Source organism: Puma concolor, chromosome C1 (assembly GCF_028749965.1).
Source record: "Puma concolor isolate L17-30 chromosome C1, mPumCon1.1.hap2, whole genome shotgun sequence".
NCBI lineage: Eukaryota > Metazoa > Chordata > Mammalia > Carnivora > Felidae > Puma > Puma concolor.
In genome coordinates, this window is record NC_141674.1 from 181,071,558 (window position 1) to 181,143,646 (window position 72,089).

Here is a 72,089-nt window from a genome sequence, read left to right on the forward strand (position 1 = left end):
CTGTAATTTTTATAATCATTTAGAAATAACTCTCTTGTTCAATTGCATCCAAATATCATATCTAAAAGACAACAACAAAAAAAACACTTTCTGTATCCTCCAGATGTAAACTATATGGTATAATACTTTCATATTAAAATCACAGATTAAATATAAAAATTTATTATAAAATTACATTTGCCTTAATTTAAACTTCCATATAAAACATGTATTTCTTTTGCTCTGTATGTGTGTGTATGTGTATTCAAAGAAGCCCCTTTATAAAAAACACTATGGGGGTGCGTGGGTGGCTCAGTCGGTTAAGCACCTGACTTTGGCTCAGGTCATTATCTCACAATTTGTGGGTTTGAGCCCTGTGTCAGGCTCTGTGCTGACAGCTCAGAGCCTGGAGCATGCTTCAGATTCTGTGTCTCCCCTCTCTTAGCCCTTTCCCTGCTCACACTTCTCTCTCTCTCAAAAATAAATAAACATTAAAAAAATTAAAAAAAACAATAAATAAAAATAAAAATAACACTATGAAATTGGGAAGAAAAATATTAAAGAGCATACACCCTAAAATCCAGCTATAAACATACACTTACAAAGTCATGCATTAATTTTCTAACTTAGTGAGAAATCATCTTTTCCTCTTACATTAAAATACTTTTTCTACTTCAAATGAATCCTGAATATCAGAAAAATATGTCAGTATCTAGGACCCAGATGCAAATCCAAGTGTTGTGCTTATTAGAGAATGTCAGTTAAATAAGGCATCATGTATCTAGAAAAAAAATTTTTTTCTAATATTTTTTAATAGTGTAATTATAGCTGTACTTATTGTGTTTGAATGAAAAGATATACACTAAATGATTCTGTATTCTTTGAATGTTTTCTCTTAATGAAAATAAACATAAAGACAAAATGACATTTTAATGTAGGTCACAGACAAGCAAGTAAGAACAGTCTGCTTCTAGAGAAAAAATTCATACCCAAATTCCGAAAATACACTTTTTCTTCCCTGGTTAAAGTGAACATAGGCATTCCAGTAACCAATGAAATATCAATTTACATCTGTCCCAATATAATTATTAAATTTGTCCTTTGTTATTCTTGAAGATGTTTTGATTTGGACTATAAATTTGTGTCATTACTTAACTGTAGATTTCCTGAAAATCATGACATTTTCATATTTATGTATTCTTTCGGTTAAGTATTAAAAAATTCTTCAAAATCTTCCCCTGGGAGAATAAAGATATTAATCCACTCTATTAACTAATACCAATTACTATTCATTATTTTCTATTGTCTTTTGTAGTTTAGTTTAAAAAAATAGTACGATATTCTAGCTTTAACTGTGTAATTGTGGGGGTACCTGGGTGTCTCAAGTCAGTTGAGCATCCAACTTTGGCTCATGTCATGTTCTTGTGGTTTGTGAGTTCAAGCCCCACATCGGGCTCTCTGCTGTCAGTACAGAGCCCGCCTTGGATCCTCTGTCCCCCGTCTCTCTCTGCCCCTCCCCCACTTGCACGTGCTCTCTTTCCCCTTCTTTCTCTCTGAAAAATAAATAAAAACATTAAAAAACACTGTATATTTGTGCCATAATTTTTAAATAGCCCTAGTAAGGTATTAAACTATAAGGCATATTGTAGTATATAATAGTATATAGTATCATATATAATATGTAATCATATAGTATATGTATAATATAGTATATAATAATAAATAGTATAGTATAGTATATATAAAGGCATATTAAAGTATAATGAATGAATTTCTTTGGGAGAACAATCTGATGATTATTGGTGATTACATACAGTGATATAACGTCTCCACCACTACCAAGGTACAGAACAATTTCATCTGCAACAGTGCCCATGAGCCACTTGAGTCAATCCAGCCTCTGATTTCTAGCTCCAGGCAAATGCTCCTCTGTTTCCTATACCTTTAGTTCTGCTTGTTTACCATTTCATATAAATGTTTGATTTCTTTCATTCAGCATGCTTTTGAGACTCATCCATGATGTTGTGTGCATGACTGCTGTGTTCATTTTTATTGTTGAATAATAGTTTGTGATTTGTGTCTCTCTCCATTGGTTGGCGGACATTTAGATCATTTGCTATTTTTGAGTAAAATTGTTCTGGAATATTCAGGTGTAAATCTTCGCAAACGTTTTCATTCATTTAGGATCAAGACATAGTGGGAGATTGCCAGGTCACATGGTAAATGCATGTCACCTTTTGAGACACTAGTACTCTATGTGCAAAGTGACTGGACTACTGTCGCTACAGTGGTTGGGAGATATGTCTGCTACACAACCTCAGCAGCACTTGGTATTGCCAGGCATTTAGATTTTAGTCATGTTGGTGGGCGTGGGGTGTTGTTAACTTGTACTTCACTGATGACAAGAACCGTTGAAACTCTTTTCACCTGACTAATGTATTTTAATTATTTTTTGTGATAAGAATGTGTTGCTTTATTTATTTTAATTTTTTTTCAATAAATGAAGTTTATTGTCAAATTGGTTTCCATACAACACCCAGTGCTCATCTGAAAAGGTGCCCGCCTCAATACCCATCACCCACCCTCCCCTCCCTCCCATCCCCCATCAACCCTCAGTTTGTTCTCAGTTTTTAAGAGTCTCTTAAGCTTTGGCTCTCTTCCACTCTAACCTCTTTTTTTTGTTTTCTTCCCCTCCCCCATGGGTTTCTGTTAAGTTTCTCAGGATCCACATAAGAGTGAAAACATATGGTATCTGTCTTTCTCTGTATGGCTTATTTCACTTAGCATCACACTCTCCAATTCCATCCACGTTGCTACAAAGGGTCATATTTCATTCTTTCTCATTGCCACGAAGTACTCCATTGTGTATACAAACCACAATTTCTTTATCCATTTATCACTTGATGGACATTTAGGTTCTTTCCATAATTTGGCTATTGTTGAGAGTGCTGCTATAAACATTGGGGTACAAGTGCCCTGATGCATCAGCACTCCTGTATCCCTTGGGTAAATTCCTAGCAGTGCTATTGCTGGGTCATAGGGTAGGTCTATTTTTAATGTTTTGAGGAACCTCCACACTGCTTTCCAGAGTGGCTGCACCAATTTGCATTCCCACCAACAGTGCAAGAGGGTTCCCGTTTCTCCACATCCTCTCCAGCATCTATAGTCTCCTGATTTGTTCATCTTGGCCACTCTGACTGGCGTGAGGTGATATCTGAGTGTGGTTTTGATTTGTATTCCCCTGATGAGGAGCACGTTGAGCATCTTTTCATGTGCCTGTTGGCCATCCGGATGTCTTCTTTAGAGAAGTGTCTATTCATGTTTTCTGCCCATTTCTTCACTGGGTTATTTGTTTTTCGGGTGTGGAGTTTGGTGAGCTCTTTATAGATTTTGGATACTAGCCCTTTGTCCGATATGTCATTTGCAAATACCTTTTCCCATTCCGTTGGTTGCCTTTTAGTTGTGTTGGTTGTTTCCTTTGCTGTGCAGAAGCTTTTTATCTTCATAAGGTCCCAGTAGTTCATTTTTGCTTTTAATTCCCTTGCCTTTGGGGATGTGTCGAGTAAGAGATTGCTACGGCTGAGGTCAGAGAGGTCTTTTCCTGCTTTCTCCTCTAGGGTTTTGATAGTTTCTTGTCTCACATTCAGGTCCTTTATCCATTTTGAGTTTATTTTTGTGAATGGTGTGAGAAAGTGGTCTAGTTTCATTCTTCTGCATGTTGCTGTCCAGTTCTCCCAGCACCATTTGTTAAAGAGACTGTCTTTTTTCCATTGGATATTCTTTCCTGCTTTGTCAAAGATGAGTTGGCCATACATTTGTGGGTCTAGTTCTGGGGTTTCTATTCTATTCCATTGGTCTATGTGTCTGTTTTTGTGCCAATACCATGCTGTCTTGATGATGACAGCTTTGTAGTAGAGGCTAAAGTCTGGGATTGTGATCCCTGCTGCTTTGGTCTTCTTCTTCAAAATTACTTTGGCTATTCGGGGCCTTTTGTGGTTCCATAGGAATTTTAGGATTGCTTGTTCTAGTTTTGAGAAGAATGCTGGTGCAATTTTGATTGGGATTGCATTGAATGTGGAGATAGCTTTGGGTAGTATTGACATTTTGACAATATTTATTCTGCCATTCCATGAGCATGGAATGTTTTTCCATTTCTTTATATCTTCTTCAATTACCTTCATAAGCTTTCTACAGTTTTCAGCATACAGATCTTTTCCATCTTTGGTTAGATTTATTCCTAGGTATTTTATGCTTCTTGGTGCAATTGTGAATGGGATCAGTTTCTTTACTTGTCTTTCTGTTGCTTCATTGTTAGTGTATAGGAATGCAACTGATGTCTGTACATTGATTTTGTATCCTGCAACTTTGCTGAATTCATGTATCAGTTCTAGCAGCTTTTGGTGGAGTCTATCGGATTTTCCATGTATAATATCATGTCATCTGCAAAAAGCGAAAGCTTGACTTCATCTTTGCCAATTTTGATGCATTTGATTTCCTTTTGTTGTCTGATTGCTGATGCTAGCACTTCCAACACTATGTTAAACAATAGCGGTGAGAGTAGGCATCCCTGTCGTGTTCCTGATCTCAGGGAAAAAGCTCTCAGTTTTTCCCCATTGAGGATGATGTTAGTTGTGGGCTTTTCATAAATGAATTTTATGATCTTTAAGTATGTTCCTTCTATCCCGACTTTCTCGAGGGTTTTTATTAAGAAACGTTGCTGAATTTTGTCAAAGGCCTTTTCTGCATCGATTGACAGGATCATATGGTTCTTATCTTTTCTTTTATTAACGTGATGTGTCACATTGATTGACTTGCGAATGTTGAACCAGCCCTGCATCCCAGGAATGAATCCCACTTGATCATGGTGAATAATTCTTTTTATATGCTGTTGAATTCGATTTGCTAGTATCTTATTGAGAATTTTTGCATCCATATTCATCAGGGATATTGGCCTGTAGTTCTCTTTTTTTTACTGGGTGTCTGTCTGGTTTAGGAATCAAAGTAATACTGGCTTCATAGAATGAGTCTGGAAGTTTTCCTTCCCTTTCTATTTCTTGGAATAGCTTGAGAAGGATGGGTATTATCTCTTCTTTAAACATCTGGTAGAACTCTCCTGGGAAGCCATGTGGTCCTGGACTCTTACTTGGTGGGAGATTTTTGATGACTAATTCAATTTATTTGCTGTTTATGGCTCTGTTCAAGCTTTCCATTTCCTCCTGATTGAGTTTTGGAAGAGTGTGGGTGTTTAGGAATTTGTCCATTTCTTCCAGGTTGTCCAATTTGTTGGCATATAATTTTTCATAGTATTCCCTGATAATTGTTTTATCTCTGAGGGATTGGTTGTAATCATTCCATTTTCATTCATGATTTTATCTATTTGGGTCATCTCCCGTTTCTTTTTGAGAAGCCTGGCTAGAGGTTTATCAATTTTGTTTATTTTTTCAAAAAACCAACTCTTGGTTTCGTTGATCTGCTCTACAGTTTTTTTAGATTCTGTAATGTTTATTTCTGCTCTGATCTTTATTATTTCTCTTCTTCTGCTGGATTTAGGCTGTCTTTACTGTTCTGCTTCTATTTCCTTTAGGTGTGCTGTTAGATTTTGTATTTGGGATTTTTCTTGTTTCTTGAGATAGGCCTGCATTGCAATGTATTTTCCTCTCAGGACTGCCTTCACTGCATCCCATAGTGTTTGGATTGTTGCAGTTTCATTTTCGTTTGTTTCCATATAATTTTGAATTTCTTCTCTAATTGCCTGTTTGACCCATTCATTCTTTAGTAGGGTATTCTTTAACCTCCATGCTTTTGGAGGTTTTCCAGACGTTTTCCTGTGGTTGATTTCAAGCTTCATAGCATTGTGGTCTGAAAGTATGCATGGTATGATTTCAATTCTTGTATACTTATGAAAGGCTGTTTTGTGACCCAGTATGTGATCTATCTTGGAATGTTCTATGTGCACTCGAGAAGACAGTATATTCTGTTGCTTTGGGATGCAGAGTTCTAAATATATCTGTCAAGTCCATCTGATCCAATGTATCATTCAGGGCCCTTGTTTCTTTATTGACCATGTGTCTAGATGATCTATCCGTTTCTGTAAGTGGAGTGTTAAAGTCCCCTGCAATTACCACATTCTTATCAATAAGGTTGCTTATGTTTGTGATCATTGTTTTATATATTAGGGGGCTCCTGTATTTGGCGCATAGACATTTATAATTGTTAGCTCTTCCTGATGGATAGACCCTGTGATTATTATATAATGCCCTTCTTCATCTCTTGTTACAGCCTTTAAAGTCTAGTTTATCTGATATAAGTATGGCTACTCCAGCTTTCTTTTGACTTCCAGTGGCATGATAAATAGTTCTCCATCCCCTCACTCTCAATCTGAAGGTGTCCTCAGGTCTAAAATGAGTCTCGTGTAGACAGCAAATAGATGGGTCTTGTTTTTTTATCCATTCTGATACCCTATGTCTTTTGGTTGGCACATTTAGTCCATTTACATTCAGTGTTATTATAGAAAGATATGGGTTTAGAGTCATTGTGATGTCTGTAGGTTTCAGGCTTGTAGCGATGTCTCCAGTACTTTGTCTCACAGGATCCCCCTTAGGATCTGTTGTAGGGCTGGTTTAGTGGTGACGAATTCCTTCAGTTTTTGTTTGGGAAGAACTTTATCTCTCCTTCTATTCTAAATGACAGACTTGCTGGATAAAGGATTTCCGGTTGCATATTTTTTTTCTGTTCATCACATTGAAGATCTCCTACCATTCCTTTCTGGCCTGCCAAGTTTCAGTAGAGAGATCAGTCACGAGTCTTATCGGTTTCCCTTTATATGTTAGAGCATGTTTATCTCTAGCTGCTTTCAGAATTTTCTCTTTATCCTTGTATTTTGCCAGTTTCACTATGATATGTCATGCAGAAGATCGATTCAAGTTACGTCTGAAGGGAGGTCTCTGTGCCTCTTGGATTTCAATGCCTTTTTCCTTCCCCAGACCCGGGAAGTTCTCAGCTATTATTTCTTCAAGTACACCTTCAGCACCTTTCCCTCTCTTTTCTTCCTCTGGAATACCAATTTTGCGTATATTATTTCTCTTTAGTGCATCACTTAGTTCTCTAATTTTCCCCTCATACTCCTGGATTTTTTTTTATCTCTCTTTTTCTCAGCTTCCTCTTTTTCCATAACTTTATCTTCTAGTTCACCTATTCTCTCCTCTGCCTCTTCAATCCGAGCCATAGTTGTCTCCATATTAATTTTGCAGTTCATTGCAAAATTAACCTTTTTTAGCTCCTGCTGGCTGTTCCTTAGTCCCTTGATCTCTGTAGCAAGAGATTCTCTGGTGTTCTTTATACTGTTTTCAAGCCCAGCGATTAATTTTATGACTATTATTCTAAATTCACTTTCTGTTATATTGTTTAAATCATTTTTGATCAGTTTGTTAGCTGTTGTTATTTCCTGGACATTTTCCTGAGGGGAATTCTTCTGTTTCGTCATTTTGGATAGTCCCTGGAGTGGTGCAGGACTGCAGGGCACTTCCCCTGTGCTGTCTTGAATAACTTGCATTGGTGGGTGGGGCCACAGTCAGACCAGATGTCTGTCCCCAGCCCACCGCTGGGGCCACAGTCAGACTGGTGTGTGCCTTCTCTTCCCCTCTCCTAGGGGCGGGATTCACTGTGGGGTGGCGTGGCCGTCTGGGCTACTTGCACACTGCCAGGCTGTGGTGCTGGGGATCTGGCATATTAGCTGGGGTGGGTAGGCAAGGTGCACGGGGGCGGGACATGCAGTCTCATCTAGCTTTCCTTTGGAGATCTGCTTCGGGAGGGGCCCTGCCTCACCTGACGGGAGTCAGACCCACTGGAGGGACGGATCTGCAGAAGCACAGCATTGGGTGTTTCCGTGGTGCAAACAAGTTCCCTGGCAGGAACTGGTGCCCTTTGGGATTTTGGCTGGTGGATGGGCGAGGGAAATGGCGCTGGCGAGCGCCTTTGTTCCCCGCCAAGCTGAGCTCTGTCCTCTGGGGCTCAACAGCTCTCCCTCCCGTTGTTCTCCAGCCCTCCCGTTCTCTGAGCAGAGATGTCAGCTTATAACCTTCCAGATGTCAAGTCCCGCTTGCTGTGGGAACACACTCCTTCCGGCCCCTCCGCTTTTGCACGCCTGACTCCGGGCTCTGCTTGGCCGGTGGGCCGCCCCTCCATCCCGGCTCCGTCCCACCAGTCCATGGAGTGCACACTGCTTCTCTGCCCTTCCTACCCTCTTCCGTGGGCCTCTTGTCTGCTCTTGGCTCCGGAGACTCCGTTCTGCTACTCTTCTGGCGGTTTTCTGCGTTATTTAGGCAGGTGTAGGTGGAATCTAAGTGATCAGCAGGACGCGGTGAGCCCACAGTCCTCCTACGCTGCCATCTTCCCAGGATTCCGCCTGTATTTTCATTTTTGAAATCTGTGTTCAAGTATGCTGCCATTTTTTTCCCAAATTTTCTGCTATCTTATTAATGAATTGTAAGATTTCTTTATACTCTGAGTATAGCAGTTTTATGTTTATGTTTTGCAGATGATTTTCACTGGTCTTAAGTGTGCTTTTTCATTTTCTTAGATTTTTCTTTTAAAAAGAAAACATTTATGCCTTTGATCAAATTACTTTTTTTTTTTTTTTTAATTTTTTTTCAACGTTTTTATTTATTTTTGGGACAGAGAGACACAGAGCATGAACGGGGGAGGGGCAGAGAGAGAGGGAGACACAGAATCGGAAACAGGCTCCAGGCTCCGAGCCACCAGCCCAGAGCCCGACGCGGGGCTCGAACTCACGGACCGCGAGATCGTGACCTGGCTGAAGTCGGACGCTTAACCGACTGCGCCACCCAGGCACCCCTGATCAAATTACTTTTATAGATAATTTTACAAATCATTGTTTTTGTGTCCAGTATAACACAACTTTTCCTAACCCAATGTCACTAAGATATTTGCCCACTAACTTCTTAAAAATTAACAAATTTAGCTTTGTTTTATTTAGGTATTTAACTGATTTGAAGTTAACTTTTGTATATAATTTGGAAAAATGAAGTACTTTTATGTCCATACAAATGCCTACTTTATACAGCTTCAAATATGTATTTTTAATTCTATATTTCCTCCATTAAATTACTATGGAACTTCTGTTGAAATTCAATTACTAATATGAGTATGGAACTATTTATGGAGTCTGTATTCTCCATTTATCCATATGTCTATTTTTACATCATAACATAATCTTTTAAAAATTATAGCCAAAACTAGGTAGCAGAAGTCGTTTGGATTTATAGTTTTTCAACTTCTTCTTTTTTTATTTTCCTGGCTATGCATTGTCCCTTGTTTTCTCATAAAATTTTTTTTTTTTTAATTTTTTTTTCAACGTTTATTTATTTTTGGGACAGAGAGAGACAGAGCATGAATGGGGGAGGGGCAGAGAGAGAGGGAGACACAGAATCGGAAACAGGCTCCAGGCTCTGAGCCATCAGCCCAGAGCCTGACGCGGGGCTCGAACTCACGGACCGCGAGATCGTGACCTGGCTGAAGTCGGACGCTTAACCGACTGCGCCACCCAGGTGCCCCTCATAAAATTTTAAAATCAGTTTTCTAAATTCATCATAAAACTTTCTTGTATCGTGATTAAGATTGCATACATCTAGAAATCAATTTGTGAAAGATTGTAATCTTAAAAAAAATTGAATCTTAAACATGGACCACTGTATACTTAGATCTTATTTAATTTTGCCTTTTTCAAACCTGTGGGTTTTATGTAATTTCATGTCTCTTAAAATTTATTCCTCCGTATGTTATTCTTTAATGCAATTAAAAATTTTTGAAGTATAATTAACATACTATGAAATTCATCCTTATAAGTGTACAATTCAATGATGTTATTACATTTGTAGAGTTGTACAACCGCATCACATTCTACTGTAAAACATTTTCATCACCCAAGAATCTTCTCTGGTGTCTATTTGGAGTTATTTCCTACTCTCACCTTTCATTTCTAGGCAACCAAAGATCTGTTTTGGGTCTCTTTAAATGTGCATTTTTAGACATTTTATATAAAAGAAATCATACAATATCTGTTATGTCTGACGCCCTTCCTCCTGACTTAGCATGATGTTTTTGATATTCATCCTTGTTATATCATACATCAATGTTTTATTGCTTTAAATCCTAAATAATATTCAGTATTACTTCACACTTTTGTTTAGCCATTCAGCATTGGGGAGACACTTGAATTGTTTTCATTGTGGGACCATTATGGATAGTGCTGCTATGCACTTTTACAAACATGCATGTTTTCATTTATTTAAAAAATTTTAATGTTTATTGAGAGAGAGAGACAGAGTGTGAATAGGGAAGGGGCAGAGAGGAAGGGAGACACAGAATTCAAAGCAGGCTCCAGGCTCTGAGCTATCAGCACAGAGCCCGAGGCAGGGCTCAAACCCATGAACCATGAGATCATGACCTGGCCCAAGTCAGACGCCCAGCCGACTGAGCCACCCAGGCGCCTCTCATTTATTTTTGATAGATTCCTAAGAGTGCAAATGCTGAAGTGTATGATTTTATGTATAACTAAAAATAAAATCCAACCTCCTTTCAAATTGGCTGCATTGTTTACATTTTCACTAGCAATATATGATTCCAATTTCTGTACTTCCTTGCCCTGCATTGTCTGTAATTTATATTAAACATCTATTTTAGTATATGTGTAGTAGTACCTTATGGTGACTGTAATTGTATTTCTCTAATGACAAATTAAATTTAATATCTTCTCATGTGTACATCTTATTTGGTGAAATATCTATTCAATTTTTTTATCATTATATACTTGGGATATTTTTGAGTTTTAAGCATTCTCTTTAAACAGGATATAAGTACTTTTTAAATGTTATTTTCAAGTATTTTCTCCCTATCAGTAGCTTTGTTTTTTCTTAATGGAATATTTCAAAATACACATTTTTAAAATTTTAATAAAATCAAAACTGTATGATTTTTTCTTCCTATGCAGTTTACTTTTGATATTGTATCTAAAAACTTTTTGCCCAAATCAAGCTCCTGAAATTTCCTTTATATGCCTTCTCCTAGAAATTGTATAACTTTAGGTTTTGTGGTTACTTATGTAGTCCACTTGAAATAAATTTTTTGTATAGCTTCGGGAAAGTGCCTAAGTATTATGCATGTGAATATCCAGTCTTTCCAGAATTGTAGAAAAAACTATCTTTTTCTCATTTTGTCTTGGCAACTTTATAAAAAAATCTTCATTTGAAGACTTCCAATGTTCTTTTTTTAATATTATTATTTTTAAATTTACATCTAAATTAGTTAGCTTATAGTGCAACAATGATTTCAGGAGTAGATTCCTTAATGCTCCTTACCCATTTAGCCCATCCCCCCTCCCACACCTCCTCCAGTAACCCTGTCTGTTCTCCATATTTATGAGTCTCTTCTGTTTTGTCCCCCTCCCTGTTTTTATAATTTTTTTGTTTCCCTTCCCTTATGTTCATCTGTTTTGTCTCTTAAAGTCCTCATATGAATGAAGTAATATGATATTTGTCTTTCCTGAGTAGTTTCACTCTTTAATTAAAATATGTCCCTGCCTTGATTTCTGTGGATTTATAGTTTGTTTTGATTTGGGGTAGGATAAGTCCTTTATACTATTTTCTTTCAAAATTATCTTACTATTCTAGATCATTTGCATTTCAGCAGTGGGGAGATACTTGAACTGTTTTCGTAAGATATAAATTATATCTTAACTGTTGTAAGTTTCTACCAAAAAAAAAAAAAAAAAGATTTGGGGATTTTTTTGAAATTTTAACCCAACTGGGAGAGAATTACCTACTTGATAATGTTGAGCCTTTTGATCGATGAGCATGAAATATCTCTATTTATTTAAATCTTTAATTTCCTTTAGCAAACTTTTATAATTTTTATGATACAAGAGTTGTAGTTCTGTCAAATTGATCTTTGAGAATTGTGTACTTTTTGATGTTGTTACAAAATAAATTACTTTTAGAATTTCATTTTCAGATTTTTGTGAGTATATTGAAATATAATTGATTTTTATATATTGTTAACATCGCAAAAGCTTAATATATTGTTTTTAGTTCCATCAATTTTATTGTATGTTTCTCTGGGTTTTCTACATATACAATAATATTATCTGAAAATAAAGACACATTGAATTATTCTTATCTGATATACATACTTGTGATTTCTTTCTATTACCATGTCAAATATGTGGGCATATAGTTGCTCACAGTATTACCTTATTATCTTTTAATTTCCATTAGATATGTAGTGGTATTCTCTACTTCATTTCTGATACTAATTTGGGTCATTTCTTCTAAGGCTTATCAATTTTATTAATCTTTCAAAGGGTCAGGTTGTAGTTTCCTTGATTTTTCCTATTGATTTTTTTATTTCATTAATGTCTACATTAATTCTTATTTTTACTTCTGCTTACTTTGAATTTCATTTGCACTTTTTTTTCTAGTTTACAAAGTTGGAAACCTAAATTAGTGACGTTTAACTTTCTTCTTTTCTAATATATGCATTGATTGATACGTTTCCCTCAAGCATTGCTTTTACTGCATCCTATACATTTTGATAATTTATCTTTATATCATTACTTCAAAGGAACATTTTCCTCTAGAGATTTTTTAGGTTAATCCACTGTTGTCTCAAAGGAAATATTGTATGATTGCCATGTTTTTAAGTTTATTAACGTGTGTTTTATGGTCCAGCATGTGGTCTATCTTAGTGAATAGTCCATGTGACTTTGAGAAGAATGTGTATTCTGTTGTTGGATGAAGCAGGCTCCAGAGGTTAGTTGCATCTGGCTGGGTTTTGAGTTCCACTTTATCCTTATTTTCTGCCTGCTGGCTCTGCCCGTTTCTGATAGAGGGCTGCTGCCGTTGCCAACTATGATAGCGGATTCATCTATTTCTTGTTGCGGTTCTTTCAGCTTTTCCCTCACTAGTTTGTGTTTGGTGCTTTATTGTGAGGCATATACAACTTAAGGATTGTTTCATTTTAGACAGAAACAAGAAGCCTGGGAAATAATTGGGTTAAAATATCTTAAAACCTTACATTTACCTTTTGGTGGTATCAATGACTGTACTAATATTTCACCTGGAAGAAAATGAACATAACCAACCCTGTAAAGTAAACTGGATTCCCAAACTGTAGTGTTCAGAAGATTGGGAGATAGTAATATGTACTCTATGGGAAAAGTGTATTTGCAGGCAACTACGGTCAGGAAGCAACAATATTCAACCCGTGTCACTTAGTGCCTTTTTTATTTATTTTTTTATCGTTTATTTATTATTGAGAGACAGAGAGACAGAGCATGAGCAGGGGAGGGGCAGAGAGAGAGCGAGACACAGAATCCGAAGCAGGCTCCAGGCTCCGAGCTATCAGCGCAGAGACTGATGTGGGACTCGAACTCACAAACTGCGAGATCATGACCTGAGCTGAAGTCAGATGCTCAACCGACTGGCCCACTCAGGCGCCCCATTGTGCCTTCTTTCTTAAATCACACTGCATGCTAATATACTAAAAGTTCTGCAGTAATAAAGAATATATAACTATCATTTATATCTTAATAAAGCTGGAAAAAAGAGCAATATATAATTCTATTCAATGGTCTCCCAACTTAGAATGTGCGTATAGGTACTTCAATAGCAGAATTTTTACCCCTGAAAAAATTTAGGTATACGACTCAATATATGAATATTTAACGAGGAAAACATTCTTAATGAGCTAACCTACATGCAGATTATTATTCAAATTCACCTATTAAGTTTTTCAAATCTATATTATTAATGTTATCTTGAATATTCACGTAAGTTCCTAGAGCAAAATATAAAACAATAACTACTGATTTCCTGTTTCATAATTCCCACACGTGAGATGATGCAATAGGACACAAATGTCATGTGACACTTGTGCAATCTATATTGCTGGTAAGAGGGGCGCCTGGGTGGCTCAGTCGGTTAAGCGGCCGACTTTGGCTCAGGTCATGATCTCGCGGTCCGTGAGTTCGAGCCCCGCGTCAGGCTCTGTGCTGACAGCTCAGAGCCTGGATCCTGTTTCAGATTCTGTGTCTCCCTCTCTCTGACCCTCCCCGTTCATGCTCTGTCTCTGTCTCAAAAATAAATAAACATTAAAAAAAATTAAAAAAATATATTGGTGGTAAGGAACCCCAAAGAAAATGAATCCAGTCACTTGCTTGCATGATGTATTACTCCTATCCGGAAAGAGTCTCCTTGGAAATATAATGGGGAAGATCCTGGCATCTTACTCTAACTCCATGGAATATAAATAAATCTCTCCAGGGGAAAGATAAATAAGTCTGTTGTCACCAGATTTACAACCCAGAATGTCTTCAAGGTCCCAGGTTTCAGCCTACCTTGAAATGTAAATATGCACCTCTGGAAGTAAATCTCTCTGGGGCTCTCTCTACCTAATTAGTCATAAATTACCTTTCAAAACATGTTTTTCGCCGAGACTTCAAGTTTCCATAAAATTTGTTTAAATGTCTTAACTGTGCAGAGACTATCTTCCCTACAGTGTCACACCCGCAATGTAGTAATTAAAGCAAATCCAATTAAAATAAAATAATGTTTTTCATTCAATATATGCAACAGATAATAATTTAGTCATTGTTGGTACTTCATTATAATTTATAGATAATTTTTAGTCTTTATAATATAAGAGAGTATCATAGTAACAATGATTTTGTATACCTAATATCAAAATATATTCTTGAGCAAAATATTTGAAATAGTGACATCTCCTCCATGCTAAAAATATCTTGGAGTCTATACTGACCTCTATCAAATATATGGAACCATTTGAAACCTATGCTTAGAGATGAAAGGAAAGCACTCCTTAATCTTAAAAGTAGAAAGAGATCTTTATAAAATTAGTTAAATTTTGTTTAAAAAATAAATCAGTACAAAACAGAGTATATTCTTTCCTCTTGTAGCATTCTCTGGAATAATTGCAGTTGATGAAAAAAAAAAATCAGGTCCCACCTAATTATTTAAACAATGTGTGTGTGCATGTATGTATAGTGATATGTATATGTATGAGATATATGAACCTTGAGGTTATTTTCTATGTGTATGGAGCTGTCCATTAAACAGATACTGGAAATTGATCGTAAGTTTAAATGCATCTATGATTCCCTTGTTTTACTATAGCAATAAACATTGTGTTCATATACTAACTGCTAGGATGGACATAATTTTACCTTTTCATACAGTATATAAACACGTGTTTTGAAAATAACTAGTAAAGCACTCAAGATTTTAATAAGCTTCAATATGTCAGAACTATAAAATTGTTATTTGAAAAGGAAAGTCAGATTATTTTTAAACATAGTCATTAGTTTCAACTTTGACTTTGTGGTTATTGCAATTGATGTAAACAAAAAAAAAATTAAAGACACTTTCTAGGGGAATTTCATTCTGTTATTCACTCACTGGCAGTTTTCCTTTTATGTAGTATTAAGCGCTCAAGAAGCGTAATGGTACAATGACTAATGCGTTACGTTCCCAAGTACGCACCTCACAGAAGCTCCATGAGTGCTTCTCCCTGATTCCATACCCAGAGTTATCCTTTAAATCTAAATTTTTCCCTTTTTTTATTTGGTCATTTATTTTTCATTTTTTAAATGTATATTTGTTTTGGAGAGGGAGGCAGGAACAGAGGATCCAAAGCAGGCTCTGCGCTGACAGCAGAGAGCCTAACGTGGGGCTCATACTCAGGAACCATGAGGTCATGACGAGCTGAGTCGGATGCTCAACCAACCGAGCCACCCAGGTGCTCTGTTTTCATTTTTTAAAGATTTTTTTCTTCTAAAAAAATTTTTTTTAACATTTATTGATTTTTTTGAGGCAGAGAGAGACAGCATGAACAGGGGAGGGTCAGAGAGAGAGGGAGACACAGAATCCGAAACAGGCTCCAGGCTCCGAGCTGTCCGCACAGAGCCTGACACGGGGCTCAAACTCACAGACGGTGAGATCATGACCCGAGCTGAAGTCTGACGCTTAACTGACTGAGCCACCCAGGCACCCCTAAAGATTTTTTAAATATAGGTTTCTTCTAACTTTATAGTAATCTGACATTGTCAAATTACCTCGAAGTTTAAAGTGTATCTGATGTGATTATTCTAAATACAAAGGTGTCATTTTGCATTTACTTAAAACATTTTCACATCTCTAGTATACACTATATTAAGCATACAGTCTTGATACATACTTGGTTCCAAATCACCTGGAAGGTTGTTTGTTGTTGTTGTTGTTATTTAACCACATCAATCAAAATTATTTGTTTAAAAAAATTTTTTTAACGTTTATTTATTTTTGTGAGAGAGAGAGCGTGTGTACAGGAGAGGGCAAGAAAGAGGGAGACAGAGGCTCTGAAGGAGGCTCTGAGCAGTGAGCACAGAGCCCCAGGCAGGGCTCAAACTCACAAACCATGAGATCATGACTTGAGCGGAGACCAAGAGTCAGATGCTTAACTGAGTGAGCCACCCAGGTACCCCCAAAATTATTTCTTATTACTCCTTCTCTCATTGTCTATGTTAATTTTTCTGTATTACAATTACTAATATATATTTCATTTTTTATTTACTACCTTCCACTTATTCTACTTTTCACTGCATTTAAAAATTTAACAATATCTGGGGCACCTGGGTGGCTCACTCACTTAAGTGTCTGCCTCTTGATTTCTGCTTAGGTCATGATCTCAGAGTGGGTTTGAGCCCCAAGTCCAGGCTCTGTGCTAACAGCAAGGAACGTGCTTGGGATTCTCCCTCTCCCTCCCTCCCTCTCTCAAAATAAATTTAAAAACTTTAACAATATCTAGGGATGCCTGGGTCATTCAGTTGGTTTCTGCTCAGGTCATGATCTTGCAGTTTGTGAGATCGAGCCCCACACGGGGCTATGCCCTGATAGTTCGGAGCCTGCTTGGGATTTTCTCTCTCCCTCTCTCTCTGCCCCTCCCCTGGGTACTCTCTCTCTCTCCCTTTCTGTCTGCTCCTGCCCCGCTTGTGTGCTCTCTCTCTCTCAAAATAAATGAAACTTAAAAAGAGGAAAAACTAAAGCAACTGAATTCCCACCATAGAGGCAATTTCCTAAAAAACAAACAAACAAAAAAAATTAACAATATCTAATGTTACTATTGTTAAAAATTAGAAATATCTAATGTGTTTACCTTCTTCCAGAATATTATGGCCTGATAATGCTCTAATTCCAATCAAGTCCTTCTAATTTACATCTTACTTTGTGTAACAGTCTGTGTTTATATATAATCTTTCAAATTAGATACAATTATTTTACATAGTCAATGTTTATTTAAACAGGTATTTCTCATTAACCTTGCTTATCATTCCTTCTTGCGTCTCAGATTTTCATTTTGCATTCATTGTCTCTCTTCTTGAAGCACACCATTTACCACTTCCTTTGATAAGGGTGAATTTGTGACAAAATCTTCTAGTTTTTGTTTATTGGAAAAAGTCAGTGCTCTTTTATTTGCAAAAGATTATTTAATTACGTATAAAATATTTGCCATACTTTTCATCTCAAAATAATTCCAAGATATTAATCTATTGTCTTCTGAACATCCATGGTTGACATTAGGAACCAACTACAGGTTGAATTTTAATTTGGTTTATGTAAGCTTACTTTATTTCATGCTGGTCTTTGTTGTTTTTCAGTTTATTATAATATGCCTAAGTGTGGATTTCTGGTAATATTCTCCTTGGAATTTGTTGTGATTTCAGTGCCTGGGCCACTTATTACCTATGGTTTAGCTCTAACTTCTGTGCCATAAATTAATTACACCTAAATATTCCATAGAAAAACTGTAACTGTACCTTTTTCAAATCGGAAATAGTCTCAGTATTTACTTCTTCTAAATTCTTATGTTTTCCATCATTTTCTTCTCTATCACTGATTAGAAGTATATTCTCCATTTTCTTCCCTTCTCCATTATACTTAGCCATGATTATTTTAATTGCTTTTCTGTCCTTGTCAACCAGAGACATTCCACCGAAATTGGAATATACAGATGTTTATTTTTATATCTCTAAGTATCTGTGTTAGAAGCCAAACTTTCTAATCTGACTTTTTAAAATGTTCATAACATATCCATAAATGTACAGGTTAAGTAGACATGGGCTCTGGAAACTACCTTCACATCTTCACTCTTTGTTCATTTCTATACCATTTTCTTTGATTTATACTGTATCCTTTTAAACATTTTCTTAGCTTCATTTTCTTCATGAATAGGTAGGTGTTTCTTCCCTAACTCTGGTATCATTATCACAGAAAATAAATATCTTTTGCTATTTATCACAATGCCACATTCGCCAATGGGGCACGTCTAACTTTTTTAGGCCCTCCCCTGTTCTTTATCCTGACATCCACGTAAGAAAAGGGAAATTCGAAAATCTGGCACAAGTAGTAAGAATGCATTTATTAACGAAATGGATAAATCAGTGGGTATAGTAAAACAAATACGTGAAGAACAAAACTTGCAATGAGTTGCAGAAAAGAGTGCTGTCCAAATTTCAAGTATGTCTCCTGACCCTCCCATGAGAGGCAGACCTAAGTGCATTCCTGTATATGTACTCATACATACTCATATACGTGGAAAAACATACACACACATACACGCATATATACACAGAGAGATTCTATCTGCCATCCCATCTTGGTTTACCGCAGTTTTTATGCCCAGTAAGTGTAAGGATAAGTAGAGTCAGTGCTCTGGCATGTGTAATAATTTTTGTACCATTCCTGTGAAGGAAAAATCATGGACAAAGGATGGATGATGGAACTTTCTAAGTGTTGCTGTCTCTGACATGGAACAGATGAGAGTGCGCTACTAAGAGCTCAGAAGAATTTTTAAAACGATATTTGGCATAATATCACACTGTTAATTTTTCTTGAGGTACAGGTAGAGTTCTTCAATGAAATCTGCACGGTGTGCTTAATTTATGGCCCAGAATTTAGAACTGAACAAAGGTAATAATTGTGCAAATAAATTGTAAGTCAGATACAGGCCAAAAGCACAGTCCACGTATATTCATTTAAAATCTACAGGGGCGCCTGGGTGGCTCAGTCGGTTGAGCGTCCGACTCCAGCTCAGGTCACGATCTCACAGTGCGTGAGTTCGAGCCCCGCGTCAGGCTCTGGGCTGATGGCTCAGAGCCTGGAGCCTGCTTCCGATTCTGTGTCTCCCTCTCTCTCTGCCCCTCCCCCATTCATGCTCTGTCTCTCTCTGTCTCAAAAATAAATAAACATTAAAAAAAATTTTTTTTAAATCTTTTTTAAGTGACTACTTCAAATAGTCTGCTAAAAACAAATTTATTGCCACCTTTGTACATAAAAGTTCCAAAAATATTTTGGGTGGGAATATTGTGCAATGTGAGAATCTTGATGTTTGTGGCACAGGCTATTGTCATATAAACATTAGGTTAGTAAATATTGTTTTCTTTATCAATATTCTTTCAGTTCTTTACAGTCGACTTTTAGATAACTCCTCTCTGATTTTGTGGAGGTTAGTATTTGGGGATCTTTCATTTATTCTAACTGCCTTTATGAGTTAAGATAAATGCCTATGTACTTTATATAGAGTAGGAAAGAGCATAACTCCTTTTCTGGAACAATGAATGACAGCCTCATACATATTGAAATAAAATTATAATTTTTCTCAAAGTGCTTTTATGAACTTCTCAGAAGGTATTTAAATAGTCAAGGAAAGTTATATATATTTCTTAGATGAAAAATATTGTGACATTACACATAAAAATGATTGGCCATTTAAAAACTCATAACATAGATGAATGTCTTTATAAAATGAGAATATGCACTAGGACTCTGATGTTTTTTATTACTCTGCTACTAGAGCATTAAAATCTGTTCTTTTCTAGCATTTGCATTTTATTAACTATGGAGACTATATTGAATATTTAAGTCACATTTTTAAAAAAACTACAAAAGAGATATTAATATGTATTCAAAGTAAAAAAAAATAATATACAGGAGCACATAGGTGGCCCAGTCAGTGAAGTGTCCAACTCTTAATTTTTGCTCAGGTCTTGATCCCAGGGTCATGGGATGAAGTCCTGTGTTGAGCTACGGCTGGGTGTGGAAACTGATTGGGATTCATTCTCTCTCTCTCTCCCTCTCCCTCTCCCTCTCCCTCTCCCTCTCCCTCCCTCCCTCCCTCCCTCCCTCTCTCCTCCTCTTTCCCTATCCCGCTTTCATGCACATGCACACTCAAAAATTTTAAGAAAATAATAATGTATAGAATATCATTTGTTCAAATTCTGCACTGTAGGCTAAATAAAACAACTTCATATAACTGAAAGTAACCACAATATTTTGCCACTTTAAAAAATTCTACCTGTACCTTATCAAACACATTCTTACCATTTTGACCTTACATCTTTACTCCTACAGGGAATAAAATCTCTATATTATTACTCTTTGCTAATAGCTCATATTCTTGTTCTGTCATCACTGGGAACACAGGCACCACTCTTTTTTACTAAAATATTCCTTCCTGTCTTTATTTCAATGGCAAAACTCCACATTCCTTTTATCTGATATGAGGTGACTAGCAAGGTAATGTCTAATGTTCCAAAATTTTGGCTAAGTCACAATGATTTGAATCATGGACCACATGAGCTAACTCAGCTTCTGAGTTACAATCTGAAGTATAATAAACTAAGGAAAATTAATCTCTCTGACCTTCAATTTACTCATTTTTCAAAGTGCATTTCTCAGTAGACTATCTGATAATCTGTGGAAACAAACTCCATCTTATTCATCTATTCATCTATCAGTGGACATTAAGGATGCTTCCATATCTTGGCTATTATAAATAATGCTGCATTAAACATAGGGGTGCATATCTTTTCCTATGTTAATGTTTTCATTTTCTTTGGGTAAATACACAGAATTATGGGACTGTATAATACTATTTTTGTGTTTTTTTTTTTTTTCTCTGAGGACCCTACATAACATTTTCCACAGGTGTTGCACCAATTTGCATTCTCACCAGCATTACACAAGGGTCCACTATTATCCACCTCCTCACCAATATTTTTTATTTCTTGTCTTTTTGATACTAGCCATTTTGATAGGTGTGAGGTGATATCTCATTGTGGGTTAGAGTTGCATTTTCTTGCTTAGTGATGTTGAGCATCTTTCCATGTTTCTCTTGGTCACCTATGTGTATTCTTTGGAAAAATGTCTATTTAGGCCCTCTGCCTACTTTGAATCAACTTGTATTTTTAGTGATGAATTGTATATGTTCTTTATGTATTTTGGATACTAACCCCTTGTTAATGTAGCATTTGCAAATACCTTTTCCCTTTTAGTATATTGTATTTTCATCTCATTGATGGCTTCCTTTGCTATGTAAAATCTTTTGACTTTTTGTTTTTTGTTTTAGTTTTTGTTTCAATTCCAGTTAGTTAACATGCAGTATAGTATTAGTTTTAGGTATACAGTATAGTGATTTACCACTTCCATACAAAACACGTGCTGATAACAACAAGTGCTCTCCTAATCCCCATCACCTCTTTAAACCATCCCCCTATAACTACCCCTCTGGTAACCATAAGTTTGTTCTCTGTATCAGTTTCTTGGTTTGCCCCCCGCTCTTTTTTCACATTGTTCAACAGTTTGTTTTCTTAAATTCCACATATGAGTGAAATCATAATGGTATTTGTCTTTCTCTGACTTATTTCACTTAGCACAATACTCTCTAGCTCCATCCATGTCATTGCAAATGGTAAGATTTCATTTTTTTTATGGCTGAGTAATATTTCATTATATATATAATATACATAATCCTTTTATATATATGTAAATACACAGTAAAACCTTGAATTGCGAGTAACTTGTTCTGTGAGTGTTCCACAAGATAAGCAAACATTTCTAATAAATTTTCACTTGATAAATAAGGGATGTCTTGAAATACAAATAGCACCTGATGCCAAACATCACATGATTACAACTGAGCCAATGGTTCTTCTTTCTTTCCCTCTCTCTCCCTTTCTCTCTCTTATTCTGGGATTGTGGGTGACCATTTCCTATGCTCAAATGTTTGGTTTCAGGCCACCATGTTTGGCAGGAATTGGTAATTTTTCAGAACGTTGGAGGGTGCCCACAATGGGCACTAGTGGATTTTTCTTGTCACTTCAAATCACCGGTGGACAGTCCTTTGCTTTTCCATACAAGAGTAAGCTTAGGAATGTTTTGTTTCATTCTAGGTCAGGCTGCGTGCAGATATAGACTCTTTGCTCTACTGCCTTATTGTCAGCTACCTTAAGTACTATACTGTAGTCAACATCCATGGCCCCCCATGCAGAAAAAGATTCCACTGAGCCAATAGATAGCAGTGATTCCTTTATTGATAGTAAAAGTCCTACACAATAACCCTCCTCTCTCTTTTGTCTCCCTCACACCAGCCACAAAGGTTTTCAAAGGTAAGTGCAGGTTAATTTGTATATTTTTCTTTGTATTTTGTATTTTCTATTATTTTATGTTATATTACAGTATTATAATCATTTTTAAAATTTTTAAACGTTTATTTTTGAGAGGATGGGTCAGACACAGAATCTGAAGCAATTTTGAGACTCTGAACTGTCAGCACAGAGCACTATACAGGACTCAAACTCACGAATCATGAGATCATGACCTAAGCCAAAGTCAGATGCTTAATCAACTGAGCCCCCAGGCACCCCTGTAATTATTTTTATATGAATATTTTTGGGCTGTAGAGCAAATCATCTGAGTTTCCATTATTTCTTATGGGGAGATTCACTTTGATATACAAGTGCTTTGGATTACAAGCATGTTTCTGGAATGAATAATGCCACAAACCAAGGTTATAATATATATTCCTAGATATATTATATATATCATATAAATATATATAATAAGTCAATGTACACTTGGGCTGTTTCTATAATTTGGTCATTGCAGATGATGCAACTGTAAACACCAGGCTGCATGTATACCTTTGAATTTGTATTTTTGTATCCTTTGGGTAAATCCCTAGTAGTGCAAATGCTGGATTATAGGGTAGTTCCATTTTGAACTTTGTGAGGAAACTCCATACTGTTTTCCAGAGGGGCTGCACCAGTTTACATTCCCCCCAAAACTGCAAGAGGGTTCCTTTATCTCCACATCCTCACCGACACCTGTTGTTTCTTGTGCTGTTGATCTTAGCCAGCCTGACAGGTGCAAGCTGATATCTCATTGTAGTTTTGATTTGTATTTCCCTGATGATCAATGATGTTGATGATCTTTCCATCTTCCTCTTGGTCATCTGTATGTCTTCTTTGCAGAAATATCTATTCATGTCTTCTGGTTATTTAAAAATTGGATTGTTTGTTTTGGGTGTTGAGTTTTATAAGTTCTTTACATATTTTGGACACTAATCTTTTATCAGATATGTCATTTGCAAATATCTTCTCCCATTCCAAATGTTGCCTTTTAGTTTTGTTGATTTCCTTTGCTGTGCAGAAGTTTTTTATTTTGATGAAGTCCCTATAGTTTATTTTTTATTTTTGTTTCCTTAGCCTCAGGAGACATATCTAGAAGGAAGTTGCTATGGCTGATATAAAAAAGTTTACTTCCTGTGTTCTCCTCTAGAATTTTTATAATTTCAGGTCTCACATTTAGGTGTTTAATCCATTTTGAATGTACTTTTATGTTTGGTTTATGAAAGTGGTCCAGTTTTATTCTTTTGCTGTCCAGTTTTCCAAACATCATTTGTTGAAAAGACTGGTTTTTGACCATTGGATAGTCTTTCCTACTTTTCGAAGATTAGTTGATCATATAGTTGTAGGTTAATTTCCATATTTTCTATTTTATTTCATTGGTATGTGCCTTTGTGCCAGTATCATACTGCTTTGATCACTATAGCTTTGTACTATAACTTGAAGTCCAGAATTATGATGTATCCTGTTTTGCTTTTCTTTTTCAAGGTTGATTTGGCTTTTGACCTTTTGGGATCTTTTGTGATTCCATACAGATTTTAGTGTTGTTCATTCTAGCTCTTTGAAAAATGTTCTGGCATTTTGATAGGGATTACATTAAATGTATAGCCTGATTTGGGTAGTATAAGCATTTTACCAAAATTTGTTCTTTTAATCCATAGGCATAAAATTTGTTTATCCATTTCTTTGGGTCATCTTCAATTTCTTCCATCAGTGTTTTTCAGTTTTCAGAGTACAGGTCTTCTAACTGGTTAGTTTATTCCTAGGTATCTTATTTTTGGTGCAATTTTAAGTGGGATTGACTCTTTATCTTTCTGGTGCTTCATTATTGGTATAAAAAATACAACAGATTTTTGTACATGGATATTGTATCCTGCAATTCTACTGAATTCATTGGTCAGTTCTAGTAGATTTTTGGTGGAGTCTTTTGGGTTTTCTATATAGCATCATGTCATCTGGAAATAGTGTAAATTTTGCTTCTTCCTTGCTTATTTGGATGCCTTGCATTTATTTTTGTTGTTTGATTGCTGTGGTTAGGACTTCTAGTACTATGTTAAATAACGGTAGTGACAGTGGACATACCTGTCTTGTTCATGACCATAAAGGAAAAACTCTCAGTGTTTCCCCATTGAGGATGATATTAGGTGTGTTTTTTTAAATATATGGCCTTTATTATGTTGAGATATATTTCATATAAAGCTACTTTCTTGAGGGTTTTTATCATGAATGGATGTTGTACTTTGTCAAAGGCTTTTTCTGCATTTGTTGAGAAGATCATATGGTCCTTATCCTTTCTTTCATTAATGTGATATATCACATTGATTGATTTGCAAATACTGACTCACCCTTGCAACCCAGGGATAAACTCCACATGATGACCTAGGCGGCACCATTTCCCTCTCTGCCCCTCTGCTTAAACAGAGTCACCTGAAAGAAGTAGCTCAGTGGGGACAATGGTTGACTAACTTGGCTTACAACAAACCCCACCCCCTTGTTCTCTGGTGGGACTGTTCTTCTCAGTCAAGTTTGCCTCAAACCTAAAAAGGTGGGCCCCGTTCCGAGAAGAGCAACACAATCCTTACCCATTCCATGTCTCGTGACCAGAGAGTTCTGCAGTTCTAGTGGCATTGGTGTCCGGTCTCTTTGCACAAGCAGACCAGAGCACACCTAGTTAAAACTCACTATATTCAGGTCAGGGAGTAAGCCCCCCCCCCCCCCCCCCCCAAGCAGCAGGCAAGGAGAGCTTCTACAGATGACTGGCTAAAGGATAGAGCACAACAGAAAGCACATGGCACACAACGGAAACACTCCCTGAAATGCCTGGCCCAGGTACTACCTGAGCCCTTCTCCATTAACATCATTACTTTTAGGAGGAGGAGACATAACTGTCTTTTCTAACACAGAGAAGAAGGCAGAGACACACAAAATGTCAAGACACAGGAAATTACCCCAAATGAAAGAACAAGATAAGGCCACAGTCAGAGATCTAAGTGAAACAGATAAAAGTAACATGCCTGATGGAGAATTTAAAGCAACCATAAGGATACTACTTACTGGGCTTGAGAAAAAAATAGAAGATGTCAGCAAGAGCCTTGCCACAGAGTTAAAAAAAGAATCAGAGATGAAGAATGCAATAAATGAGACTGAAAACACACTTGATGCAATGAATATTCGGCTTGAAGAAAAAGAGAAATGAATTAGTGATCTGGAAAACAAAATAATGGAAAATAATGAAGCTGAACAAAAGAGAAAGAAGAATTATGCAACATGAGAATAGACTTAGGGAATTCAGTGACTCCATCAAATGTAACAACATTTGTATTATAGGAGACCCAGAAGAAGAAAGTGAAAAGGGGGAAATAATAGCAAAAAAAACTTCCCTTATCTGGGGAAGGAAACAGACATCTGCATCCAGGAAACACAGCCCCCATCAAAATGGAAGTAAAGGCAACCTAACAGCAGGACATGTTTAATTACATATTATAATTAAATTTGCAAAATATAATGGTAAAGAAAATATCTTAAAAGCAGCAAAGCAAAAGAAGTACTTAACTTTCAAGAGAAGACCCATAAGGCTAGCAGAGATTTCTCAACAGAAACTTGGCAAGCCAGAATGGAGTGGCTGAATGGGAAACATCTACAGACAAGAGTAGTGTATCCAGAAAGGCAATTTACCATTCAGAATAGAAGAGAGATAAGAGTTTCCAAAGTAAATAAAATAAAATAATAAAATAAAATAAAATAAAATAAAACAAGATAAAATAAATAAAATAAAATAAAATAAAATAGCAGTTCATGACCACTCAACCAGCTCTGCAAGAAATATTAAAGGGGGCATGCTGAGTGCAAAGGAGAGACCAAAAGTGACAGAGAGAGAATCAGAGCAAATCTCCAGAAACAAAAACAGAGCAAGTAATAAAATTGCAATGAATACATATCTATCAATTATTATTTTGAATGTCAATGGACTGAACACGTCAATAAAAAGACATAGGACTTCAGAATCGATCAAACAAACAAGACCCACCCACATGCTGCCTACAACAGGCTCATTTTAGACCTAAAGACACCTGCAGACTGAAAGTAAGGGGTTGGAGAAACATTTATCACACAAATGGATGTCAAACTAAAGCCAGAGTAGCAATACTTATATTGGGCAAATGAAACTTTAAAACAAAAACTGCAAAAAGAGACAAAAAAAGGGCATTGTATAATCATAAAGAGGACAATCCAACAAGAAGATGCAGTAATTGTAAATATTTATGCCTCCAACACAAGAACACCCAAATATATAAAAGTTAATAATGTACATAAGGAAAAGCTTTTTATTTTGCTGTGGCCTCAATAGTTTATATTTGTTTTCCTTTTTCTTCCAGAAGAAACATATCCATAAATATGTTGCTAAGCTAATGTCCAAGGTATTATTGCCTATATTTTGTTTCATGAGTATTGCTGTTTCAGGTCTCACATTTAGGTCTTTAATCCATTTTAAGGTGTGTGTGTGTGTGTGTGTGTGTGTGTGTGTGTGTGTGTGTGTCTGCATGAGCGCGCTATAAAAAATTAGGCCAGTTGTACTTTTTTGCATCTAAATCTCCAGTTTTCCCAACACCATTTATTAAAGAGACTGTCTTTTCCCCACTGTCCATTCTTATCTCTTTGTTGTTGATTGACAATATAAGCATGGGTTTGTTTCTGGATATCTATTCAGTTCCATGGATCTATGTGTCTATTTGGTGCCAATACCATACTGTTTTGATTATGAACAATTTGTAACGTATCTTGAAATCTGGGATTCTGATACCTCCAGCTTTGTTATCTTTTCTCAAAAGCTCTTTGCTATTTGGGGGCTTGATTTTAAAATCAACTTTAAAAAATGTATTTTTATTTCAGTACATTGATTATATAAGCCATATATATAATAACTACTAGATAATATATTAATATGCTATTAAGGTTGAAACACTTTACCTCCACTCAAAGCAAGATACATTTCTACCATTGAACAGATTAAGACAATCTACAGCTCTAGGATGGTGGTCCAGGACTGAACCAAATTTGTCTCTATATCATAATTAGACTGGTCCAGTTAGTATAAGTTAGTATTGCTTTGGGATCTTATAACTAAAGTCTCCATTTCATACAAAGAACACTTGAAGTCATTAGCAGCAGTAACCAACTATTAAATTTCTCAGAAGCAAACATATTAAATTTTAACTGTTTCTTCAAAATGGTTGATAAATAGTATTATTCTTAACCTCCTAAAAAAAAAAAGTTATTTTGGCTCTTTATTTCCTAAAATAGATCAAGATTGATTGGCTACCTAGAAATCAGAGAAAATTAGAGGTTTAGGTTTTTTTAAACCTATTCTAGAGCTTCTCACTGAATTTATTCCAAAATAATGACATATTTCCAGATTCTTTTGTTAATTCCTGTTCTAAATGGAACCATCAACATTCTACCTACATATTAGATAGAATGCTGTTGCCTCTGCAAAACCATTCTTGATAATTTCCCCCTTTTCTACCTTTATATAAAAGTAGAAAATGATTGTAAATTTGTATGTAATGTGTAATAATTGCAACATATTGATATTATGGTTTATAGTGAACAATTTCTATGCCATGTATAAGAATAACTAATTGTTATATACAACGAAGACCCTGAATTATATGTAATATATTCTTTCTGTTTCCCATCTTTTTAAATCTGCATTTTAAGCTATTTGTGAACAGGACATTGTGCTTCTGTTACATTTCCAGAATACTCTGCACAATGATAAACAGAGGACACAATAAGAAATAGAGTCTTAGACTCATCACAGCATTGAAAATAAAGAGTTACACAACAAAGAGTTTCATTACAAATAAAGAGCTTTTTTAGCAAAAGCTAAATATAATCTAGGGAAAAACATTTATTAAGGAAAGTTTCAATAAGTTGGAAAATAAAAACAAGGAATAAGATTTTAGTGGGAAAAAAAGGGGGAATGGGATCAGAAAAGACAGAAAACAGCCTGGGGTAGGCTTCCAAGCCCTGAACTCCTGTTTAATTCTCAAAAAACAACAACAAAGGTGATTAGAAAAAAGAATAAAAGGGCGAAAGTGAAGGGTGCGGGGAGAGAAAAGGGGCAAGAGGGAAATGGGACAAGGAGAGAGGTAAGGAGTGCAGGAGCACACTGTTTGCATTTAAAGTCTCTCTCTGGTATTGGGACAGTAATTCTACTCTTTTGATGCTGATCTGAAAATACCAAACACAGGTGGCTGGGGAAAATTGGAGGGATTTCATATACTTATGAATGAAACTCAAGGTAATCCCAGTCCTTAAAAATTCTACACAATCCAGGACCATTTTAAAATGAAATCGAGGGGGAACAAAGGATACAGAACGGAGCGAAAAGAAAAGGTATATGGCATATATTACTTGGATAAGTATAAAGTTAATTGCAGTATAGATGCTATTGATACAGAGGGTGGAATTTGTGGTTGGATAAAAGTTTTTCAATACAAGATATAAAGTCTATAACAGAGAAATAATAGTGATTGTTTTCCTCCTTGATTTTAAATCCCAAGCTGTCATAGCTTTGGGATGCTTGCACAATCAAAAATACATTCTTCAAAAATATTTTCTTCAAATCAGAAAAAAAAATTTTGGCTTATTTCTGTATTTTCCCACTCCTTGAAATATTTAAAAATCATTTTCATTACTTCAAACTTAATATTGTATGTGGATTATCATCTTTCCTCTTATGTAGTATCTACCTACCATGTTACTGGGATGGCTATTACATCTATTTGAAAGATAACATTTAGGGAAGGTTGACTTAATTTTGAAATTCTCTACCTTTCCTCAAGCGATTTTATGCCCTTTGCTTCAGTGCATTGAAAATCTTTCCTATTTTCAAATATCTGGCTATAGCATGAACATCATTCAATGTAATGTCTAGAGATACATTTTCCAAGAATGCATTATTTGTGTCTTTCTATGCCTCTTGTTCCCAATTAATTGTACAAATAATCAGGAAACTATCTTTCCCAAATCATGACAGATATTCTTATTGAGAGTAGAGGAACAACAACAAAAAAAAAATATTTTTTTTAATTCAGTAGTATGATGAAGCTGTTCAACAATACAAAAATTATAATCAGGCATGGTATTGAAATATTAGATGTGAGAAAAATAGGCAAAATTTTTTAAAAAGCATAAACCTTGGGAATTTTGCCTGCAGTATTATACGACAAAATTGGTGTACAAAAAGTAATCCTCTTCTGTCTAAACTGAAGGTTTAAGCTGCAGTGCAACCCCTTCAAGGAAACCATAGAAAAGGCCAAATGTTGGCAAGCATGCTGAAAACCCAGCCACTTGAGAACATGAGAGAATATCATATGCTTAGAGATAACACATTTGAAGTTCTGAGATTGCCTGTCCAACATAAAATAATAGGTTCTCATGTATTGAGGTGTACTCTATAAGATTTTATTTTTATGTTTCTAGTGTGCAAGTAATTACAATTAATATTATTTGTTTCCTTAATGTACAGAAATGAAAGAAGCCAATTTTAGTTTAAAAAATAGTCAAGCTTTAAATCGCCTTTCTACTTAAAGATAACATTTTTTTTTCCCACCAGTTCAGAAGCTCAATGTAATGCAGTTAGAAAAACAGCTGGCACAGATGTCAAAGAATTCTGTGTTCCCTGCTAGTCATAGCTGAAGTTTATGTCTAGCTTTCCTTGGAGCCTCAGAGAAACATAATGAGTGGTCACCTTGAAAGAAGGATGACAACTTTTGCATTTTTATTTTTTATTAGCTAATTTTATGAAAACATTGTACTCCTCCAGTACAACAATGACTATCTTAAAGAGACAAAAATGCTGAACCACGTCTGTTGTAACTTATCAATACCCCTGCGAGATGATAACATAACCCTCCTTGTGATATTACTATACAGAGAGAATAGCTGGAGAGAGGACCTAAATTCTTGTTTCATAAATCTCACCATAAAACCTTAAACTATGCAGAAAAATAATGGGCATTAACGATTTCAAAACTCTGTCAGCAAATTCGTTTTTCATTTCACCAAAGTATTTGTGAATTGTCCACAGAATGAGTCTTGGCTAGAAGAACACTTAAGGAATGTATGTATTCCTAAGTAGCAGTAGAGACTTCACAAATGTTATGCACTTTTTTCAAAAATTCCAGTAGATCTTTGTTTGTTTGTAGATATAGGTGGAATTCTGGAAAAATGGGTGATATTTAAGAAAGAGAGAATATTCTATGTGGGAATCTCAAGTTTCTGCCAATCTTACACATAGAGGTACTGATTGCCTGGATGCCAAATGGTATTTCTACTAGTTTGTTTTAGGGGGAAAAAAAAACCTGGAAGATGTCGATAATGTGTGCCTCAGAAGCAAAGGACAAGTTTGTTCACTGTCCAGTTTAATAAAAATAATGTCTCTCTCTGGAGCACAGGTCAGACTTATGACTCATTGAAAAGACTGGGCATTTTTAAAGTTGGGTTCCTCTTTAAAACCCTACTTTGTGCACAGAGTGCACCCTACTCTGTGTGTAATACTCTGTAAGAATTTAGTAGGGAACAGTATAGTTGTGGATTTACTGGCCATTGCTTTTGTTGTAATAAGCTTTTTTTTTTTTCTTTCCCATTTCTGACCCAGTGGTCTTATGCCTTTAGTCACTATCTATGAAACTGTGGCAGGCTAACTTGTTAAATTGAAAGTAGGATAAAAATCTCAAACTTCCCACCCTCATTAGTATAGCATCTATGGGTCTTCTTGTTTTTTGTTTTTTGTTTGATCCCAGGCTTCTGATTGTAATTAGACCATGGAGACAGTGTCAGATATTTGGAGTGAGACAAAAGAATGAGTGTTGGTGTTTATTTTTTGGTTCCTTTTGAGAAGGGTTACTGTAGGTGGGCAGATGTTGACATAGATAGATACAGGTATAGATAGTTATAGATATAGATAGCTAGAAGTTACTCATTAAAGCCCTTTATGCCTATTAGTGTATCCCTCTCTAGGTTCTATGTGTGTTTGAAACTGCTCTCCTGAGCTGGTGGCTTAACTGTTAAATGGCTTTCTACTTAATATTATGTGCTACCCAGTAGATCACTGGTTAAAACTACTTGGACTGTTTATTGCCACACTCTGTCACTTGTGGAGTTCTGCACAAACTAATGGCAAGCTGTCAAATCTGATATTAAGCAAGATTCAGATTTTATCAATGCCCGGGATCCTTTTGAAAAATAATTGATCTCACTTACTGAAAAGTAAATGTGGCCCAAACCAATTTATATTTATGTGTCATAAATATGCTCTTTGGCTCTTTAATTCTCTACCAAGCTATTTATGAACATTCTAGATGGCCCCAAATTCAGACTGTAATCCTCAATTTGGGGAATAGAATACTCTTTTTTTTCAACAGTGATTATGACTAGCTGGAAATGGGGTACTTTCTTGTTTATTGAGTTATCAAATCAGTTAGTAAAACAAATTCACATATCAGTGGACCATTTGTTGAATGTGAGTATTGTGCGTGCCCTTGTAACCACCCCCCTAAACCATTATCAGTAATTTATTCCTCTTAATTGCTGAGTATTCAATGATATGAATATATAATGTGTTCACTCTCCTGTTGATGGGAAGTTAACTCATTTACGTAATTATTATGAAGAAGGCTGCTATGGACATAGTTGTACAAGTCTTTCTGTGTTTCTAGGTTTTCTTTTCTTTTAGTCAAATGCCTAGTAGTGAAATGTTTATCTTTTCACAAAAATCCCAAACAGTCCTACAAGTCAGTTGTGCATTTTCCACATCGATCAGCAGTCTGTGGAACTCCCTCTGATTCAACATCTTTGCCAGAATTTGTTTTCAGTCTGTTTGATGTTAGTTATTATGGTAGGGAGACAATGCTATATCAGTGTTGTTTTAATTTACATTTTCTCAATTACTAATGTATCAGTGGTGTCATTTGCCTTTTCACATGCTTATTTACCACATACATAAAAATATGCCATATAAAGAAATGTATATATGCACACACTTCTTTGAAGTATTTTTTTTAAGTCTGGCTAATTTTAATTGACTTTTTAATATTTTTTAAACATGTATTTTGAGAGAGAGAAAGAGTGCAAGTGCGAATGAGCACACTCAAGGGAGGGGCAGAGAGAGAGAGAGAGAGAGAGGGAGAGAGAATCCCAAGTGGGCTCCATGCTATCAGCACAGAGCCCCATGTGGGACTTGATCTCATGACCCTGAGATTGTGACCTGAGCCAAAATCAAGAGTTGGATGCTTAACTGACTGATCCACCCAGGTGCCCTTTTAATGTTGATGTAGAAGTTCTTTATATATTTCATACATTAGTCAATTGCTTGATATATACTCTTCAGCTGTTTTGGCTGCCTCATCTAGTCTGTGGTTTCCCCTTTGATTTTCTCTTTGGACGAAAAAAAAAACGTTTATTCTTTATTAAATCAATATCAGTTCTTATAATGATCGCTTTCTTGTCTTTTAAATAAATTGTTTTTAATATAAGACATGAAGATACTATTTGTTCTATTAGGAGATTTATAAGGGTGGTGTTTATGAATATTTCTATGATCCTTCTTAAGTTGAGTTTTTATAATGTAAAGGTTGATATTAAAATGCTATAAAGGTGCTCAAAAATTTTATATATGTATCACTTGGTTCCAAACAATTTGTTGAAAAGACATCCTTGCCCTTTGAATTAACTTTGTCAACATTCCAATGTTATAAATGCATATATCACTTTTTAGAGTCTCTTTTGTTAATTTATCTTTCCATTCTTATACCAATACTTATTATTATAATCATGCTTTACTCTTTATTTTTATATGTTTATTTATTTATTTTGAGAGAGACAGAGAAGAGGGAAAGCCAGAGAGAGAGAGAGAAAGAGACGACAGGGAAGGGGCAGAGAGACAGAGAGGAGGAGAGAATCATAAGCAGGCTCCTCACTGACAGCATAGAGTCTAATGTGGGGTTCGAACCCACAAACTGTGAGATCATGACCTGAGCCCAAACCAAGAGCCAGACACTCAACCAACTGAGCCACCCCTGTGCCCCAATCATGCTTTACTCTTGAAGTCAGGTAATGCAAATCTGCAATGTTGTTTTTCTTTTTCAAGGTTTTGATTTTTGTTTGTTTTCTTTTTTGTTTTTGTTTTTTGATAAACTATATCTGTCGTATATCCATATACTTTTTAGAATCACATAGCAATTTTTTTTTTCAAAAATCACCTTTGTGACAATACATATATTAAGAGTACAAAGTCTTTTGGTTTCAATGATAATGGTATGTGTCTTTAATTATTTTACCTCTTTTTAAATTTCCATCGGCATTTTGTAGTTATGGTAAAAAGTCAAACACCTGCCATTGTATTTAATATTAGGTAATTTGCACTATTGTTGCTATTGTAATAGTTTTGTTTTTCTTAATTTCATTTGTATTGAATATTGCTAGAAATTCAACTACCTTTCATATAATCTTGTATCTTGCAACTTTGCAATTCGTTTTTTAATATTGAGAGTATCATTTCTTGTTGCCTCCATGTTTTTTTTTCTTTTAAAAATGTTATTATAGAAGTATAGTTGGATATACAATGCACTGTTTCAGGTGTACAACAGAGTGATTCAACAATTATATTTATTCCACAGTGCTCACCACACACTATATATATACATATATATATACACACACATATATGTATATATATATATACATACATATATATATACATGTATACATGTATATATATATGTATGTATATATACATATATATACATATATGTATATATATAGACCTATACCACACCTTTGTTGTACATTCAATTATCAATGGACACTTAGGGTGATTCCATATTCTTTTCTATTGTAAGTAATGCTGCAATAAACATAGGAATGCGTATGTCTTTCCAATAGTGTTTTTGTTTTCTTTAGGTAAATACTCAGGAGTGGAATTGCTCGGCGGTGTGACTTTTTTTAACTTTATTTATTTGCTTTGAAAGAGACAGAGCCGACAGGGGAGGGACAGAGAGAGAATCTCAGGCAGGCTCTGCACAGTCAGCACAAAGCCAGATGCAGGGCTCAAACTCACAATCCATGAGATCATGACCTGATCCAAAAATCAAGAGTCATACCCTTCACCAACTGAGCCAACCAGGTGTCCCTGAGGATTCTGTATACTGTTTTCCACATTTCTTGGAGGTTCCCTTTCTCAACATCCACACCAACACTTGTTATTTCTTGTATTTTTAATACTAGCCACTGACAGGTATAAGGTGCTATCTCATATGGTTTGGATTGGCATTTCCTTAATGAATAGTGATGTTGGGCATTTTTTTTATATGTCCATTGGCCATCTTTATGTCTTTGGAAAAAATGTACATTCAGGTCCTGTGCCTATTTTTAATCAAATTATTTGTTTCTTTGGTATCGAGTTGTATATATTCTTCATATATTTTACATATTAACCTTTTATTGGTTATGCCATTTGAAAATATCTTCTTCCATACAGTACGTTGTCTTTTTGTCTTGCTGGTGGTTTCCTTTGCCATGCATAACTTTGTATTTCAGTGTAGTTCCATTAGATTATTTTTGCTTTGGTTTCCCTTACCTGAGGAGACATATTCATAAATATGAATAAATATGAATAAATATAAATAAATATGTTGCTAATGATGATGTCTAAGAGATTACTGCCTTTTTTATTTCTGAGTTTTATGGTTTCAGGTGTCTATCCATTTTGAGTTTATCTTTGTATATGATATATGAATGAGGCTTGTTTTATTATTTTTCATGTAGCTGTCCAGTTTTCCAGCACCATTTATTAGATTTTCTTCTCCCCATTGCTTATTCTTGCCTAGATCAGTTACAGACTAACTGATCATATAAGATAAGGGTGGACTTATTTCTGGAATCTCTATCCCATTTTATTTATCTGTATGTATATTTTTTGCCAATAGCCTTCTATTTTGATTAGGATAGATTTGTAGCATATCTGGATTCTGACACTTCCAGCTTTGTTCTTTCTCCCGATTTTTTTACTAGAGTCTTTTATATTCCATATGAATGTTAGTATTATTTATTCTAACTGTGAAAAATACGGTATTTTGATAGGGATTGTATTCTAGATTGCAATCTATAGATTTCTTTGGATAGTATGGACATTTTAACAATATTAAACATTATTCCAATCCATGGGCATTCCATTTGTTTGTATTGTCTTCAATTTCATCTATCAACATCATAGTACAGGTCTTTCGCTTCCTGGGTTAAATTTATTCTTTGTTATTTTATTCTTTTTGGTGCAGTTATAAATGGGATGATTTGCTTATTTTTTCTTTGTGCTAATTTGTTATCAATTTGTTCGTAACTTGTTGAGAATTTTTGCATCCATTTCATCAAGGAAATTGGCCTATAATTCTCCTTTTTATGGTTTTGGAATCAAGGTAATGTTGGCCTCATAGAATGAGTTTAGAAGTTTTACTTCCATTTCTATTTTTTTAAAACAGTTGAATTGAATAGGTATTAACTCTTCTTTAAATGTTTGGTAGAGGGGCGCCTGGGTGGCGCAGTCGGTTAAGCGTCCGACTTCAGCCAGGTCACGATCTCACGGTCCGTGAGTTCGAGCCCCGCGTCAGGCTCTGGGCTGATGGCTCGGAGCCTGGAGCCTGTTTCCGATTCTGTGTCTCCCTCTCTCTCTGCCCCTCCCCCGTTCATGCTCTGTCTCTCTCTGTCCCAAAAATAAATAAACGTTGAAAAAAAAAAAGAAATTTAAAAAAAAAAAAAATAAATGTTTGGTAGAATTGCCCTGGGAAGCCATCTGGCCCTGGACTCTTATTTGTTGGGAGAATTTTGATTACTGATTCAATGTCTTTATTGGATATGGGTCTGCTCGAATTTTCTATTTCAGTTTTGATAGTTTATATGTTTGTAGGAACTTACCCAATTCTTTCAGATTGCCCAATGTGTTGGTTGGCATGTAATTGCTCATAATAGTTCTCTTAAAATTATATTTCTGTGGTGTTGGTTATAATCTCTCCTCTTTCATTCATGATTTTATTTATTTGGGTCCTTTCTCTTTTCTCTTTGGTAAGTCTGGCTAGGGGTTTATCAGTTTTGTTAATTCTTTCAAAGAACCAGCTCCTGGTTTCATTGATCTGTTCTACTGTTTTTGTTGTTGTTGTTTGTTTTTGTTTTTTATATCATTTCTGGTCTAATCTTTATTATTTCCCTTCTTATGCTGTTTTGGGGCTTTATTTATTATTCTTTTTCCAGCTCCTTTAGATGTAGTCTAGGCTGTACTTTTGAGACTTTTCTTCCTTCTTGAATAAGGGCTGACTTGCTATATACTTCTTTCTTATGACCGCCTTTGTTGCATCCCAAAGGTTTTAGACTGTTTTTTTTTATTTCCATTGGCTTCCATGTATTTTGTTTTTTTTTTTTTTTAATTTCTCCTTTAATTTCCTGATTAGTCCATTCATTCTTTAATAGGATAATCGTTAACCTCTGTGTATTGGTGGCCTTTCTAATTTTTTTCTTGTGGTTGGCTTCAAGTTTCATAGCATTATTTTCTGAAAATACACATGGTATGATATCAAACATTTTTGTACTTGTTGAGGGCTGATTTGTGATACAGTATGTAATCTATTCTGGATAATGGTCCATGTACATTCTAAAATAATGTGTAGTCTGCTGCTTTTGGGTGAAATGCTCTGAATATATCTGTAAGTCCATTTGGTCCAGTGTGTCATTTAAAGCCACTGTTTCCTTGTTGATCCTCTGCTTAGATCACCTGTCCAGTGTTGTCAGTGGGTTGTTAAAGTCCATTACTGTTATATTATTATTTTAAATTTTTTTAACATTTATTTATTTTTGAGAGAGAGAGAGAGAGAGAGACAGAGTATGAGCGGGGGAGGGGCAGAGAGAGAGGGAGACACAGAATCCAACGCAGACTCCAGGCTCTGAGCTGTCAACACAGAGCCCAATGTGGAGCTCAAACTCATGAACTGTGAGATCATGACCTGAGCCAAAATCGGGCGCTTAACTAACTGAGCCACCCAGATGCCCCTCCCCTACTGTTATTGTATTATTATAAATGAATGTCTTTAAATCTGTTATTAATTCATTTTATATTATTGATTTTATGCTGCCAAGTTGGGAACATAAATATTTACAATGTTTTAGATCGTCATGTTGGATAGACCCTTTATTATGATATAGTGCCCATCTTTATCTCTTATTACAGACTTTTGTCTAAAACCTAGTTTGTCTGATATAAATATGGTTATTACAGCTTTCTTTTAATGTCCATTAGAATGATAAATGGTTCTTCACCCCTTCATTTTTAATCTGGATGTGTTTTTAGGTCTAAAAGGAGTCTCTTGTAAGCAGCATATCAATGGGTTTTATGTTTTTGTCCATTCTGATACCCTATGTCTTTTGATTTGATCATTTAGTCCATTTACATTCAGAGTAATCACTGAATTTACTGCCACTCTATTACCTGTCAATTTTCTGTTCCTATAGATTATCTCTGTCCCTTTCTAGTCTTTGTTGCTTTTGGTCTCTCTTTCCCACTCAGAGGGTCCCCTTAATAATTCCTGCAGAACTGGCTTAGTGTTCACAAACTCCTTTAGTTTTTGCTTGTCTTGCAGACTCTTTATCTCTCTTATTCTGAATGACCACCTTGCTGGATAAAGTATTATCGGCTGTATATCTTTCCCATTTACCACTTTGAATATATCATGCCATTCCATTCTGGCCTGCCACGTTTCTGTGGACAGGTTTTTTGCTCATCTTATATGTCTACACTTGTGGGTTAAGAACCTTTTGTCCCTGGCTGCTTTCAGAATTCTCTATCTTTGTATTCTGCAATTTTCACTGTGATATATGACTGGGTGTTGACCTGTTTTTGTTGATTTTGAGGGGAGCTCTCTGTGTCTCTTGGACTTGAATGCCTGTTTCCTTCCACAGATTAGGGAATTTCTCAGCTATAATTTGTTCAAATTAACCTTCTGTCCCTTTATCCTTCTCGTCATCTTCTGGGACTCCTATGATATGGATATTATAGTGCTTTATAGAGTCACTGAATTCTCTAAGTCTATATTCACGATCTAATAGTTTTCTTTTCCTCTCCTTTTCAGCTTCATTATTTTCCACATTTTTTCCATGATTTCCCAATCACCTATTCGATCCTGCTTCTTCCATCCTCATAATTCTATCCAGTAGGTTTTGTACCTCAGTTACAGCATTTTTTATTTCAGCCTGATTATTTTTAGGTATTTTATCTCTGCAGCAAGGTTTTCACTGGAGTCTTCTATGCTTTTATTCAAGCCCAGCTAGTATTCTTTTTTTTTTTTTAATTTTTTTTTCAACGTTTATTTATTTTTGGGACAGAGAGAGACAGAGCATGAACGGGGGAGGAGCAGAGAGAGAGGGAGACACAGAATCGGAAACAGGCTCCAGGCTCTGAGCCATCAGCCCAGAGCCTGATGCGCGGCTCGAACTCACGGACCGCGAGATCGTGACCTGGCTGAAGTCGGACGCTTAACCGACTGCGCCACCCAGGCGCCCCCCCCCCCCCCCCCCCAGCTAGTATTCTTATGACTGCTGTTCTAAATTCTTGTTCAGATATATTATATCTGTTTTGGGCAAATCCCTGGCTGTAGTTTCTTCTTGATCTTTCTTTGGTGGAGAATTCCTCTGTCTTGTCATTTTCTCCAGGTTTCTGTCTTTTGAATGTTATGAAAACTTGTTATATTTTTCTTCCTTCTGAGTGTAATGATATTTTAAGAAGGGCTTATACACTCTCCAGGGACTCGTGCTTCGTGAAGGAAGCTTTTCTTGTATATGCTGTGTGCACTCTGCTGTTGTGATTTGACTGCTCTTTCTCACAGGTTAGTCCTCTGCAGAGTTCCTCCTTGCTTGCAGTTGGCAGTGTTTGGGTCTTTTCCTAGGTGTTCTTTGATTTATTTGTTAAAATAAGATTGGTTCAAAAACAAAAACAAAAACAAAAAACACCTTATCCAAAAAAACAGAAATGGAAAAGGAACAAAACAAGAAATTACTGAACAAACAAAACACTATAAGCCTGATTCCAAAGAAAATGAAAGCAAGAAAGTAAACAAAGAAAAAGAGAAAGAAAAGAAAGTCTGATCAAAAAATGGAGAAAAGGAAACTAAAAAAAACCAAATGAACAAAAAATTATAAGCCTGATTAAAAAAAAAAAAAAAAAGCCCTGGTCCTATTTCCACAATAACTGAAGCTGACACTTTAGAGTAGTCTATGATCAGTATACTTGGTGCATGGAAGAGGGGAGGGAGGGTGACAGTGTTGGTCCTCACGGGAGAGGCCCACTGCACGGGCTCACAATCAGACCTGCCCTTCTAAATAAAGATGTCCCTGCATGGCTCACAGGGGAAGGGTTTGGTGTAAGCAGCTCCAGCCTTGGCTTGGGGTGCCGTGTTGCTCACTAAAGTCTGACCGTGCTGGTGGGCAGGGTAGGGTGGCATCACCTCACTTGTCCCCGAGTAGGGGAGCTGGCACGCACTGCTGTTCAAGTAGCTCTCACACACAAGCAAACAGTCTCCCCTCCTGTATCCCATGCTTCCATTGAATCCCTGTCTTCAACCCTTCTGTGCCTGGCCGTGGACATGCCCAGCACCACAGCTTTCTCATGCGTTATCTCTGGCATAGGAATGGGATTCAAAACTCCAAATCTTAAAGGACCTAGCAAAGTATCTCCTCCACTAAAGGAGAGCCTTGCAGCGATGTGCCTGGTGCAGTTCTGTCCCAGAAAAGCAGTTGCATGGCCCCACAGGTGCCTGGAGCTTATGGTGAGGCACAGGGAAAAGCTGCAACCGCTTTATCCACGCTGTGTGTGTGTCTCTGTCTTCTGTTGTTGAATGGGTGCTTAAAGGCGCCATCTGGGTCTTCTGTCCTTGGAGAGGCAATATACTGTTTTCCAAATACACTCCAGGAAGGGGAACTTTCTCTCCCAGTGTGACTCAGAGGATCCCCACACCATGCAGTCTTCCGTCCTCCCCCAGGTCCACCTCCTTCTCCCCAGGAGCACCGCTGCCTGCCTAGATCTCCAGCAAATGGCACAAACTTCCAAAAACTCAGAATTTCAGCTCCACTATTTGAAGAAACTTGTGATACTTCCTCATGATTCCCCCATCAGTGGTTCTGGGGGAGTGTTTTCTTTGTGCCAACCTGATGTGTTGCTCTTTCTCCCCTTCTCTCCTTTTCTCTGTGAAAAGGGCTCCCACCCCTCCATGGCACTGTGGCTTTTCTCTCCCCCAATTCTCTCCACACCATGAATCTGCCATATTCTTTCCCTCAGATTATGCAGAATGTTCTCTTAATCCTTAGATCGATTGCCTAGGTGTTCAAAATAATTTGATGTTGATCTAGCTGTGTTTGAGGGACCAGGCAAGTCCAAGGACTCCTATTATACCACCATCTAAATTCCTCCATCTACCCGTGTTTTTAATATTAGCAATTTATCACTACCCTCATTGTTTATAATTTTTTTTCCTTTGCTGTTCACCTTGGGTGCTTTCATTTCTCTGTCTTTCAGATATTTGATTCATTCTTCTGCATCCTCTAATCCACTGTGTTCATTTCAGTTATTGCATTCTTCATGTGATTTTTTTCAAATATGTTTTCTCACTCTTTGTTGAAATGCTCACTCAGTTTATCCATTCCTCTCAAGTAAGCCTATTTATGACCATTACTTTGAACTCTTTATCAGATAGATTGCTATCTCCTTTTCTTTTGGTTCTTTTTTTTTTTTTTTTTTTGAAGTTTTGTGCTTTCATTTGAAGCCTACTCTTTGTAACCTCATTTTGTTTGACTATATGTGTTTGTTTCTATAAATTAGGCAGAACAGCTGCTTATACTTGAAGGAATGGCATTTTATGGGATCATATCCTACGTAGATTGTGCATGCTTGGCATTTTGGCTAGCTGGCTGGAGTTGCAATAGGCATTGGCTGGTGGTTTTTGGACATTTCATGCTAGGCCCATCCTGGTGTAATAGACGGAGCTTATGCAGGTTTGGAGTTGGTGTCCTAGGCTGTTCTGCTCAGCAGGTACCCCGGTGGGTGAGCTGGAGATGAGCTGGGTGTCGGTTGAGTGTTCCTTCATTGCTTTGGCAAATCATTTGGAGCTGAAGTATGTGTAGTCTTGGATGTTCCTAGGATGCTTTGTGCCTGTGTCACCTTGATGAGATGGCAGAAGCTATAACAGGCACTATTTGTGTATGTCCTTGTGAATGCCATGCCAGGGCCACTTCAGTGGGACAGCTATAGTTTGAGCAGGTGTGTGAGCTGGGCTGCCTTGTGATATGGATTGGAACTTAATGGGCTATGGGCCTGGGGCTCTCTAAGCTGGCAGGCCATCTAGGGTACCAAGACCCTGCTCCTGTCTGTGCTATCCAAGTGGAGGGGGACATAAACATTGGCACGTGCCAGCACCTCTGAACAGGGAGAGCATTCCAGTAGCTTTTCTGCTATTTGCAAGATGCTCTAGGACTGGTACCTCTATATTCTAGCTGATCTTTTAAACCACAGATTTTTTGAATATTCCAGGATACCTGGGGTTGGCATGGTCTAGGGCCCAGGGCTCGCTAAAGCAGCAAGCTGGACAGGTGCCCATACCTTTCTCCTCTCTGTGCTATTAGGGTGTAGGAGGAAAGCAAACCATGGCACTTGGTAGCCCCTCTGATCCTGGAAAGCCTTCCATAGGTCTCTCCCTTCGTTTGGTGGAAGGTTAGTTCCTTTTTATTCTAGATGTCCTTTTAAATTGTGGCTTTTTTTTTTTTTTTTTTTTTTTTTTTTCTGTTCTCCAGGGCAGACAAATTTGTCCCTTAGTAGTTTCTCTCCCCACTGCAATTTTTAGCATCAGGGATGGGGTTTCTGTCATTACAGTGTCTCTACCTCTCCTGTCTTTCTCTCTGTGGTCTGTCTATCCTTCGTTGTATAGATGCTGTTGAGTCAGCTCTCAGTTCTTCTTCAGGAGGAATTGCTTTTTATGTAGGTGTAGATTTGGTGGGTCTGAGGAAGAGGTAAGGTCAGGGTTTTCCTACATTGATATATTGGACCCTTCCTCTCATAGGATTTTCTTATACATAATAATGTGTGTTGTAAATAAGGAATGTTGGAGTTTTACATGTTTTCAATTTGTACTTTTAAATATATATATTTTTTGCCTATATTTTTTTACCTTTACTGCATGGCATAGAACTTGTAGTATAATCGTGTGTGGAAATGGAGACAATTGATAACTCTACCTTGTTTAAAGTGTTTTTAATGGTGTATCGTAGATCCTCAATATTGCATTAAGAAAACTCCCTCGTGTTAGGAATTTGCAGATACATATCTTTTCCAATGGATGTTGGATTTTTGCAAATATGTTTTTTTTTTTTTTTTGCAACTACTGAGATAATCATATGGGTTTTCTTCTTCTAGTAATGTGAATGATTCACTTTAATTTTAATTTTATTTTTTTAAGTTTATTTATTTTGAGAGGGAGTGTGTGAACGGAAGAGGAGCAGAGAGAGGGAGGGAGATAGAGAGAGAGAGAGAGAGAGAGGGACCCAAACAGACTCCTTGCTGTCAGTGAAGAGCTGGATGGGTGGGTCTGGAACTCACAAACCGTGAGATCATGACCTGTGCCAAAATCAAGAGTCAGACGCTTAACTAACTGAGCCACACAGGCACCCTGACTTTGATTTTTAAAACAACCTTTAATTCCTAAGTAAGCCCCGCCTGAGTGGCTATAATGTATTACTTTTTTTACATATCTGGGTGGAATTTGATTATATTTTGCTAAGATATTTTTGTCTAAGTTCAAGAGAAACATTAGGATAGGGGTGCCTGGGTGGCTCAGCTGGTTAACCATCTGACTTCAGCTCAGGCCATGATCTCTCAGTTCATGAGTTCGAGCCCTGCTTTAGGCTACCTACTGTTAGAACGGAGCCTGCTTCAGATCTTCTGCCTGCTTCTCTCTCTGCCCCTCCCCTGCCTCGTGTTCTCTCTCTCTCAAAAATAAATAAACATTAAAACAAATTCAAAAAAGAGAAAAACATTAGTATATAATTCTTTATTCGTTATTAATTAATTAATCCATTCATTTTTGTTTTAAACAGCTTAGCTTTTAGTATCATGGTTATGTTGGCATCATAAAATAATTTAAGAATTGTTCCATTCAATGGATTTGAACAACAAATCCATATTGGCCAGTAATTTTCTTTGTGGTAGATAAGGATTTTTTTTAATTACTAATTTCATATATATATATGGAGAGAGAGAGGTATTTAGACTTTTAGTATCAGCTTTAGAAAGGCATTTTTCAATAAAATTTTATATTCTATTTTGTTAAATTATTCATTATATTTCATTATAGTTCTTTACTCTTTGATCTTTATTTTTTTGTTATAGCTAGTGTTGGTAATTTGTTTTTTTTTATCTTGCTAAAGCTTCATCAATTTTTGTCAATCTTTCTCAAGAACTAACTTAACGCTTTGTAAATTTTCTTTATTGTTTTATTTTATATTTCAATGATTTCTATTATTTTTCTTATTTCTCTTCTCTACTTTTTTTGGGTTTATTTTACTCCTAAATTGAAAACATTTAAGCTTTTTTTCCCCATTTTTTTATGACATAAGCTTTTAATTTTACTCAAAAAGCTTCTCTGGCTGCATTTCACAGATTTTGGTAGGCTGTGGTATATCACTGGATTTATAATATTTTACAATTTTCCTTGTGATTTATTCTTTTATCCATAGGCTATTTATAATACCCACATTGTTAAGACAAGGGTGACAATCACTAGCAACTTTTTATGTCCTAAGCATAGATAGAACGCAGATTTCATTTTTACCATTCAAAAATTTCCCCAATACACAATTTTCTTGAGAATGGAATCTGTTAGTTTCACCCTTCATAAGTTCCCAAATGTCCTATGTCTGTCAAGGAGGCTATTCTGTGATTTCATGGGAAATTTCCATTACAAAGAGGAAAGGATCAATATTTTAAAAAGGATTTATTATCCTAGAAATACCATTTTATAGCTAGTATCCCTTATAGAAAAAAAATCTTATGTTTTATTACCTGTGTGTCTTCTACCTGATCACATTGCTACATTAGGCATTTCTACCTCTGAAAAGGAAACTGTAGATGAGAATGCCATAAATGAAAAGATACATTTGAAAATGCCATTTATTAAGTTCATAAACATTTCTTCTGCTAGTGGAAATATCTTTAATTCATTATTGCACTTGAGTTTATCCAGGTCTTTTCCAGGTACAGTCTCCATGTGACAAAGTCATATTGAAACGATAATGAAGAAAACACGTTGAGAGAAGCTCTTCATACTCTCTCCCAATATCACCTAAAGTTTATTGAAATTGACTGGGTTTTTTTTTCGTCATATTGAGATTAAATATCTACTGCAAGAAAATTAAGTTCATGTCAAAGTTACCATATGTTTGTTTTTCACAAATTACCAACAGAAAACTTGCTCCTGGACTGTTGATAATTTGTCAGCAATTATTAATAGGTATTGACACTGACAAAGTTCCCACTGGGGTTTCACTTTCAAAATAGCTCAGGATTCAAAACTCATCAGTAAGCAGCTGCTGCTATCACCAAGTGCACATTACGGTTCTGTTTCATACGGAAGTGTTCATTTAAAATAGAAATTAAAAAAAAATGGTGATGCTTTTTATTTTAAACTTATGTTTAACTTGGGGTGCTTGAATGACTCAGCTGGTTAAGTCTAAGAGTTTGTTTTGACTCAGGTCATCTCCCATTTTGGGAGACTGAGCCCTGCTTTGGACCCTATTCTGACACTACGGAGCTTGCTTGGGATTCTCTCCCTCTCCCTCTGCTTGTACTTGCTCTGTCTCTCTCAAACTTAAAAAAAAAAAAATGATTTTTAACTTTTTAAAAACATTCTTCTTTTATTTTTGAGAGAGAGGGAGAGAGGCAGAGTGTGAGCAGGGGAGGGGCAGAGAGAGAGGGAGACACAGAATCTGAAACAGGCTCCAGGCTCTGAGCTGTTAGCACAGAGCCCAATGCAGGGCATCGAACTCATGAACCGCGAGATTATAACCTGAGCCTAAATCAGGTGCTTAACCGACTGAGCCACCCAGGCACCCCTTTATTTTTTAAGAGAGTATCAATCAGAATAGATGCAAATTGGTAATAACCTTAATAAACAAAACACAACCTACATCTCATTTTTTTAAATGAATCCTTTCCACCACTGTTTTACATACACTCTAAAAAGTTGAAATAACTTTAGGAAAACATTTTAAAAATGCAGTGCCTAGTTTTAATATTCTTACTAAGTGTGTTTGGTTCAGTTGGTGATTTGCTATTCTTGGCTGGGTACACTTATTTGTCTGCAGGTCAACTAGTTTGTTTATATAGGCTGCCCACACATGGAATGACTAGAAAAACTCAGTTATATTTTACATGACTCACATACACCAGTAGACAAGTCTGGGTGTATTCTCATAGTATTGATGGAAAGACTAGAGAGAGGAAAAGAAGAAGAAGAAAAAAAATTATCTAGGTACATTTCAAGTTGGCATGATGTCTCGTAATATCCAGTCTGTCAAAATAAATTACAGGATCAAGACCAGAGTCCAGCAGTGGGCAAATTAAAGTGATATGGGAAAAGGAAATAGATAGATGGAGGGATTAAATATAAAAGTCAATGGCATAATCAACTATATCATCTAAAGTCCTAAAACTTAAATATTTTGCCTACTTTTACATTTCTTATATCTGTGTATATATGGTAAGCTATATAAGAAAATTTATAGTGAAATCAAGATTACTAAATAATATTCTTTGTTTCTATATGTATTGATATGTATGCAATTAATATAAAAACAAGAAATTGCATGTGTTAAGGGAAGATTACACACTTTGGAAGTGCACAGATTATTTTGACTATCAAAGAAAAATTAGCACATATTGTGGATGGTACATCAAAGTTCCAACTTTGGCCCCCATGAGCAGTCCTAGAACAGCAGAAGATTGGATTCTAAGCTTTGACTGGAATCCCCAAGAGTGGGTCCCAGAAAAGAAGCATAGCCCAGTGATAGTGGGCCAAACCTGGGACTACTTAGAACTCTGGGGGCAGTCACAGAACAGCAGGAATTTGGCCCAATTGACAGCAGGTTAGAGCCCCTATTTAGGACCCAGAGGACAGGGTGCAGAGAACAGTGGTATGGCTCTAGTAAAGGCAGGTAAAGGCATTACCTGGACCTGGGAGCAGAGCACAGAACAACCATAGCTCTAGTTTTGCAGATGGCCGGGCACTATGGCGCCCTGATGCTAGAAAGCAAGGTCCAGCAGTGACTTTGGCCGCTGGGATCAGGCCTCACTTCAGCGACTGTTCTAGCCCTGTTGAGGAGACACCCACAGCAGGAAACCAGGAAGTTCTGTCAGTTCAGTTTAGCTTTAGTGAAGACTGGAATGGCGGTTACCATTGGGAAAGGATACAAATGTCCACAGCAGCAAAGCTTGAGGACATTCTCCTGCTCTCTTTTTCTCCATGGGATAAAATCCTTTGGAGGGAAGCCCTGTTGGGGCTAAGCTGCTCTGAACTGGGGATGGGATGACATAGGTAAAATGTTTCCTACACTGTTCTTTCCAGCCATGCTTGGGTTGTGAGCTCCATAGGATGTCTGCTTGCGTCTTCACTGTCGTCCAGAGCTTTCCCAGAGCTATTTTCCTCAGTTTGTAGTTGTTTCTTTATTTTTTGTGGGGGAGGCCAGTATTAGGCCCTCCTAGCCCTTTATCTTGCCAATGTCACCTCTAAAACCAAGGTTTAACATGATAGCCTTTAAGCTAAAATTGTATTTTCTAAAGACAAAATTTTGTGCTTTCCGGTTTTATCAGAATGGGCTGTGCTCCCCACATCTATGTGTATTTCAGTGTTTAACACTAAGAGCCTGTACCAAGGTAAAGTGAGGGAAAAAAAAAGAAAAGACGACCTGGGTCAATTTAAAAAGACCTGAGTTTGCATAGTAATTATTTAGTTAGAATCTGTCCATGAAACTTTTCCCTGATCATAATAACTAAATCTTACCTGTATGTGTATGGAGAACACTGAGAATACCACCTCATTTATTAGTTACCTTATAAATCATTGCTGGGAAGGAAGGGAGGAAGGGAGGGCAGGCAGGCGGGCTATTAATGTGCAGTGGAAATACATGGATTCAAGAAGTAGGTGAATCTTAGATTTTTATCCTTGCTATACACAATTTAGATATTTTCTGAGCCTAGGGAAACTATTTAATTTTCTAAACTTGGCTAATAATTTTTAAAATCTGAGTAAAATTGCCAGGTTGTTGAAGAATTAAATGCTTTATTGTGGGTACAATCCTTATATCAATGCTACATCCAAATGTATTCACCAACACTTGGGCACTAACTTTTATGTGTCCATGAGAAGAATTTTATATTAAGAAGAACACAAAGTGAGATTGCTACTAAGTGTGGAAACTAGAATTTTATATCTGGCTTTCTGGACAATGGTTGAGCTCTTAGCAACCACTCTTTGCCACCGCCCTTAGAGAGTAGGCTAGAAAATCACTGAATTCTATACAGGAGGCAGTTCTGTCTCACACTTGTCCTGCCTTATACAACCTACCAATTGCAGCACTGGGTAAAAGTTGCCTCCACTCTGAACATCTGCAAAAATTCCCCACCCATATCATATTTTAATAGAATTAAGTCCTGCATGTTTTTTAGTATCTCGTCATCTTAACATTTCTATTGTTGCATATTTTCATTGGCTATATTTCACTATAATTGTTTATGTATCTGTATTAACCTTTTTATTACTAGCACATAATACCTAAAACATAGTAGGTGCTCAATTTTTCATGGAACAAATTTAAATGTATGCAGATGATATTTCGATGGAACGCTATGACTGCATTGATCATAAAATATAAAATTCATACTTAAAATGAAAAAAACACATCTGCTGTAAAATAATATAAATTTTCTCAATATAGAAACAAAAGAAGTGTGATCATACAATCACATAAATAGAAAGAAAAGGGCATTTCTATCATTGATGGTTTATGATGAAACATGTTTTGTTTAACATAATTTGTTTTTCCCAATTCCCATTGACTAGTATACAGATAAATAAGAGTACTGAAGTTGAGTTTAATGTTGTTTAGTCTCTTGGAGTTTCAGAAAAAAAAGTATATAGGTTGAAAAGAGCAAAACAAAAACAAAAACTGATATATTTTTTTTTAATTTTTTTTTTCAACGTTTATTTATTTTTGGGAGAGAGAGAGACAGAGCATGAACGGGCGAGGGGCAGAGAGAGAGGGAGACACAGAATCGGAAACAGGCTCCAGGTTCTGAGCCATCAGCCCAGAGCCCTACGCGGGGCTCGAACTCCCGGACCGCGAGATCGTGACCTGGCTGAAGTCGGACGCTTAACCGACTGCGCCACCCAGGCGCCCCCCAAAAAAACTGATATTTTTAAAACATACAGTTAATATAGTGTTGCTTTCCTGTCTGCACATATTAATGCTTCTCAGAAGACAGACATCATTCCATAAATATTTATTTTCCCAAGTGATCAAGTTTATAGCCATTACTGCCTAGTATTAGGTATTAGAAATGTCAGGAGAAGAGCATCCAGTTTCAGTTTGCAAGTTACTGTAGGAATACTGGAAAATAAATCAATGTGTCACTTACAAAAGGGTTCCCACAGTATTGCCTCACATTCCTTTACCTCAAAAACCAACTTTTATTAGAACACAGAAAAATTCTAATAAGGATGTGAATAGTTAACACTATTTTAACATCTCTAAAATTGGTCATACATAATACATTGTTAAAACCACTTACTTTCAAATCCCTTTTCAAACATAGATTTCTTTATAAGACCATGGTAGGCAATTGATTTGGGGTAGTATAAATATCTTCATTAAAGATCATAGAAGTGAAATCCAGGCATTGTAATATATGCCCCAAAACCTCAGAATGGACAAACAGTATGTGGATGCCACAAGTTAATAATTTTCATCCCTTAAAATAACTAGTGGGTAACTCATTCAAGTTTTTTGTCAGTTATCAAATGAGTTTTTACTGTGATCTTATTCGGTCTCATGACTTTTTAAAAATCTTCCACAAAAGACATTAAGGACAGTTGTTTTATTTGACTTAGTGTCAATTAGGGGTTTTGTGGGGTTTTTTTGAGATTAGTTTCTTTCCTAGTTTGTTCAGTGTAGACATTATTTATTTTCCTTAGAAAGTTTAGCCCCAGGGTTTTCATGACAATGCTACTATATTATAGAATATAAATAGAACTCCAGTCTCTCTTTCCCCCACAACCCCTATAAATTCATTTCTAATGACGGAAGAGCATGCAGGGGCACTCAAAGATATATCAGAGTTTTTCAAAGTCCTTATTTTCAGCATGAAAAAAGAACTCTAAATCGGAACCCATTACTTATAGTTCATTTATTTACTGGTCTAGAAAAACGAATAACCTCATTATAGCTCAGCTTTGTCTTACACACACAAGAAATCTTTCATCATTATGATGTCGCAGTTATCTTGAGTAAAAAATGAAATTATTCTTTTAGCAGACTGTCCTCTGTACGTATTAAGTTGTTTTAAAAGTATATTTCTTACAGAAAATGCCAATGTCTGATTAGATTTTCAACATACTACATTGAACTGACTACATACAATAAATTAACTGAGTTTTTCAACTAATTTTTTTCTCATCCCATTTTTTCTCTTTACTTTTAGAAAATACTAAGGACATATGCTATTTTATTTGCCTTCTTGAAGTTTCATCCTTTTTAAAAAAAATACTTAATTTTTATTTATTTATTTATTTATTTATTGAGAGAGAGAGAGAGAGAGAGAGAGAGAGAGAGAGAGAGAGAGAGGCGTGGAGACAGAAGTCCCAAGCAGGCCTCATGTGATCAGCACAGAGAGTAACGTAGAGCTCGATCTCAAGCACAATGAGATCATGTCCTGAGCTGAAACCAAGAGTCAGATGCTCAACTGACTGAGCCATCCAAGCACCCCGATGAAGTCCCATCTTACTATAAGTTCTATTAGACCATAAACTGGACCTAGTGAATATGATCTTCAAATTACTATAATGCAAGATTTATTTTTATTATTATGTGAATAAGCATGCAAGATTTTAAAAATGAAAGTACATACTAAAACAAATTCTGTGCAGAACAAAGGGAACAGTAAGAGACCATCATATTTTATTTTTATATAGACTGCTGAAAAACTCAGGTTGTATAGCAAAATACAGATGCATTTTTAAAAGAATCAAATCTTCCTTTGGAATGAAATACATATTGGTGAAAATGCATTGTGAAGAATTTAATAAGGCTGACTCCACGCTTAGCTACTCAGTGAAGAAAGTGAAGTGAAGAAGAAAGACAAAAGAGCCAACCAAATGTATCCAAAGCAATTAGTGATTGTTATATACTCATGGGGCAGAAAAGCAGGGTGTGCCTGTAGTCTAGCTAAAAGTAACTTAGAATGCTTCATTAGATTTACCCCATCTTACAACAAAACATATTTAGTTGATTAAAACCTATTAACTGTAGATGCTATTTGAGAAATTTAAAATAAATATATTTGGTGTATAGAATTGCTTTTCTAGTAGCTTTAATGATTTTGCAATATATTTAGCAATAGGGATATCATGGTGTAAATCATGGTACATGTAGTTTTTAAACCTTGATATCTATAAAAAGCAAAGCAAAAGCTGTGCTATGTTGGAAGTAATAATAATTAAATACATACTTTCCTCACCTACTTGCAACATTTTCAGTCTTTTTTTTTCCCCTTTGTTTATAAGATGCTATCTTAAAACATTTATTATGGAACATCATAGCAAAAGTAGAGGGAATAGCAAAGTAAAGCATCATGGCCTATTATTGCTTTCTCTGATGCCTATAAAAACTTCTTCTCTTCACAAATGTATTTTAAAACAAATCCCAGACAATGTATAACAGATATTACTTTAACATAAGTACATAACCATTGTCTTAATCAGCAAAATTAATTATAACTCCTTATTATCATCTAACGTCAATCTGTATTCTGTACATTTAAAAATTATTATACAAATATGTTATTTTTTCCTCTATTTTGAGAGAGAAAGAGAACACGAGCCAGTGGCATAGGGGCAGAGAGAGGGGGAGAGAGAGAAGAATCCTAAGCAGGTTCCCCACTATCAGTGCAGAGCCAGATTCAGGGATCCAGCTCAGGAAATGTGAGGTCATGACCTCAGCCGATGTCAAAAGTCACACTGACTGAGCCACCTAGGCGTCCCCAAATGTGTTATTTTTAATGTGTCTTTGTTCTAATCAAGATTTTTTTTTAACTTAGCTGATATGATATTAAGGGTTTTTTTCATTGTTGTTTAAATCGCTTTATTGGGGGCGCCTGGGTGGCGCAGTCGGTTAAGCGTCCGACTTCAGCCAGGTCACGATCTCGCGGTCCGTGAGTTCGAGCCCCGCGTCGGGCTCTGGGCTGATGGCTCAGAACCTGGAGCCTGTTTCCGATTCTGTGTCTCCCTCTCTCTCTGCCCCTCCCCCGTTCATGCTCTGTCTCTCTCTGTCCCAAAAATAAATAAACGTTGAAAAAAAAATTAAAAAAAAAAATAAATCGCTTTATTGAGCTATAACTGACATATAAGTTTCACATATTTAAACTGTACAATTTTATGAGAAAGTATACACACCTATGAAACCATCACTACATAATGGTATGAATATGTATAGATAATAAATGTATATAGTTCTCATTAATCTGTAAAGTTTCTTTTAATATTTAACCTTTTTGTCTCTCTTCTCCCAACTCCACCCCATGTACTTGTTGAATACACTGCATCGCCTCCCACAGACCCTTTTGAAATTCATGCTTTCACATCTGGGCTTCACCTTTTAATGTAGTCAGTATCTAACTTCTTTGCTTTGGGACTTCCTTTAAAGTTTCAGAAAGTCATTCTAACCCTGGATGGGAAACTAGAATTAATGCCCTGAGATCAAAACAGAATCAAGAAATAATGGCTGTTGGTGTAAAAATACATCAGCTCCATAGGCCTTTGGATGGAATGCCTCTGAAAGGTATTATGTACATGTTTTCTTTGCAGTTTGCAGTGTGGTGGGATTAGGCTACCGTACCCCCAGTGGTAGTTAATTCATAACGCAGGCTTTATAGTTGTCTTTCCTTCCCTGCCCCTCCCCCTTAGCCACTCCCCATTCATAGTGCTTGTACTATAATCTTTGTCCGAGGACTCACTTCTGGGAAATCCAAAGACAGATATTCATTTGTCCTACAGTTTTGTTTTGTTTTGTTTTGTTTTATCACATTCTGGATTGATTGATTCCTAAATTCATTTAACATGCTCCTCTAGTCCCCTAATATCCTTAAAATGACAGTTAATGATTGATGTTTTATTAGAATGCTTTTCTTTTAGCCATGATTCTTTCACAAATTGGGGCTGCATGTTTCTTGTTTCATCACATTAGTTAACATATTGTCAGGTTGCTTCACCTTTGTCAACATTGATCAGGGAATTCCAGTGGCATAAGCGTGATTCACAAAGTTCTCCAGCAGAATTTACTAAGTATTTTTGGCTTCTATTGATGATCAGTGCCTAGACCCATTATTTCATGAGAGGCTTGAAAAAGTGATAATCTAATTCAATAATCCCCTATATTCATTAGGTCTGATTTGTTCATTATTTGAATTCTCTGATATATAATTCACCAAGGAAAGGCAGGATCAATTCTAAATTGTTTTCCTTTAATTTTTAATTTCCAGAATAACCATCTGGTGTTTTAGTAATCCAAAGGTAACCAGTGAGGTTTTAATAAATTCATGGATTTTTAATGTATTTAAGATATTTAGATCTACTGCAGTAGCTATACTTAATAATGTATATTTTTTCCATATTAATACAGCGAAAACACCTTTAAATTATCTCCTATATCCTTTTGCATGATACTGGAAGCTTTTGAAGCTTCCCTGATTCATCTTTTGTATTTCTTCTCCCAGATCTGGAACCAGCCTTTACCTTGTTCATTTTAGTGGGAAATGGTATTTAGAGACCACAGTCCGGGCACTAAGGCTATTCATTAGTAATGGGTTATCAGTACTTCTAAATCATTTTAGGAACCAGAGGAACGATGTTTAGGGAAAATTAAAAAAATAAAAGGTTTGTTTTTAAAAATTCCCCTATTCTATTTTTTTTTAATTTTTAACTTTAGATATTTACATATTTATTTATTGGATGTCTTCTTCATTTAATGGTGAATATTATCTCCTTTACTCTATTATCTGTCAATTTCCTTATTGAATTCAAATTGAGGCCTTCATGTAAGCCTAGGCAATCTTCTTTTAGGAATTATTAACTGTATCTTATTTTCATCCAATACCGAGCATGCAATTAAGCTTATGGCAAAAACCCTATGAGTATGCTGGGTAGATAATATTACAGGTCAAAATATTGAGATTAAGGAAGTTATATAACTTTCCTGAGTTCACTTAAAACAGATTAAAATTAATCCTTGTTTGTCTTAACCTCCTGATAATACATTTTGCTCCCGTTCCAAACATTTCACACAGGGGTTAGGTATATTACTATCTAAGAAACCCCAAGTATAATGATTGATGTCTTCTATTTTAAACTATGAATATCTGTAATTGCCTGTTAGCATCTCTCTTCTCCACTGTCCATCCTCTGCCAATTCCAAGATTAGATCTGATTCACCTTATTTTCTTCCCCAATAGTGTCTTACATATTGCATACATTTAATAAAAAAAAATGTTTAATTTATTTTCTCTCAATTAATGCTGTCACTAGATTAGAGATAAATATGGTTTTGTATCTTCAGTATTAAGACAGCCTAAATTAAGCTTTTCTAAATTATCTAGTAAAATAGAATTAGTAGCAGCCTTTGAAACCAAAACATCTGAGGTTAAATTCTAATTCACTTGCTGATTAACTGTAAGAGTTATATAAATAACCTTAGGTTCCCAGTCTCCCTCTTCCTCCTTCCCTCCCTCGCTCCCTCTCTCTCTCTCTATCTCTCTCTCTCTCTCAATCAGTAAAAAAATAAAGATTAAATAGTACAACATACCACAGCTAGCAGTCTGGTTCCTAGATACGAAATTTCATGGCTCCTGGACATACTTTCTCCTCCCAACATTTTAACATCTTTGCTCTACAATTATACCTACAGCCAATGTTATTTTAAAATTGTTATCAGCCAAGGTTAGGTATGACATAGATTTCATCATTTGGACATGCATAAATGTGGTTGAAATTGCCAATGCCATAACCAGACAGTTACAGCCACTGGATGTTTTAGTCAAAAAATTTTCAAGGGTAATTTAAGGAAGACATATTCTTCCAGGCCATTTTCTATAAGTGTTTTTTTTTAATCTTATAATCAAATTACAAAAAACACACAAAAAGCTGTCAGTGACTTGGGGAAAAGAGTGGAACATTCCTTGGAGACATACAGTCTTCCTACCACTCTTGTTAACTGGAAAACACATGCACACACACACACACACACACACACACACACACACACACACAACTCTAAGTATATCTTAATCAGTTAATTTTGCTAAATTCTCCTTTGATTATTCATGAAATTGGCATACAAATTGGTATGTAGGTTTCATTATGTCTAAAAGAGATCTTTAAATATGTATAGTATAATATACGTTTATGTTGTAAGAACTCTTTTTTTATGGTTTAGTTTACAGCTTTTCTCTTAGCAGATGAAAGCATTATGCATTTATAATCAGTGCCATTTTACAGTCCCTGAAATAAGACAGTTAATATGAATCAGCACCCCCTTTATTTTATTGTACAGATACTAAATATTATAGGTACTTAGGTAATGTAGTCCTATTACTTTACCTATTTTATATTTCTTAATATATCTCCAGGATTATTTACTATTCTTATAATTTTAGAACAGAATATATCCTATATTATGAAATAATTTGCTTGCTATCAGTTTATCAAATTACATAATCTATTTAACCAATAAAGTAAAACTGCAACTTTATAAGTTTTTCCTTATGAATTGATGTTATTTTTTCTCATTTATGCATAAAATAATTCTCAAATATATCTGCTGAGCTAATTTTAATAAATCCTAAAATTCAAATTGAGAATATGCACTCATACAGAGTTATATTTAGGATTAATTCACTAAAATTTAGTTCTTTGAAATTGGTTATTATACTTTAATTACATTTCAAACAGTGTCATAAATGCTTATTATATGCCAGTCTGTTTCCAATCACTTTATAAGTATCACCATATTTAATACTAATAACAACCTTATGAGATAGGTACTGTCATCAACTCCATTTTACAAAAGAGAAAATTGATGGGCAAACAATCTCATTGACAAAGAAGTAAAAGCAGCAGCCTTGGCACCGTTATGCTATTCTCTATTTCTATTTCTATGAAATGGGCTTTTTTTCAGATTTTACATATCAGTGATATCATACACTATCTTTCTCTGTTTTATTCCATTTAGTATAATGTTTCCCAGTTTCATCCATGTTGTTCAAATTGGCAGCATTTCTTTCCTTCTTATGGCTGATTAATAATCCATTGTATGTGTGTGTATAAAGTAACATTTTCTATATTCACTCATCTGTCGATGAACACTTAGGTTGCTTTCATTTCATAGCTATTGTAAATAATGCTGCAATAAACACGAGATTACAGATATCTTTTTGACATATTGATTTTGCTTCTTTTAGTTGCGTTCCTAGAAATTTACCATAGCTTTGTGATATAGCTTGCAATCAGGACGTGTGATACCTCTAGCTTTGTTCTCATTTCTCAAGATTGCTGTTGAAGAGGTGTTTTGGGGGTCTTTTGTGGTTTTCTCCAAGTTAAAGAATTTTTTTTTATATCTGTGAAAAATGACATTAAAATTTTGATAGGAATTGGATTGAATCTGTAGATTACTTTGGGTAGAATGGACATTTGGATGATATCAATTACTCCAATCCAGGAAGACGGGATTTTATTTTTTCATTTGTATCTTCTTCAGTTTCCTCCACCAATGTCATAGTTTTCAGTGTAACAGATATTTTATTTCCAAGGTATTTTATTTTTTTGATGCTATTGTAAATAGAATTGCTTTCTCAATTTCTTTTCATTGTTAGTGTATGAAATATCGTTTTTTTTTGTTGATTTTGTATTTTGCAACTTTACTAAATTCATTTACTCTAACAGTTTTTCTTGAGGAGAGTCAGGATTTTTCACATATCAGATTATGCCACCTGCAAATAGATAAATTTTACTTTTTCATTTCTGATTTGGATGTCTTTCATTCCCTTTTCTTGACTAAATGCTCTAGCTAGGACTTCAAGTACTATGTTGAATAAAAATAAGAGAGTAGACATCCTTGCTTTATTCATGACTTTGGAGAAAAATCTTTCAACTTTTCACCTTTGAGTATGATGTTAGCTGTGAACTTCTCATGTATGGCCTTTATTTTGTCAAGTTACATTTTCCTCTCCAGTTTTTTGAGATTTTTTATCATGAAAGGTTTGAATTTTATCAAATGCCTTTTTTGCATTTATTGAGATGATTATGTGACTCTTACTCTTCATACTATTAATGTGGTGTATCATATTTATTGATCTGCAAATGTTGCAATGTCTGGAATAAACCCCAGCTGATCATGGTAGATGATCCTTGTAATGTACTCTTGAATTCAGTGCTAATATTTTGTTGAGGATTGAACATATTTTTAATGAATTTTATTTAATGTCAAAAAGTAAGGCTCTTTTTGCTTATAGCAAATATGGTGTTGGATAGAACCACATGAAATAAATTCCTATGTCATGGGAAAAGAATTAAATTATCTGTCTAGGCAAACATCAACAAACAGTAGAATATAGTTACTTACAAAAAGTACTTCCAATAGTGATTGTACTGAAAATCCTAAATCCAAAGTGATTTGTGTCACAGGAAAAAAAAATGGTTTTCTTTTCTCCTAACTTGTAATTTTGTCTAGCAAAAACATATTTTTATTTTTATCCAAAACATTTAGCAGGGCTAACATATTAGCTTGAAAATTTTTAGATAAAGTTTTACTTAAAGCAGAGCACCAGTGGGATTAAGATCTTAATTAAAATCTCATTTGTTTTCTAATTAATTTATATTAGTGTTAGCTTGTTTACAGTAAAAAGATGTAGCTGTTGACTATTGATAACCATCTCAGTCTGCTTGAAATTTGTCCATAACTAAATATAACACTCATAGACAGACTTCTACCATGGAAATAATATTTCTTATTAAGAACAATAAAGAACATTTATCTCCAGACTTCTTACATATTGAAAAATTATGCACTTGGTATTTAATATTCATTTCTGTCATTTAGCTTTTCTCACTTTCTCCAAATATTTGGGTATTAAGCACTGTTGATTTATTTGCAATTTGGTGTTTTGTGAAATCTGAATACTAAATATAATTTTCTTCCTTGCCCCTCTCACTTTTGCAGATTATAAAACTAAAGTGTAGAGATTTTAAGTTATAAATCACATGGGTCATAATAATTAATTCATTCAACAAAATGTATTAATTGCTTATTTATATGCTAGACACTCTTCTAGGTGCAGGTACAGAAATGAACAACAAAAACCCTATTTTGTTTTTGTAAGTTTAAAGGGTAAAAGACTAAAAATGAGTAACTAAAGAACGATTATTTCAGATAGCAATAAAGGAAAAGAAGATGGTGACAGGGAGAAAATGGTGTCATTGTTTAGAAAAAAAGAAACAACCGATGTCAACTTTTTCTTTCTGGTGTAAAAGGCGTGCTACATGACTACACGCAAGAACTGAAATGATGCATTCAAATATGCTGCTGAGATTTCTGTTTCTTCCTGTCGGCCACTAGGAGAGGGTGGACATGCAAAAAATCATTACAGGAAGATAAGGAATTCTCATTTCCATGTGAATTCACCTACTTACATATTACAGTTTTTCTTCAAAATGTTAACTGAATTTCTAACTATCTTTGTTATGACTGTCTGACCTATATTTCAGAATAGTCCAAAAACATGCATACTTCAAAAACTATTTTTTTTGGCAAATGATGTTAGTAACTGAGGATCTATCTCCTTGCTTTGTGATTTATCATAGAACATGCAATGTCTTGTAATAGAGTATTTACTTTTTCAGCCATGAAATTTTCCCTCAACTGAAATTTTTACCTGCTTTTCCAATATGTGAAACAAATTACACTGGAGCTGGACTATGTATACTCCATGCTGTTTGCCCTTCTTTTCCCCATCCACCCACAAGAAGTTTTTTTTTTTTTTTGGCATTGGCATTTTTCCTCACCCTTAATAATAGCATATGCTTTGTGTTATGTAGCATGTAGCTTAAAGATAGTTCCTTAATCCAGTGAGATATCTTTTAGATTGCACCATACGTGGTTTGGCTCTATTTTCACAGACATTACAAAAAATATTGAACTGTTCAGATAATTTATGGGTAAAGAGGGAAGGATTACTATTTTTGAGATGAAATTATTAAAAAGTAATCTATGTTTTATCTTTAGTATTTATTCATAATAACATTGTTTGAGCAATATCAATGTTGTGTTCACTCTAGGAAGTTCAGTTCATGCTTCTTAGAATATACTGCCTCAGTTATTCGCTTTGGGCATTTTTACACTGAGCTGGAGAATCCATAAATTCTTTTCACATTATGCTATAATCCATCATTTTCCTCTCGTATAGAACAAGTGAGTTTTAACGTTGTCATTTTCATTATTATGTTTGTTTCCAAAACAGGTAATATTACATAAACCATTAATTAATTTTTATGAAATATTCCTGAATTACTATTTTAAATGAAGAACAGTGTTACCCCTGAAATGTAATTTGAGCTCACATTTGACTCATTATTGTATTTTGAAACATAACATCTTCAGATTAGAGTAACACTATTCTGTCATAAAGGGATGGAACATTATATCATTGTTAACATTTTGTGAAGAATGACACAGATCCATTGTGCAATTATAACCACTTTTAAAGCTTTTTATAAGCACCCTGGAAACCTCTGTTTATGGGACAAATGATTTATTTTGAAATTGATCCTGCTTTAAGCTGTCTTTCCTACTAAATATTTTTAAAAGTGGGGCATTTTGTTCTAGACATGATTCATTGCCTTCTCGTGCATGTTCTTTCTCAGTTACTTCGATGTTAACTGCTTCCCAGAGTTAGCATCAACCTCAGGAAGGTGCAAGTGCTGAGTAGCATGTGTAGAATAAGTATGCTCAACCAGCTCCACAGACTTTTGTGGTTCATTGTTCTTTATATGTCTTATATTCCCATTGATCTTGATATTTGGATTACATTCAGTCTATGAATAAATGTCATATATATGCTTCTTTCACCATGACTTTGAAAATGTATGACCAGAGATTTAATAGATATAATTTTAATTAAAAATGAGTGAAAATTTTCCTATAAGTATTATTTGGTACCAATAACCAAGAGATACAAAAATACAAAAATATTTTTTATATTAGTCTTTATCTTAGGGAAATGATCAGCGAGCCATAGTGATAGAACTAAAGTTAGATTGAGTGCACTATTTAGTAAGTGTCTAAACCAAAACACATTTTTCAGTCTTCATGTCATATATTTTGTTGGTATAAAACAAAGGGTTAAATGTTTTTTTTTTAATTTTTGTTTTAATTAACTCAAAACTCTCAAATATCTTAATACTTTTGTTCATTAAATCATATTTTACAGAATAAAACTACAATGCTATTAATGCTTTTTCCAAATAAGTAACCTCTAAGGCTTCTGTCTGAGGTTGCCAGGGAAACACCTCAACCATCAAGTAATCCTCAACTAATTTCCCAGCTCAGATAATTTCATTTTCCTTGGAATTTTTTTTCTCACAACATGTTAGAGCTTTAATAAATAATTTGTTACCCAAAATAAAAACAAATGTCTCAACTGCACATCACATTTGTGGCATTCTTTTGAGCCTTGTAAATTCCTATAGCTCTTAAGTCTCAGTATTTAGAAAAGGATCTACCATTAAGAAATTAGGCTAATAGTATGTGAATATGTCTGTTGCAGACACCGTCAGCATCCACAGATTGCTGTTTATGTAAAATATTTGTCTAATATCTAAATAAAACAGGGCCTTCATTATAAGATGCTGGAATCAACGTCTCAGGAGTTATCTATAACCAGTTTCAGGGAACAAGATGTTCTTTTGAATTATCAGATATTTTAAATATGATACTGGTTTTATTTTGCTTATTTTTTGTATATGAATATTTTTAAACTTTTTAAAAATGCTAAATTTTAAACTTTATAATCTATATATAGTATATCCAAAGTAACTTATGAAACAAAAGATTGATGTATACATTTTAAGAATTACTATCATGAAAAACATAGGGGGCGGCTGGGTGGCCCAGTTGGTTAAGCATCCGACTTCGGCTTAGGTCATGATCTCATGGTTTGTGACTTTGAGCCCTGTGTCTGCTCTGTGCTGACAGCTCAGAGCCTGGAGACTGCTTGCATTCTGTGTCTCACTCTCTCTCTGCCCCTCCCCTGCTCACGCTCCCTCTCTCTCTCTCTCAAAATAAATTAAAAACATTAATTTTTAAGTATATATATATGTGTATATATATACACACATATATAATGATTAATATATTATATATACATATATAATTAATATATAATATATACATATATAATGGTTAATATATCATATATGCATGTGTATATATATGTGTATGTATATGTGTATATATACATATATCTATCTATATATATATATGATTAAGAAGATGTTTTATGCATTCTTCTCCTTGATGAAGTAGTGGTACAATCACTAGATGAATGAAAATATATGGAAAACTAGATGATCAGTTATTATTAAAGGATGTTTTCTTTAAGGAGGCAACTGAGAAGGAATGGAAGATATATATCTTGAGGGAGATATAATCAATAACACAAATGTTCTTTGTCTAAAATTGTAACTCTTTTGCTGTAAAAGGCATTAGATTTCTTTAATAAAATACATACATAAAAAATAAAGGTAAAATAAACTACACATACTTGTGTTGACTCTGATGTTAATGTACTCATTCAGTGCAACAACTGTGGACATACATGCAAAATATATAAAGCCTCCGTGTGATTATCAAGAGTTAGACATTGGGGGTGCCTGGGTGGCTCAGTAAGTTGGGCGTCCGACTTCGGCTCAGGTCATGATCTCGTGGTCCGTGAGTTTGAGCCTCGCATCGGGCTCTGGGCTGACAGCTCAGAGCCTGGAGCCTGTTTCGGATTCTGTGTCTCCCTCTCTCTCTGACCCTCCCCTGCTCATGCTCTGTGTCTCTCTGTCTCGAAAATAAATAAATGTTAAAAAAAAATTTAAAAAAAGACACATTGGTTAAGAAGAGTTACTTAAATATGATAGGTGCAATCCTTGAATTCATCTTCACCCCCTCTTCTCTCCATAGTGAAAAGAGAATTGAAGAGAATAAGATCAGATAAGAGGCTTCACTAAAAGTTCAAAACATAGGACATCTGGGTGGCTTACTTGGTTAAGCCTCTGACTTCAGCTCAGGTCATGGTCTCATAGCTTGTGGGTTCAAGCCCCGTGTCAGGCTCTGTGCTGATAGCTCAGAGCCTGGACCCTGCTTCAGATTCTGTGTCTTCCTCTCTCTCTGTTCATGCTCTGTCTTTCTCTCTCAAAAATGAATAAACATTTTTTTTAAAAATTAAAAGTTCAAACATTTAGAAAGAGAAAGGTTAAACAGATTAGTAGATTAGGATGTAGGATATATGGGAAGTGCTCAGAGACTTATTTTTGGAAGTCAGTATTAGCAATAGGGCTATTTTGATATACAGATTTATTGTAATTCCTCTGGTGTGTGTGTGTGTGTGTGTGTGTGTGTACAATTTTAATTCCTCTCATCATGTAAAATGGTTTTAAGAGAAACAGAAAAACAAAAGAGATGGGTGCAGGGCAAGGGGCAAAGTGAGGAAGATACATGGGAATAAACATACATTTTAGTTTTTAAAAAAAACTTTGAAAAGTCTTTTTTAATATTTTAAAATGAAGATTTTATATTTAGCTCCAAGGTGATGTTACAAATACGACCATAGATTAAGAAAGGAAATAGGTTTTTCTGCCCTCATTATTTTGAAATTGAAAATAATTTCTTCTCTGTAATTTTATCTAATGTATCTTTTAAATAACATAAAAAAACAATTGAACTAGTTGATAGTTCAATAGAGATAAATGTTTATTGTGACTCCCCAAAAGGTTTTGAGGACAGTAGACAAATAACCAGATTGATGAAAATGCCTTTCGAATTTTTCCCAATTTTTTTCGTGCCATCTTGATGGGGGGTTAGGGAAAAAAAAAGTCTATATTAACTATCCAGGCACCCATTTCCATACTACGGTTTCCTGCTTTGTATCTAGGTTTAAGTGTGGAGGGGTCAAGACAATTGAAGGTGGAGCAGGAGGACAGGCAGAGATTTGAAACGGGGAATACAGGAGCGCTCCCTTATTGGTGGTGGTTTTGCCTTTCAGTTTCAGTTACCCTCACTCACCAATGGTCCAGAAGCAGATAATCGTCCTCATGAATCATCAGAAGCTCAGTAGTGCCCCAATGCTAATGTCTATATCATTCATTTAATTTCATCTCATCATGTAGGCATTTTATCTCACATCATCACAAGAAAAAGGGTGAGTACATTATTTTAAGACAGAGAGTGAGGTCACATTCATAGAAATTTATTTATAGTATATTGTCTTAATTGTTATATTTTGTTATTTGTGATTGTTAATTCTCACCCAAATTTATCATAGGCTTGTGTATATAGAAAAAAAAAACATAATGTGTATAGAGCTTGGTACTATCCACAGTTTCAGGCATAAACTGGGGGTCTTGGAACATATTCCCCATGAATACGACTACTGTACTTCTGGGCAAAGTAAGGTAGTATTTGCCCTTTAAATGAGTTAAATGAAAATGGTAACCTTATTATATAAGATCTATAACCAGAGTCACTACAATTGAACCCAAATCTTAAGATTTGTTCCAATTTTCTGACAGAAGCACAACACTATGATCCAGGCAACAGTCTCTTTGAATCATGGAGTTCGCTAAAACGATCGATTTTATAATAGTTTTCAGTGTGTCTGACCTCATACCAATAGTGCTCAAGTTTATCTTTTTAACTTACAGCCACTGAAACATTATAGTAAGTTGTAAATAGTATCTTAATAAAGTATTTTGATAAAAAAATCTTAATACAATTAGTGTTTATATTTTAGTTTCACAGGACTTGTTATTCATTCTAAATAAAATGTACCACATAACACAACTTTCATATATGTGTGCATATACCTATGTATATAAGCACACACACATATATGTTAGTTATAAAAGGGGCAGGGTCAACTGAATAAAATTTGAATATAAATGTGTAGTATTTTGTCAGTTGAAGTTACAAAAATCTATTATGTTATTATGTGCTTTTATTTTTGGATTTCTGCAAGTTCTGCAGAAAGGAGAAAAGCACTTACTCTCAAACATAAAGACTCAAAGAAAATCTCTAAATATTCTGTCACATGTTCTAAAAGTAACTTTGTGCATCTTGTAAATTAATCAATAACCTCACTAGAAACCTCATATTAGCACTAATTCTCAATGACAGCTCTTTCTTTCCTTTCTTCCTCTTTGATGGAGTCTATTAGAAACATCCTCAGGAATTTACTGGAAAGAACTATTAAGAGACAGGATATTATCTGTTTTAAGTTCCACTATACTCAAGAGAACAATTAGTAATGTATTTTGTCACTATCTTTTCCTTGTAATGCTGACACTGACTGTATTGGACATAATTATGGGAAACTATAATTTATCTGTAATATATATGAGGAGTCTACATAGAATTTTTATTATATCATAGAACAAAATTTCAACTAGTAAATTTATATACTCTTATTTCTATGTCAGCAGCTTCACAACAAAATCCAGGTTCCATGAAAAAAAATTTCCTTTAATTTTTATTATATCATAGAACAAAATTTCAACTAGTAAATTTATATACTCTTATTTCTATGTCAGCAGCTTCACAACAAAATCCAGGTTCCATGAAAAAAAATTTCCTTTAAATTTTATCTAAGTTTATTGCACATTCTTAATAATTAAAATTGAACAGAATCACGATATTTAATCAGAAAAATGCAAGTTCATTCAGCCTTAACACATTCTTTTTCCTTTCCTTTTCCCAGTACACTGTAACAGTCAGATCAGCTATCAATTTCTGAAATGCACTTTTCCTGTGGGATCAGATGTCTTAGCAAGTATGTCCAATCTGTCAGCAACTTGAACCTGTTGATATTAAAATCTATATTCCCCAGTCCATTGGTACTTCTTCAAGCATCCCATTATGTGTGACCTTGCCCTGACATGTGTTGTGTCACAAATACTAGACTCTCCTAAAACAAAATGGAAGGAAAGGTATTTTAAGTGTGGGAAAAACTATTAAAAAAAAGAATTAAGATAATGGTGAGCATTCTCCCCCTAATGCCTGTTGGCTATTTATTGTAAATTCTTTCCCTTCACACTATTTTCCTTTTCTTCGGAAGAGATCCTGATTTCTGTCAGTATCTGTCATAAAATGTTTAGTACATTTCAAGTTTGTCATATTGTTCCAAATAAAGGGAAGCAATACTCAAAAACCACAGGATACACCTGGTTTTCATTCTTTAGCTCCCTATAGGCTAACAAGACAGAGTAATAGCTTCATGCTCAGTTTGCATAGATCAAGTAAATCCCTGAAGTGCCATACATTCCTAAGAAAAAGTCTGAGATAGCATATGAAGATAGTATTTCAGAAAATATCATTAAATCACTTACATTAACCGTCAAATAAGTTTGAGAACAAGGAAAGTTGTGTTCAAGGCTGTGTTAGATTATTGACAATAGAAAAATTAGAATATACAAATAAATTGTTTGGCTCTCTGAATCCAAGGAAGGTATGCATGGCTTGAGAAGTTAAATGAGAAAAGTAGAAAGTATCTAACTAACCAATCTTAGGAATTAAAATGAAGCTATTTCTCATTACATATTTTTCAATTTCTATCAGCAAAATTAATTTCAGGAAATATAAGCCTGTATTATAGACACGTTACTGTAAAGTAGTATATTTTACTTTTATAAATCCCCAAATAAGAACTGGATGAACCCTACATTTCTAATTCATAATTTTAGAGAAGCAAGTATATTTTTTCAAAAATACTATTGTCCAGAAGTTAAAAATGTATAAAACTTAAGACTGAAGAATTGAGTCTAATTCACTTTTTCGTGCATGTGTTAGCAAATGCATGTGTGTGTTTAATGGAGGTGAAATTCACATAACACACAATTAACCATTTTAAAGTGTATAATTCAGTGGCATTTGGTACATTTGCCATGTTGGGCAACCACCATCTATACTTTCAACGCTTTTTCATCACTGGAAAAGAATGCTCCATTTCCATTAAGTAATCACTCCCTGTGGCCCCTTGCCCCCATGCTCTGACAACCACAAATCTGCTTTCTGACCCTATGGATTTGCCTGTTGCAGATATTTTGTTTAAAAGGAATCAAACGGCATGTGACATTTTGTGTCCAGCTTATTTCACTTAGCATAATGTCTTCAAGGTCCATCCAAATGGTAATAGTTTTAGAATATCATTCTATTTAATGGTTAATATTACAGTGCATGTATGTACCAAAATTTGTTCGGACATTTTTACATTTACTGGGGGGGACATTTGGGTGGTTTCAACCATTTGACTATTACGAAGCTGCTGTAAACATCTGTGGACAAGTTCCTATGTGAATATACATTTTCATTTCTCTTGGGTATATATCAAGGAACGGAATTTCCAGAGTGTATGATAATTCTATTTTTAACTCCTGGAAGAATTGCTGAACTGTTCTCCGCAGTGATTATGTCATTTTATTTTCACACTAGCAATGTATAGTTCTTGTTTCTCCACAGTCACACCAGCACTTTTAGGATAACCTTTCTAGTGGGTATGAAGTGGTATCTCAATGGGATTTGAAACGTATTTCCTTAATGATTAATGATGTAGAACATATCTTCAACAAAAAAGTTTATTTTGAGATAGAGTGGGGAAGGGACAGAGAGAGTGGGAGAGAGAGAGACAGAGAGACAGAGAGAGTGGCCACATAGGCCATGCACTATCAGCGCAGAGCCCACGCAGGGCTCAAACTCAGAACCACGAGATCATGACCGGAGCCAAAATCAAGAGTCAGACGCTTAATTGACCTGAGTCACCCAGGCGCCCCAATGTTAAGCATCTTTTACAAATCATTTGTAAGTCATCCTGAGAGAAATGTCTATTCACTTCCTTTGTGCATATATTTAAAAAAAAAATTAACGTTGTATTTATTTTTGAGACAGGGAAAGATAGAGCATGAACAGGGGAGGGTCAGAGAGAGGGAGACACAGAATCTGAAACAGGCTCCAGGCTTTGAGCTGTCAGCACAGAGCCTGACGTGGGGCTTGAACTCACGGACCGCGAGATCATGACCTGAGCCGAAGTCGGCCGCTTAACCGACTGAGCCACCCAGGCACCCCAATGCATATATTTTTTTTTAATTGTGTTGTCTTTTTGATGTTGAGTTGTAAGAGTTCTTCACAATTGTAAATATTAACCCTTATTAGATATGAGTCACAAATAGTTTTGCATTCTATAAGTTGTCTTTTACTTGTTTGATAATGTTTGGTACACAGGGTTGTTGTTTTTTTTTTTTTTTTTAGTTTTTAAGAAATCTAATTTATCTTTTTAAAAAAGTAGTATTATGGTAAGAATACTTAAGACCAACCCCTTAAAATGCAATACTGTATTCTTAAATATGAGCACTATGTATTACAGCAGATCTCTAGAAATTATTCATCTTGAATAACTGAAACTTATACTCGTTTAAAAACAACTCCCCCTGTCCACCCCCTCCCTCAGCTTCCAAACTACCTCCCTGTACTCTTTGCTCCCATCAGTTTGACTAGTCTATATATTTCCTACAGGTGGAATCATGCAGTATTCGTCCTTGTGTAACTGGCTCCCTTTTGTAGCACAATATCCCCAGTCCATCTATGTTGTTATGTCTGGTAGAACTCCTTTCTTTTTAAGGCTAACATTGCTTTGTATGCATATAAGATATTCTATCTAGTCATCTGTGGATGGACATTTAGGCCACCTACATATCTTGGCTATTGTAGAATAATGCTGCAGTGACCGTGGGAAGGCAGATACTTCCTAAGAATCTATTGCCGAATCTGATATCATGAAGACTTATTCATGCTTTCTTCTTTGTTTTCGAATATTAGCTCCTATATTTAGAGCATTGTCCCATTTTGACTTCATATTTGTATATGTAGTGAATTAGAGATCGGGCATCATTCTTTTGCATATGTGCGACAAAAGACCCAGTATTATAGTGTAATATTATTTTTTAAAAATGTTTTCACATTTATTTATTTTTGAGAGACAGAGCATGGGTGGGGCAGGGGCAGAGAGAGAGGCAGACATAGAATCCGAAACAGGCTCTGAGCTGTTAGCACACAGCCCGACGTGGGGCTCGGACCCACGAACTGTGAGACCGTGACCTGAGCCGAAGTCGGACGCCTAACCAACTGAGCCACCCAGGTGCCCTGTATAGTGTAGTATTATATGCTGACTTGATATATGATAAAATAGACAAGGCTTCAAATGGCCAACTGTAAGATCTACTCTTCACTCTGGTAAGGCTGCCTATCCAAACAACCCTCCTTATCAAACAGACCACATGCAGCTCCTATTTATCTTTAAGCAATGGGTTTCAGTTCCCTGCCAGCCCATAGAATTATTGCCAGCCCATGAAATTATCCAAACATATCATCGCATCATCCTGAAAGCACCAAGGTTACCCTGACCTCTTGATCCTACAAAACCTGACTGCACCTGGTTGTTCATTCTGTTCCCAAGTGCAACTCCACTGCGACCTTGCATAGCCAGTCCTGTTAAGGACTGGCTCTAAGTGTATGTCACTTAAACTTTTGTCAATCTAATCTGCCCCCTGTTGGATCGGGTGTGTTCAGCCACACCTAAAACTAGGGGGAGAATCATGCCCTCATGTAGGGGGTGAATAGAAGATGATTAATACATGGTGGTTATCCATTTGTCCCTTCACCATTTATTGAAGAAAACATTCTTGCCCCCATTAAATGTTATTGGACCATTGTTGAAATCAATTGGCCATAAACATTTAGCGTTATTTCCGCATTCTCAATTTTATGTTATTTATTTGTCTGTAGGCTAACACCACATTGTTTGGATTAGTATAGTTTTATATTGAGTTTTTAAATCAGAAGGTGTGAATCTTTCAACTTTTTCTTTTTCAATACTGTTTTGACTGCTTGGAGCCCCTAGTAATTCATGAATTTGTGGTTAAACTTTCTAATGCTTCAGAAAAGGCCCCTGGAATTATAATAGTGACTCCATTTAATTTGTAAATTGGGAAGCATTATCATATTAGTAATAAGTTTTCCAATCCATTAATCTGGGATGTCTTTTCATTTTATTAGAGTCCTTTTTTTAATTTAATTTTTTGTAACGTTTTGTACTTTTTAGTGAACATACGTTTTATCTCCTTGGTGAAATTGATTGCTAGGTATGTAATTCTTTTGGGTAATGTTCATTGTAAATGAAATTGTTTCCATCACCACTATTCATCTCTAAAACCTGCAATTCTATATCCACTAAACAATAACTCCTCCTTGTCCATTACCCCTCACCCAGAAATCTCAACCATCTCCTAGAATCATACAGTATTTGCATTTGTGTGACTAGACTATTTTACTAAGCATAGTTTTTCTAATTTTAATTGAAGTATAATACACATGTAACATTAAATTACTTTCTGTTGTGCAACATAGTGGTTCAACAGTTATATACATGACAGAACACTCATCACCACAAGTTGATTACAATATTATCGACTGTATTTTGTGTGCTGCATTTTTCATTCCCATAACTTAACTTTTAACTTGAAGTTGGTACCTCTTGATATTCACCCATCCCCCACAACCCTCTCCTTTGGATCTTTTTCTGTTGTTTCTTTTTTACATTCCACATTAAGTGAAACCACACAGCATTTGTTGTTCGTGGTCTGACTTATTTCACTTAGCATAATATCCTCTAGGTCTGTCCATGTTGTTATGAATGGCAAGATTTCATTCATTTTATGACCGAATGATATTCCGTTGTATATATATACCACAACTTCTTTATCCATTCATCCATCACTGAACACTTAGGTTGTTTTCCTATCTTGGCTATTGTAAATAATGCTACAGTAAACATAGGGTGCATATATCTTTCTGATGTAGTGTTTTTATTTTCTTCTAATAAGTACCTAGCAGCAGAATTACCAGATTATATGGTACTTATATTTTTTAATTTTTTAAACATTCTTTTTAAATTTTTTAATGTTTATTATTTGAGAGAGACAGACACACAGAGCAAGCAGGGGAGGGGCAGAGAGAGAAAGGGAGACTTTGAATCAGAAGCAGGTTCCAGGCTCTGAGCTGCCAGCACAGAGCCCGACGCGGGGCTCGAACCCACAGACTGTGAGATCATGACCTGAGACGAAGTCAGCCGCCTAACCGGCTGAGCCACCCAGTCGCCCCCCTATTTTTAATTTTTTGAGAAACCTCCATACTATTTTCCAGAGTGGCTGTACCAATTTGCATTCTCACATAGTGCATAAGGATTCCCTTTTCTTCACATCTTCTTCAGAAATTCTAATTTCGTGTATTTTTTGATATTAGCCATTCTATCTGCTATGAGGTACTATCTCACAGTGGATCTAATTTGCATTTCCCTGATGATTAGTGATGTTGATCATCTTTTCATGTGTCTCTTGATTATGTGCATGTCTTCTTTGGAAAAATGTCTCTTCAAGTCCTCTGCCCATTTTTTAAAAAATCAAATTGTTTCTCTGGTACTAAATTATATTAGTTTTTTTTTTTTTTAATATTTATTTTTGAGAGAGGGAGAGACAGCACGCAAGCAGGGCAGAGAGAGAGGGAGACACAGAATAGGAAGCAGGCTCCAGGCTCCCAGCTATCAGCACATAGCCCAACACGGAGCTTGAACCCACGAGCCTCAAAATCATGACCTGAGCATAAGTCAGACGCTCAACTGACTGAGCCATCCAGGCGCCACTATATGAGTTTTTGATGTATTTTGGATATCATTCCTTTACTTGACATATCATTTACAAATATTTTCTCCCATTTAGTAGGGTGTCTTCTCATTTTGTTGGCTTCCTTCACTGTGCAAAAACCTTTTTAGTTTGATGTAGTCCCAAATTTTCATTTTTGCTTTTGTTTCCCTTCCCTGAGTTGACAGATCTGGAAATATTATTGCTAACATTGATGTCCAAGAAATTACTGCTTATGTTTTCTTTTAGGAGTATTATAGTTTCAGGTCTTATATTCAGGTCTTTAGCCCATTTGGAGTTTACTTTTGTGTATGGTGCTAAGAAAACGGACCAGTTTCATTCTTTTCCATGCAGCTGTCCAGCTTTCCTCGCACCATTTGTGGAAGACTGTCTTTTTTCCCATTGTATATACTTGCCTCCTTGGTCATAGGTTAATTAACCATATGCACATGGATTTATTTCTAGGTTCTCAGTTCTGTTCTATTGATTACATGACTATTTTGACACAGTACCATAATATTTTGATAAATGCAGTTTTGTTATATATCTTGAAATCTACGTGTGATACTTCCAGCTTTGTTCTTTCTCAGTATTGCTTTGTTTTGTTCTAGCACTGCAGGAAAAAAACAAAAAAACAAAAAAACAAAAAAAAACCACTATGGATATTTTGATAGGGATTGTATTGACTTGGTAAATTTCATTGGGTAGTATTTTTCCAGTCCATTAACATGGCATAACCTTCCATTTATTTGTGTCACCTTTGATTTTTTCATCAATGTCTTATGATTTTCAGAGTACAGTTCTTTCACTTCTTTGGCTAAATTTATTCCTAGGTATTTTACTCTCTTTGATGGCATTATTTTATTTCCCTTTGTGCTATTTTATTATTAGTTTATAGAAACACAATGGAGTTTATGTATATGAATTCTATATCCAGCAACTTTACGGAATTCACTTATTACTTCTAATAGTTTTTTGGTGGAGTACTTAGGGCTTTCTATATACAGCATTATATCATCTGCAAATAGTGACACTTTTTCTTCTTTTTTAGCAAGTTAGTTGATTTTTATTTGTTTTACTTCTCTGGTTCCTGTGGCTAGGATATCCAGGATTATGTTGAATAGAAGAGGGGAGAGTGGACAACCTTTTCTTGTTTCTGATTTTGGAGAAAAAGCTCT